The 72,089-nt window shown below is 45.6% G+C and overlaps 1 protein-coding gene across 2 annotated transcripts; it reads left to right on the top strand.

Annotated features, from left to right (window-relative positions):
• The first annotated feature begins 15,387 nt into the window (after positions 1–15,387).
• Positions 15,388–64,834, top strand: LOC146799970 (uncharacterized). 2 transcript variants are annotated; one of them, XM_085620905.1, is made up of 3 exons: positions 15,388–15,556; positions 30,370–30,448; positions 59,607–64,834. In XM_085620905.1, exon 3 carries the CDS (start codon positions 60,726–60,728, stop codon positions 61,920–61,922), a length of 1,197 nt encoding a protein of 398 aa, XP_085477031.1. In that variant the 5' UTR covers positions 15,388–15,556; positions 30,370–30,448; positions 59,607–60,725; the 3' UTR covers positions 61,923–64,834. The 2 variants fall into 2 exon arrangements, with proteins under 2 accessions (XP_085477031.1, XP_085477032.1); XM_085620906.1 differs by having other exon boundaries at positions 15,407–15,556; positions 30,370–30,442.
• Positions 64,835–72,089: the final 7,255 nt, after the last annotated feature.

The raw sequence follows: 72,089 nt of genomic DNA, 5'->3' as shown, positions 1-72,089 counted from the left end.
GCCCTGTGTGCCCCAACCAACGGTGCCTAACCAACCCAAGACATCCCAACTTACCTTTCGAAGTAGTGGTTGCACCCAGAAGACCCTCGTCCCCGAGCCTTCAGTGCTTTGGCAAACCGGAGGTTCTCCATAGAAAACAACAGGGCACCCAACCTCAAAACAGCACCCTGCACTCGGCCGCCCTATTGCCGCTGAGGGTGCACCTTTGGTGCTAAATTGGTTTCCTATTTGCCCTGACCTAAACCCTAGGAGCTTTGCTCCCACAACGCAGTGGTCTGCTTGCCAGCAGCCACCAACCGGAGACCTCCTACCCTCCATAGGATAACATTGGGCCTCAACACTCTGCACCCGGTCGCCCTAGTGCTGCTGAGGGTGAAACAACAGTGCATCACTGACCCAGGGGGACCCCTGAGTCTAACCCCAGAACCTTAACTCCCACAGTCGATTACTTACTTCTGAACAGATAACCTTTTTTCCTCCATAGGATAACATTGACTATTTTTCTCCAAAAAGTTTCTACGTGTGGAGTTTTGAAACCTAAAAATATACTTTAAAAATCGCACAAATAACCAAAACATATCTAATTACCTATTTGCAGGAAATGTCCCAGTGCTGAATCCAGGTATCCAGCACTGAGTAAGAAAAGTATCGTACAAAGTAACTTACCTGTAATTTACTGAAAAAGCTTATTAATTTCAATACACTGTTTTTCTTCCAAAAAACAACTGTGTGGAGTTTTGAAAGCTAAAGATATTCTTTAAAAATCGTACAAATAACCAAAACGCATTTAATCACCCGTTTGCAGGAAATGTCCCAATGCTGAGTTAGAAAAGTAATGAGAAAAGTAACTTACCTGCAATTTACTGTAAAAGCCTATTTATTCCAATGTACTGTATTTGCTAAGTGTTGCAACCTACTGCATTCCATGTAAATCAAACAAAGTACAATTTCTACTGCATTTACAAACTGTTTACAATCAGCAACTTATTATTACAAAGTATTTTATGCTTACCTGTGCCAGGCATGCTTGGTTCTAACAATAAAACAACAGTATATTTTTTATACAAAAATAATTGGCCTAGAGTTCAGTTCTTGAGTGTGTGAATTTGTTTGCTGACTGAGTGTGTACATCAAATGCTTATCACTGTCCTCTGATACTGTGGTTCCGTGGATTCTGAACCCGTTCAATGAAGGTCGTCATATCCTGATGATCTTGGTATCAGCGAACCGCGAATGACAAGTGCGGTATGCATGAGCATTTTCATCATGCTACACCAACTATTTGACTGTGTATTGGACGATCTAGTCGGTACCCTTGGGTTTCATTTTGTGCACATCCGCCATTTTGTGGTTGCCCTCACCTAGGCAAATGATTAAGAAATGACTGGCCAAGCAAGCCTCCAGGGACGCATACCCCCCCCTTAGCTTGGTTTGTGTTGACTTCTATTTGACCTGAGTCAACTGACCCTGTTGCCCGAGGCTAAAACTTGTTAAGCCAGGCCCTTGTTAAGCAGCTGGTCAGATAGTGATCAAAGAGCAGGACATTATTGACCCTATGGTACATGCACACACCCCTCTATCTTGCCTCTCATCTGTTTATGCTCTTTCCTTTTATGGCCTCATGGTCTAATTATTGATTTGGGTTAAGGTCTTTTATGACGGGTTCGTCCAGCCTGTTCGAGCAAGAATGCTGGATTTTTGCCCTGTCATTGATGATGGGCTGGTTAACTGAAAGTGGGTTTGTCGTTATCTGATGCCTCTGTAAATGTCATCCTCTGATTGGTCAAATCTGTAAGTAATTGATGCTAGCCAGGAACGTGGTTTTTGACATAAAAGACGATGCTCCACTCCTTTTGGTTGAGCAGTCTCCTGAGAACATACACCGTGTTGTACTTCTAGGATCTCTGTTACTGGCTGCAGCTAATAAATATGATCTTTGATGTCACCAGAAGAATCCCGTGTCTCTGTACTCTAAGACAGGTGAACCCAAAGACTTCGGGCGTGTCCCCTGCGCCGCTGGGATTTAATTCCCGGTTCTTCAATACTGTCTTACTGCTCACCCACACTACCACAAATAGAGAGTAAGGTTTTATCTAACTTTAACCTCTGCCTACCTCTGGGGTCACCTGAACTCTATACACACTATACCTCATTTTGGTGTAGTATATATAGAGCCAGTTTCCTACAGACCGTATTCTAAAAACTTTCAAGTGTTTTAAGCAAAAACTAAAACAAATACCCAGGTTTATGCCTCAGTGAGCTAGCAGTATTCACTTACGATTCTTCCTTTGTTTTAATTACTCGATTCAGATATACATTTTCACAAAAGGAGGCAAATATATCAGGGGAATTAAAGACAACATTTCCACACATACTTTAGTAGTTACAACATTTCGGATATTCAAAATATTTACAATAATCAATCAATGTCTATTCTTGATCCATAGTGAGAATGTTGATCTGCATTTGTGTGACAGAGAGCAATGGTTCAATTTATAATGGGCATGATGTGTATACGCTTCAGTTGTTCATAGAGAGATTTCGCTAATGTTCAAAGAACACAGACTAAACGCACAGTTTGCCAGGTTTGTCTAAGGCAGGGGTAGTCATAGTACGGCCCGCGGGCCGCCAGCGGCCCGGCAAGCCTTCCCTGGCGGCCCGCGGACCTTGCAGACATCGTACCTGTGCAAGCACCGCCGGTTGCAGCAGCGCGGAGCTATGGGGGCCGGGCGATTCTTTTAAAAGCCAAGTCACTTGTTAACAGGGCCGGACTGGCCGTAGCGGGCACCGGGCAATCCCCCGGTACGCCGCACGGGTGGGGGGCGGTTTTGGGCCCCTGGGGGCCGATTTTGTCACCGTGCCGTTTTTGCAGCTATGCTGCAAAATCGGCCCGGTAACAAAATCGGCCGAAAACCGGCCCTGGCAAAGAGCTCGGCGGCACCTCCAATCATCCCCCCCCCCCTCCCTGGAAGGGGGTGGGGGCTGCCGAGCTCTTTGCCAGGGCTGGTTTTGGTTCCCAGTCCGGCCCTGCTTGTTAATGAGGCTTTGTTGTATTTCACCTCTTCTTAGCACCCCTGCATCTCCCCTCTGAATGAGTGGAGATGCAGGGGCGCTAAGAAGAGATGAAATACAACAAAGCCTCATTAACAAGTGACTTGGCCTTTAAAAGACCTGTGAAGTACTTGGGTGCGGCGGCTGTTTGTGTTCCATGGAAGCTGACTCTGCGCCGGGTGAGGTGACGGACAGAGGGGGGGGGGGCGCAGCAGCTAGTGAGAGCAGCAGGTGAGTTTAAAGCGGGAGGAAGACAGAGTGCGACAGAGGGAGGGAGAGAGAGGGAGGGAGAGGGGGAAGACAGAGCAGGAGACAGGGAGGGAGAGACAGCAAGAGAGAGACAGACAAGTTGGGAGAGGGAGGGAGAGGGAGGGAGGGGGACAGAGGGAGAACAGATGGAGAGGGAGGGAGACAGAGAGGGACGGAGGGAGGGGGACAGGGAGAAAGAGAGGGAAGGAGAGAGAGGGAGAAGGAGGGAGGGAGAGAGAGGGAGGGAGACAGAGAGGGAGGGAGAGAGAGGGAAGGAGGGAGACAGGGGGAGGGAGGAAGACAGAGATGGAGGGAGACAAACACAGTGAGTGAGGCAGAGAGAGAGATAGAGGAAGAGAGGGAGGGAGATAGAGGGAGACAGGGAGAGGGAGGGAGACAGGGAGAGGGAGGGAGACAGAGGGAGGGAGACAGAGAGAGGGGGAGACAAACAAAGTGAGTGAGACAGGGAGGGAGGGAGGGAGACAAAGAGAGGGAGGCAGACAGAGAGAGGGAGGGAGAGAAAGAGGGAGGGAGGGAGACAGAGGGAGGGAGGGAGACAGAGGGAGGGAGGGAGACAGAGAGGGAGGCAGACAGAGAGGGAGGCAGACAGAGAGAGGGAGGGAGAGAGGGAGGGAGACAGAGAGAGGGAGGGAGACAGAGAGAGGGAGGGAGACAGAGAGGGAGGGAGACAGAGAGGGAGGGGGACAGAGAGAGGGAGGGAGACAGAGAGAGGGAGGGAGACAGAGAGAGGGAGGGAGACAGAGAGAGGGAGGGAGACAGAGAGAGGGAGACACAGAGGGAGGGAGACAGAGGGAGGGAGGGAGACAGAGAGAGGGAGACACAGAGGGAGGGAGATAGAGGGAGGGAGACAAGAGGGAGGGAGACAAGAGGGAGGGAGACAAGAGGGAGGGAGAGGGAGGGATGGATGGAGGGAGGGACTGAGAGAGAGGGAGGGAGACAGAGTGAGTGAGACAGAGGGAGACAGAGACTAAGGGAGGGAGAGAGAGAGAAAGGAAGACAGAGGGAGAGAGAGAGAAATAGATAGAGAGAGAGGGAGACAGAGAGAGGGAGAGTGATAGAGGGAGAGGGATGGAGGGAGGGAGGGAGACAGAGATAGATAGATAGATAGATAGATAGATAGATAGATAGATAGATAGATAGATAGATAGATAGATAGATAGATAGATAGATAGATAGATAGATAGATAGATAGATAGAGATGTGTGAATGCCGGGTCTGGTGACTCAGTGGACGAAGGCGTCTGCTGCAGGGGCCTGTGTTCAACCTCATGGTCACAGTTTTTTTTTTGCTCTAGCCCCGCCCCCTCGCCCACTGCCCCCGACCCCACCGGTGCGGCCCTCGGCCACAAACCACACTGTAAATTTGGCCCCCGAGAGAAAGTTTGTGAGTACCCATGCTCTAAGGGAAGTCTCTAAGCAGTTTTATGTTAGTTGACTGTGAGGTACAGTAGTTTAGATGCTTCTTTTGTTGCTTCTTTTCGTCTTGTAGTAGGGGGGCAGGAGAACAAGTGACGCTGATTTTGTGAAGTGTCATCAATACTTTTCGGCACAAAAGGATAGGCTAACTTCTTCATGACAATAAAGGGGAGAAAAAGCAAATAAAAAAAACAATCACTTGAATAAAAACAACAAAAAGCTCTCGACTACTCACAGGAGACATGGGGGCATTTGTTTGATGCTGTAGAGCTGCTACCTTAATCAGACTGTCCATTTATACTTGGAGCTGTAAGGCAGCAGTGAGGATCTGATGAAACTCTTTGCTTTTTAACCCCTTCGACGCGCATGACGGAACGGTTCCGTCATGCACGTCGGTTGCGCTGTGCGCATGACGGAACCGTTCCTTCATGGCCCCGCCCGCGCACGGAACCTTCAGCGTGGCGCGGAAATCCGCGCCGCGCTGAAGGGGTTAAATTCTTTTTATTAACAACAACTCAATCAATATAATCATTAGGAGATAGTTACATCGCATCACAGTATATCCCATTACAATGACCTGGACACAGATATTTTTGCATTAGCAACACAGTCTCTGCCTACACTGTCTCTCTCCCAACCCGTTTATAGGCCTCTGTAGGTCTGCCAGGCACTTCATATCTTTTCCAGACACCCCCTGCTTTCATATATTGTCTGTTCTGCCTGTCTACACCAGTCTAGGTCAGTTGTCCATTCTTTTATTGTTGGCAGGTCTACCGCTCTCGCTACGTTCCGCTTAGCTACACCTAATGATAGTTTCACCCATTGTCTCGTGTATCTAGGCCAGTCTTCCTCTCCGGCTATCCTAAGTAGAACCCATCTTGGCGATAAGTGTACCTCCATTCCTATAACCGCTATTAGGACCTCCCCTACCTTCTTCCAGAATACTTGCAATTTTGGGCAGTCCCAGATGAGGTGGTAGAAGGTACCCTCCATTTCACGCCCCCTCTGACATTTTGCATCTTCACATCTCTTCATACGGTATAGCGCTGTTCTGGGGTAGTACACTTGGCGCAGGACCTTTAACTGTATTAACCTAAATCTCACCCTAATCGCCACCTCCCTGGGGCCTTGTAACGCTTCTGTTCACTCTTTGTCTTCAAACTGACCCATCTCCCCTTCCCAGGCCGCCCTCAGCGAAGTCACCGTCTTGGGAGCATTATTAGTTATTCTTTTGTATATCAGGGAGATGGCCTTTTCAGGCAGTGGCTCGGTCAGTATTCTATCTTCTAAGGGCGCAGTCTCTGCCAGCGCTTCCCTTTCCTTGATGTGGGGGGCACATATGGCATGCCCTAACTGAAGGTATCTTAACCACTCCCCTTTATTCATTTCATACTCCATCTGCAAGGTAGCGAATGTTATATAAGCTGTGCCCCTCCATACATCCACAAGCGTTACGATGCACAGAAGCTCCCATTTTGCAAAGTCCTTCAATTTGTTCACCGATTTCAACCCAGCACCCATCCAGAGTGGGGTCCTCCCAGTTAGCTTATTCTCCCACCCTAGAAATGTCGTTGCTGCCCGCCAGACTAACAAAACTGTCTGCAACAAATAACGTGTTCGAATATGATATAGTATCTTCAAATAAGTGTATTTCTTTAACACACAGAAGAGTTTCATCTTAATATGTCAGATCGTATCTTTGCATCGAGAAGTATTTATTAAAAGGTAAGAGTTTTAAACATGAACTGAAAAACATGTCTGCGCCTGCCCTGAAGTTAATGGCATTAGTGGACTAAGTGATAAGTCAGTTGTCATGTGTACCCTATTTGTGGCCTAGATTTTTATTATAGCTGGAATAACATTATGGTCTTTTACATCAAAGACAAGCATAGGTTTTGTATTGCGCACATCTGAGGGTCACGTATTTGAAGGTGCTCTCATATATGATAATGAACAAAAAGGAGGCTCTGTGAAATAAACTATTTGTCCAGGATCACACAATTTGGTAAGGCAGGGAAGCTGCACTGGTCCCAGAATTTCCAGTTTCATACTGTGCAATTCAGCCACAAGAGGTTTATCTGTTTCTCATATCAAAGGCTAATGCTTTGTCCTTAATTCTCAAAGTATGAGATGAGAGCGTGGGTGACAGGCAGAATCTACATTTTATTTTTGGCAGTTTTACATAGTGGAAACGCAGCAAAGGGGCAGACGGCATAAGGAGATTTGAAAGTAATTTACAGGCTATAACTGCTTATTTATTTCAGCACCACGTGGTCTGCCTAGAGAGACTGAGGCAGGCAGGGCCTCATCAGGAGCTGAAGCCCGGCCTTTTCTCTCTAGTTAACCTTATAAAAAAAACAACAGCTGAAAGCTCATAAGACCTCCCTGCCCAGCACATAGTGTTAATAATAAACCACTTCATTTGCCTCTGGCTGGCTGTGGCAACAAACCAATTTAAAGCATGCTGGCTGCTTTTGTTAGTTGTATCTACAACAAAGTCCAAGAAGGTATGATTAAAGAGATGGTGTAGCCTCTTTTCCAGCAAAGCGGCTGTACCTGACCGCAGTCTAATCTGGACCCTCGTTGTGGGTGGATTCCCGCTTCCCACGGACCCGCGCTGTTGGTCTGTCTCCCGAGCATTGTTACGCCTGGGTGGACGGGACCACATCTCCCAGGTTCCCCTCCGCGGCAAGGACGCCGCCGACGTCACCAGCACGCGCCAGGAGGCGCTACTAAGGCACGCCTGGTGCAGAGACCCGGGTGTAGCCTCTTTTCCAGCAAAGCGGCTGTACCTGACCGCAGTCTAATCTGGACCCTCGTTGTGGGTGGATGCCCGCTTCCCACGGACCCGCGCTGTTGGTCTGTCTCCCGGGCATTGTTACGCCTGGGTGGACGGGACCACATCTCCCAGGTTCCCCTCCGCGGCAAGGACGCCGCCGTCACCAGCACGCGCCAGGAGGCGCTACTAAGGCAGGCCTGGTCCCTCGTCCCGCGAGGACGCGCGCGGGATGCGCCGGGAGAAGCCCGGGACAAGGGCGGGACCGTTTGTGTCCGTTGGTGTCCGGGTGAGTCCGGGCCGGGCACCCCCTTTTGCGTCTCGTGGTTTCGATATCAAACCTGTGCAGTATTTGTTTGCTCTGTCCTACTGATTTCCGTTTAATTATTAACTTTGTGGAAATACTGAGAACACCAGTCTCCTGTGGATATTTTACAAACTTATCTCTCGTCATCTAAAGCGGTGAAGAATGGGGAAGACGCGTGCCGCTTCATCTGCTCACGTTCCAAAGCATAAAGATACTTCAAACCAACCACTACCCAGTCTGACAGCCATAGACCGTATGCTGCAGAAAACTATTGGGGTAGTTGCTAACGCAATTGAACATACAGAACGCCGCCTTTCCCTTCCTGCAGGTTCCTTTCTCCCCTTGCCCCCGACCAATACATCGACCCTCACCACTAACTCTCAGGATTCGATCTTGGCTCCATCCTTTGTTGCCCTCCCGGGGGCTCACCATATTTCTAATTCCCAGGATACTGTTGCTAACTTGGCCAACGTTTCCCCAGAACTTCCTCCTATTTCATCAAGACAATCATTGACTCCCACCATCTTCCTTAGTGACTCCTTTCCTGTTCCTCTCGCCCAAGCAGAGTCTTTCACTGGAAACAGGTCTTTTGACATACCTATTACTTCCATCTTGCCCTCAGCCTTGCCGCAAAGAGTAGACAGTCCCACCCCGAGGGAAATAACTAGAGGTCAGAAGGCCAGATGTAAGACAAAACACACTAACAGGGAGGGGCAACCTGTAAAAAATCCTAAAGGAAGTATAGGTGGTACTAAACTCAAGAAAGTTGTTGTCAAATCTAATATAACAAAAGGGGAAATTGTTAGCAATAATATACCAGAAATGATATCCATTTTTCCTAATGATACAGGCTCACATATTCTAACATCTGAAATAGCAGTTTCTCCTTCTATTCCTCTATCACACAGTGAGGGACTCTTTGTTAAAATTGAGCACCTTATGAAATCTTTATTGTCTCCACTTCTTGAAAGGGTTAAATGTATTAGTGTAAAGATAGATAATCTGGAGAAAGTACTGAAAAATACCTCTATTGTTCCAGGGCAACCGTTGGTCAGTGCACATACGAAGATTTCTAGATTTACAATCAAGTACTAGACCCCATGCTTCTGGCTCTGGAAACAATAAACAGTTACCACCTGCTAATAACCCCCTTACGCCTCAAACATCGAGGAACACCGACTCTACGATCAGGTGTTCCCAGGTGGCCTTAAGGGTGTCTGATCCTAAGATCACGGAAAGTGGGGCAGGTGCTCCACGTAAAGATATGGAACCCATAGAATTGACGACCAATATCCCTGGTGTTTCCAGGGAACTTCCTATGAATACTAACTCTAAGAGGTCATTTCCACACATTGATCTCCCTCCGCAATCTCTACCTTATACCATAGTTTTGGCTGGAGTCCCGGAGCTATCCCAAGAAAATTCAGAAACCTATTCTGAGCTAAGAAACAAAGCTGTTCACTGGCTAAATAAGAACAGGCCACTTCCGCCTAATATATCTGGGGAAATACTATTTGCGAGAAGGTTAAGTTGGTTGGGTCACAGAAGAAAGGATCTTCCAGGGGACTGCATTGTCATCAATTTTAGGGACAGGCGAGCGGTCCAACATATCCGCACTTGGTCTGCTCATTGTGGTGATAGTAATATCTCCACCAGGGACTTGAGTTTCTTCTATCCCCAACTTTCCCACTTATTCATAATTACTCTTCACAGGGGTTTATTAAATGCGGACTTGATGGAGGGGCCCAGAATTAGGTACAATATCCCAACCTTTAATTATGTTGATCAGCTCCCTGAACTGGAAAGGGTGGACTGACTTCCGTTGGAGGGTCTTTCGCCTAACACCATGATTTATACATCTACCTCTGCTGTTTACCCAGATAACCTGAATTTAGATGGTGTTACGATCGAACCAACCCTTCTACCTAAGTCACAGACCGCCCATTGCGAGGAATCTATGGGAAGGTCCCCTAAATTCATAATAAAAAATGACCCGTGCTCGAAAATACTATTTTGGAATGTGGCGGGCTTGCGTGCAAAGGTTGCGAATTACATTTGGCTTGATTTCGTCCGCAACTTTGGCATTTTATGCTTGCAGGAAACATGGGCACCCTCCGAATTGCACGTGGAGGGTTATAAAACGTATTTTCCCCAGCTTCACCTTCTCCCTTTGGTAGAGCAAAAGGTGGCCTGACTTTATTTGTATCTAATATTCTACAATTTAAAACTATAGTCAGTTTAAAATCGGATTTAAATTTCCAAATACTTGTTCTCCATCAGAATAATACTAAGGCCCTTGTAATTGTGAACTTCTATAACAACCTCCCTGTGGATGGCTTATTGAAGGTGACTAAGGAGATAAACTCCTCCCTTCTAGAACTATCAAGGAAGGCTCACAAGGAGTTTGTTTTAATATGGGGTGGGAACTTCAACCAAAACCTATGTACTCGGAGCGGAAATAATGTCTGTGGTATTGTGGACGAATATGGCGACCCAGTAGCCCATTTCTCCCATACTCTGGCTGGGCACTCCCTGAACGAAATCTTGTTCGGTCTAGATTTTGCTCTTGTTAATGACTTGGTGAATCCTCCTATCCCTGTCGTGCCTACTTTTAATGGTAGAGGCAAGCAAAGTACAATTGATTTTATTTTTTTCTCCGCGGCAGCGGGTAAACAGTTACTTACCTGTAAAACCCATGATATCGCTATCAGCGACCATTTTCCAATTAGTATCACCCTAAATACTACCAAGACATCTGAGAGGTTTAATATCAAGTCAACCTTAACTCAAAATAACTTAATACTAGATAGGTTAGATGGTTATTCATTAAGGGGAAAAAGCGGATCAGACGGCTATCACAACGACCCAGGTCAAAAGTTTAAGACCAGTGATTGATAAATGCCTTGATCCAGCTACCTCGAACGAGGGAATCATGGAAAACTTTGCAGTACTTCTAGCAGCAATTAAGGAAATTTTATTTGTTAAAATCAAACATAGTAAAAGTAAAGCTAGAAGATGGTTCGACACCTTCTGTTCGAAAGCACATCAAAATCTTAAAGCTGCCCTCCATAAAAAGGTTAGAAACACAAAGGAAATTGCTACCGCCAGGAAAAATTATAGACAGGCTTTAAAACACAGGAAGAATAACCTAAAAAAAGATTTATGGGACCAACTGCATAAATCCTGCACTTTTAAGGATAGCGCTGCTTTTTGGAAGGTTGTGAAGTCCCCATTTTTAACAGATACATCGGCTAACCCTAGTATTGATGTTGTAATTGATGAACACTTATGGGTTGATCATTTTGAGCACATATTCAGCCTTTCCTCAAATGCAATAGATTTAACCTCACTGGGGTCAAGTACTTCAACTTTTCCTCTGCATATTAATATATCCTATGAGGAGGTGGGGACTGCCCTAATGGGCAGTAAAAATGGTAAAGCGTCGGGCCCCGATGGGGTCCCTATTGACTTTTTTAAATTTACCACGGATTTATGGTTGCCAATCTTAACTAGGTTTCTCCAAGCATCTTGTGCTCTGGGCCCTGTTGATTCTTGGTCCAAATCAATTCTTGTGCCCATATTTAAAAAAGGGGACCGTCAATTGCCATCTTGTTACCGGCCCATTTCCCTGCTGGATTCTTTGGGGAAACTATTTGGCCGTGTTATTCTGGGACGCCTTCAGCAATGGGCATCCAATAAAGTTTTGTCTGACCTTCAATTTGGGTTCCGAGAGGGCTTGGGTACTACAGAGCAAGCCCTCAATTTATCTTTATTAATAAGCAAATATGTGGATGCAAAAGGGAGGGCCTTATATATGGCATATGTTGACCTCTCAGCAGCATTTGATTGCGTTACCCACTCCAAGCTGTGGTCAATTCTAGCGGAGATGGGAATAGAGAAGCCCCTCATAACCCTACTACGTGAATTATATTCAGATGCCACAGCCAGAGTTAGATACAGCATGGGGGGAGAGGTAACAAGGTCGTTCAGAGTGGACCGGGGGTAAGACAGGGGTGTGTCCTGGCCCCGTTTTTATTTAATCTTTACACCAATGGCTTGGAAAAAGCCATGTTAACGGGATCCCTGGACCTCCCCACCATAAATAATCGCCCAATCCCGGTTCTACTCTATGCGGACGACGCGGTAATTCTAGCACATACCCCCATGGAATTACAGCGTGCTCTCGTGAAATATTATACCTTTATGGCCAACCTCGACCTGAAGATTAACATAAAAAAAACCTTTGTAATGTCTGCCGGGTCAAGGATCAAGAACATAAAAACCATTTTTATTGAAAATTTAAAATTAGAGAGCACTACCACATATCCGTATCTGGGCATTGTATTTGACCATAAAAGCTCTTGGAAACACACTATTGAATTGAGAAAACTCACTTTTATGAGAACTACAGCTGCTTTGGCTAATTTCGCAAATAAATTAGGTAAACGACCTACGGTAGAACTCTTAGAGATCTATAGGGCAAAATGTATTAGTATTGGAATTTATGGGGCTGGTGTGTGGGGATTTGCCAAGGTCACGGAGGTGCAAAAGGTAGAAAATACTTTTTTAAGATTCTTACTGGCTATCCCGCGGGCCACGTCGACCTATGCTTGTCATCTGGAAGCAGGTCTGCCCTATCTTACAGACCTGATTAGGATTCAACCCCTTCTCCTATGGCATTGCATTTGGTCATCAAATGATACCATCTTTTCTCAAGGCTTGATCGAGGACTGCCTTTCCCTAGATAACGCACATAAGATCGGATGGATTTCTTATATTAAGAAATTCCTCAGCGACCTTGGCATGCTACAATATTTTTACTCCCCCACTTTAATCGCTGTAATGTAATACCAAGAAAACAGCTTAAAAAGGTATGTTTGGCTCATTTAGAGTCTCTGAGATTGTCTGGTGAAGCTTCCAAACCCACTGTACAACACTCACTACTGATCCAAACAACCTTGACAATTCAGCCTTACTTAACTTTTAATTTCTCGGGTTACGAGAGATTTTTGCTAACCAGATTTAGATTTGATATTTTTCATCATCTGGTTACCTTTCCCAAAATTAACACCTGGGAAAAACCTTTGCAAGTTTGCCCCTGCGATGAGTCTTCCCCTCAAACCACAATCCATAGAACGCTGTTCTGCAAATTCTATCAGGATTTGAGGAAACAGTGGCTTATTCCGATTTTAAAAATTTGGGGTCACCGTAGGTGCCGCCCTGCATTTCTTGCTCTCCAACATCTAGATGCAGAACCTTTTGCTAAATCTATAGCCTTATTTCTGAAACTAACTGTTAGGCATAGGCAGAACCTCGACTAAGTACGGGTTGTTTTTTCCTTCTTACAAGTTTTTGGGAATTGTGCGAATGCCTTTAGCGCCTGTTTTTTGTTCTAAAATTGCTGCACCTATTTTCCTTTTTTAAATATTTGTTAATTGTAGTTTTTAAGCTTACTGTCACTTTGTTGTGATTGCATTCAGCATTTTTATATATTACATTTTGAACTTCTGCTGGCAGAGCTTATATTTTAAGAAACTTTTTTCCCTGGGGGTAGATTGAGTAAATTGCACTGTGCTTAAACGAACTTGCGACCTGTATGACATTTTTAGGATGGTTTTTATCTTCTCAAAATTTTTTAACTTTGTTAACTGTCAAAATATTGTGCTTTTATGGCTGTTTCTTTGCACAACCGAATAAAGCTCGTTTTGATTTGATTAAAGAGAAACTATTTTTTTTTCATAGAATACTTATGCCAAATGTATTGTCTATGTAAATAAATGACAGAAAGATATGGCCAATGATATTCCAAAATGATCATGCATTTTTAATCTTTTTATGATCCATTAGCAGCAGCAGCAATATAAATTAAAGAATAAGTGCTTGATGCGCTGGGTGAACACACAGTGCTCGTGAAACTCGCGTGGATATCACAAGGTGATATACATAAATTCAATTTAAAAAGTAGCGAAAAGAGATATTAAGCCAGTAATGTGCACGTATAAGGGTACAAATCAAGAGTTCATGTGTATTCCATTGTAGAACATATCTGTCTTTTTCAACCGGAATCTTGTCGACGGCGTTTAAGCCGTCTGTGATATATGAAATCATGATCAGGACAAAGAGAGTAAAAAAAAATCAGACTACTGCCTAGAAGAGACAAAGGAGGAGGGGGTAACAGGAGGGAGGGCGGAGGAAATTAATCCAGGGAAATGTATATGTGATTTTGGTAACTTAGTAAAAGGTCATATCACTTGTACCTGTGTGAGTTCCAGAGGGAACTGTAAGAAAAGAACGGTAAGAATACATTTTTGATCAGTACTGAAATTGAAAAATGCATGGGAAAGGTTCGGAACCAGTGTCATACCCGGGTGAGAAGTTCATAAAAACTTCTGTGTAAGTTTAGGGAATACCAGCTCCTGTAAAAATGATGTCGGGAAGTAAATACTTCGGCAAAAAAGGTTCATCATAAAATTAAGAAAAGCCTCACTGGTAATTACACATTAATGTTGGAGGCAGAAAGGTGACTGTAAGTGGACTAGCACTACACAGTTGCTGTGGTTAATAGGAGATCTGGTGATGGGTATACGGGGACAATTACTCAAGGCATCTGATTAATTATAGTGGCTTCTGAAGAATTGTCCAAAACAGAAGAAAATCATGTATAAACATGGTAGACATGCCAGTGCTCCCCTCAAAGCTGATCTGAAATGCCGGGGGTTTAGGACATACACAGGGGTGAGTGTTGGGGGGCTCAGGACAGACACACATCTCCTTTCTACTGACACATACAGGGGTGAGTGTTGGGGGGCCTTAGGAGAGACAAATATCTCCTTTCCCTGACATGCACAAGGGTGAGTGTTGGGGGCTTAGGACAGACACACATCTCCTTCCCCCTGACAGACACAGGGGTGAGTGTTGGGGGCTTAGGACAGACACACATCTCCTTCCCCCTGCCATACACAGGGGTGAGTGTTGGGGGCTTAGGACAGACACACATCTCCTTTCCCCTGACATACACAAGGGTGAGTGTTGGGGGCTTAGGACAGACACACATCTCCTTCCCCCTGACAGACACAGGGGTGAGTGTTGGGGGTCTTAGGACAGACACACATCTCCTTTCCCCTGCCATACACAGGGGTGAGTGTTGGGGGGCACAGGACAGACACACACACCTCCTTCCCCGACATAGACAGGGGTGAGTGTTGGGGGGCTCAGGACAGACACACATCTTCTTTCCCTTCACATACACAGGGGTGAGTGTTGGGAGGCTTAGGACAGACGCACATCTCCTTTCCCCTGACATACACAGGGGTGAGTGTTGGGGGGCGCAGGCCAGACACACGTCACCTTTCCCCCTCACATTCACAGGGGTGAGTGTTGGGGGCGGTGTAAAACTCGACCCCCCAACATCCTTTCTATTCGGGGTTCGGTTTCTTCTCCTCCTTCGGCCACAGCTGGTTTCAGCCTCGAGGCCTGGTCAGGGTCACTGCAGTCTGTGTTACTGTTTAGTCCGTTGTCTCTTTCAGTTACACTCAAGCCGGCAGGCTCGTGATTTCCGCTTCCGGGTCAGTGAGGGCAGACACAGCACCAGCAGTGAATGTAGTCACTTCCGGCTTCTTCCTCTGGAAGGATCCTCTGTCTGTGCGGTGACCTTCACCCTCTGACCCCAGACAGCACCCCCATCCTCGGATTGTCATCTTCACCGTCCCCGGCCGAGGGAGAGAGGGCTCTGAGCAGGTAGGAGTCTTCGTGTCCACCTCTCCCCGCTTCTGGACAACCTTAACTCTCCACTCCAAGCTATGGCCCCTCCCGGGCTGCAGCCCACTTCACCTTCCCACCTCTCCTGTGCAGCCTCTCCTCTCCCCCTCCCACCACTCCTGTGTAGCCGCTCCCCTTCCCACCACTCCTGTGTAGCCTCTCCCCTTCCCACCTCTGTGCAGCCTCTCCCCTTCCCACCTCTCCTGTGCAGCCTCTCCTCCTTTCCCATTCTCCCCTCTGCCTGTCCTCATCTATTCTCCTCCTCTCTTCTCCTCCTCTTTGTCCCACATCTCGGGCCAGAGCGACCCTTCCTCTCAGCTTGGATTCACTGAGGAGGTGCTTGGGAGCAGAGAGAGTGATGCCACCAGACCTCTCGGGGTGGAGGGAAGGGGCTGCTGAAGTCTGAAGAGCTGTGTGGGCCTCCGTCCTGCTTCAGCTGCTGCGGTATCTTCCATCCTGACCCTCCGACCCTGCCAAGTACCACGCATCAGGGGCTCATAGCTGCCAAGTTGTCAGTTTGCTTATGTCTGACATTTCGTCATCTTGGGTGTGGCAATTTACTGTGATGTGAGATGGTTACATTAGCTGTCATACTTAAAGACAGGTAAAATATGCCTGAGACGTCCTGGTGATTCGACCCCTAGGATAAGATTTTCTACATGAGTGTTTGTACTTATGTAGCGCCTACTAGAAGTGATGAGTCGCTAAGTGCAGATATTTTTTCCTATGCTATAGTGACCCGGGCGGCGCAGTCTTAGACTCCCTTCTTCGGTACATTGGGGCAGATTTACAAGTCCCTTGCACCACTTTTACGTCACTTTTCCCATGTTAAAAGTGACGCAAAAGTGGCGCAAGGGCCTTGTAAATCTGCCCCATTGTCCATAGGACCTATTCTGTCACATGTGGTGCTTGATCAGTTCAGCTGCGAGCGGCTCGTAGGAGGCTTTACATACACAAACAGCACGCGCTGGGCCAGCCTCCCGTGGATCTTGGCACCTTTTGTTGTTTTCCAGCTCCCTGAAACTAGTGAAGTGCCGCCTGAACACCGAGCTACCATTAGACATACAGACCCCCTAGCCCCCACTCACTCCTGTGCCCCTTTACCTGGATCCAGGGGGTGCATTACACTCTTGCAGCGCAGCTAAGGTGATCCGTGGTGCTGAATTTGTGCCGGTGTTTGCCAGTGGGCCCCACTGGCACTTATTCTTGGGGCTCGGAACTGTTTCCACACAAGCAGGAATTTTGCTCCTTTTATATATTTTATTTTTTAGAATGTTTTTTTTCTGACGCCCCCAGGCATCTTATCGTATGTGTTATGTCATTATGTGACCTCAGCGTCATTATGATGAGTCATTTCCTCCTCCTTTGCCTGTGAGCGCCCTGTCTAGACAGGGTCTCTGCAATTGCAACACAGCCCACCCGTGAAGCATGACTGCAAGATTGGAAGCGTGGGCAGAGGAGAATGGGATTCTTGCCAACTCCCAATACGGTTTTAGAAAGGGTCGTGGGACTTTGAATCAGTGCCTGAACTTAGAACTATTAATCGTCAAGTATACCAAGGCTATGCGTGGCAATCTGTATCTTTGCTTTGCCGATTTAAGTAGCGCTTTTGACCTAGTTAATCATCCGCTTCTCTGGTCAGTCTTGTTAGAATTAGGCGCCCCCAAGGAAATTATTTTCTTCCTTGCTAGATTATATAACAAGATGCAAGCAAGTGTTCGATATGGGGTCAATGGGGAGTGTACCCCGAATTTTAGTGTGAAACGAGGAATTAGACAGGGCTGTGTCCTCGCCCCTTTGCTGTTTATTTTATTTATTAACGGGGTGGAAACCATCCTGAAAACAGTTAAGGCTGATGCTCCTCAGGTTACCGGGATTAGTGTGCCAGTTCTGCTCTACGCGGATGATGCTGTGCTCCTATATCGGACACCTATTGGTTTGCAGCGCCTGATGGATCGGTTTTCCGAATTTATAGGGGAGAGGAAGCTATTGATAAATAAAAGTAAAACTCATATTATGATTTGCGGGGCTAAGTCTAGCAAGAATCACGCCTTTTTTATAGAAGGAGTGAAAGTGCAGCAAGTAAGAAATTTCTGCTATTTGGGTGTCACTTTCTCGGGCGACGGTAGTTGGGCCCAGGACTTAATAAGTGTAAGAACTAAAATGGCCAAAAGTTCCTATGGCATATTTAAATTTGCCGCAAAAATAGGGGATAGACGAATAAGAGATATGATGGAGATATACAAGGCCAAAAGTGTCTCCATTGCCCTATATGGGGCAGGGTTGTGGGGTTACTCTAATATTGGTTGTCTTCAGAGGGAAGAAAACACCTTCCTTAAGAAACTAATGTGTCTTCCTGCTTCTGCCTCAACAGAGTTAATTCACAAAGAGGTTGGGGCTGCCTATTTGAGTGACCTTGTTTCACTTAGGCCTTTGTCACTTTACAAAGCAATCTGGCATAAGGAAGAGTCTGAGTTCAACCAACTCGTTATCAAGGACTGTCTTAAATTAGATAACTGTATGAAAATCCCATGGCTTAAGTATGTTGTTGAGAGCTATCAGGCTATTTTTGGGTTGAACTTGTTATTGGATTTTTATTCCCCACGAGTTCTAGTCAAACACGACATGAAAAAATCCTTTTTGTTGTCTAGAACCCAAAAACGTTTAGTTGAGTCTGGTCCCTCTACTACTGTTCAACTATATAATAAATATACTGAAAATGAGGGTTTTCAGCAGTACTTGAATATGGTAACCCGCCCAGCGCATAGATTTGTCCTAACCAGATTAAGGTTAGGAATGGCACATGTCTTGGTGGCCTTCCCCCAACAAAATAGATATCCTGTTGGCCCTTGCCCGTGCGACGGACACTCCAAACAAAGCAGTATGCACTTTATGCTTATTTGCACTCTGTTCCTGAATGTAAGGATTACATTTTTAAAACCTATGTTTTTAAAATATGGTATTTTTAATACGGAAGATGCAATGAGGTTGCTTTTTCATATGAATTCCCCTGATATGTTTTTATACTGCAAGTTTTATATGTAAATCTATTTATTATAGGAAAAGTATGATCTTTTAAATGTGTTTCTTTATTAGTTTGTATCTCTGTACCTTTGTGTTTTGCTGTGCGCTTTTATGGTCATCATATGTTATGAACCGAATAAAACTTCATGAACTGAACTGACTGCAAGCAGTCATCAGGAAACATTGACCGGTAAAACAACCACACCACTGTCCTGTTTATTTCTACACGTGCAATGCACTGATAACTTATAGCAACGCTTTGCCATTTCATTTATCACTCCTCGGGTCCTGCTCCCGCCCCCCTACTTCATTGTCTACAGCCCACAATCATTTCTATCTCAAATGTGCAGTCCATCCGAGAGGTTTACGGCCCCATGCAACAGTGATGGGTCAGGAGGTCATTAGTGACATCGGATATCATTTCCATCCATCAGATGGCCCCATGGAACCAGGTACAAAAACAGACCCGTGCATTGGTCAGCAGCGGACCCCTGATGCTCTGCAGCTCCTATATAAAAGGAGGCAGTGTGAAGGGATTGAAGAACACTGGGCCAGCTTCAGCTTGTTAATGAGCTGCCTTAAGTTATATTTCATGACCTTAAAGCTACCCTTTTAAGCACTAAGTTACTTTTGGCACGGGCTGTCTCTAGTTCCTATCAGGAAAGTGTGTTTGTTGTGCTTGATCTCATTAAAATAGAAAAAGTTGAAAGAGCGGTGCTTTCTGGCTTTGAGAAGGGAAAGAGGGTTGTGATTGAATTTAGTTCTCTGTTCGTATTAGTCTTGTTTTGCTCAATATCGATTCTTCCTAAATGTAAACATTTGGGTGGAATAAAGCCTCACACCTTTTAATTGCTGCATAGCCCCAGGTATCACACATCTTCAAGCGTTAGTAGTTGAACTGTGGTTATTGAAGGTGGATGCGAAGATGTATTTTCCAAATAAAATCCTGCACCACCTTGCATTGCCAAGGGATTGGTCACCATTCTGTGGTCTTGAAGTGTTATGTAGGCATATTTTTTTTTACATTTCGGGCCATTCTGTTTTATATTGAAAGAGCAAACTAACAATGAAATGCAGTACACGCTTCGTAAAATAGAGTAGATAAAGGCAACACACAGTGAAATCAGATGTGAAAGCGCAAGTTCTACAGTACAAGGTGCAACACTAATACATATAATAGAATATGTTAATTAGTTCAGTGGTGTATTGGTAATGGACCATTGTGTCATTGGAAATGAATAGTTTGAGACTCGTCACACAAAAGAATTGAAGTGCACACATATACACACAGAAAAATTAGGAATGTCACGTGAAGAAAATGAAAACCTGACAGCTATGCTGACCCGGACTGTGCACAGAAACTCCACTCACAGAGGGACTCTGCTGCTGTGAAGAGCATAGGGTGCAGACAGGGCAGGGTCTGATATGTCCCAGGGTGGTAGTGTAGTAGCATATATATATTGCTTGATAACCCTGACTAGGTGCCAAAGCATGTTTTCAAAGGATGTAGCACACTTCCCCTGTGGGTGTGCTATGGATTTAACTTAATCAGGCATATATGGGTAGTGTTTTGATGGACTAGAGGACTGGAGTTATATTTTTTTCGTGTTTGTCCTAGCAACTATGCATGGATTTGATGCGAAAATGGGTGAGAAATAAGAAACTTTTGCCTTGGGTGCCAGTGTTGGATGGGTACAAACTGTGTGAGTGAAGTATAGTTTGTGAGGCAATTGTTTTGGCGTTTTACCTGAACGCAGAGTCTGCTCAAACCACCAGAGCAAGTGTGCAGCTTTATCTGTGCACCAGTGTAGGGGAAAAGTGAGAAAAAAGATGTGCTCATCCCTGCAAGTGGATACCTACCAGTTTTGGCTTGGTATCTCTTGGATATGAGCATAGGAAGTGCCCAGACATGAGATGATACCACTTCTGGGGCGGGTACAATCTTTCTTTCTCTACAGCATGGGTGCTCATAACATTTAGAGAAGACAAAAATAATTGTCTGCGGCAGTGGCAGATTCTGCATTAGGGTGTTGGGACTCCACCCTTATGATTTTGAGTTCTGGATTTTTTGTCAGAATCATGGTCTCACAATAGCAACTTTTGTGGCAGAATCCTCCCTACCCCAGGTAAACCTTCTTATAGGAGTCAGGGGTTGCATGTTTTGTTTGCTTGCTCCCTACATTTCACCTTGGTTATTTATGTCCCGCCGTTTTGAAATTGCACCCACTACCACTGGTCTGCAGTGTGATTCAGGGCTGCAGTGACATGTGGGAGTAAAGTCACCTTTTTTGTACTGCCTTTTCTCGGGTCTGTCACCTGTATGTATAGGAGGTCACTTGCTTTTCTGCTTCTCTGCAAAGAAACAGCAAATCTGCATAGTCCTTAGAGCTGACATGACCATTTTGCTTTTAACTACAACCAAAGATGATAGGCTTGCCTAGTTTGCTCATACTTAATAGTTTAAATAAAATGCTAGGTGCAACCAAAACGTAAAAAGCAATGACAACTGGAGACGGCAGGAGGGCAAACAAAAACAGAAGGAGGTGGCCGTGCAAGCAACAATGGGCAGGCAGCGACGACAACAAGGCAATGATGACGGGAGGGCTCAAGAATTTCAAAAAGTACCTGAATCCCATCCTGAGCAGTGGAAGGACACCTATAAAGTAATTAATCAGTTCTTTGTCCATGCTCCTTCGAAGGGACAAACAGATGAGGAAGAAAGTGAAACTTACAGGCGCTGACCAATGTGATCCAAGGAAAGAAACAAACAAAAGATCTCACAAGGGAATATTGGAAGAAACCAAAATATGACATATGGGAGCGGCATAAGACGTGATGAAGATGGGTTCCCATATTTGGATAGATTGCCTAATCGTTGGCTCAGATGTGAATTATTAAAATTAAGAATTGGTATTAATCCATGGATAATAAATGAGAGAATAAAAATGGAAATGATAAAATATGATGGGAAATGTACATGTATGTTGGGTATAAAATGTGATATCCTGCACATACTAGTGAATTGTTTGAAAGTTTTACCATTACGGAAATTGTTCCTACGTCCCATCTTTGTAAAATATGAAATCATGTCCGCATCCAAGCCATAGAACGTCTTGTTGATGTGTGTAATCTGAATATTGCAATAGCTATTGGAAGGTACATGGCAGCAGTAACAACGTTCTATACGGAGAAGTGAGATGAACAATGGCAAGCTATGATGCAAACGAGGAATAATGTGAAGGGGGTAGGATCTTAGCTTGATTCTGGCAGAATAATTTTAGATAGGATAACTTCTATAGAAATTTTAAAGCTATTTATCCTGTTATTTAGTAAGTAAAGAAGTGGCGTGATTATAACTCGTATATAATATGGGGTATGTGCAATGAAGTGTTATAAAACAAACATTTGCTCTTCTTTTCTAAGGATTTTTTGTTTTTATAACAATTGATGAAATTATTTATGACATTAGAGTAGTATAACAATTGATTGTTTTGTGTTGTCTAAAGACCAATGGTCTAAAACTTTATCTTGACTAGATGTAGGCCACAAACACCCATTCATCAAAAAAGTTAAACACTTTTCCTTGCCTCCAGTCGAAAGCCTAGAGTGCTCTTGCCTTAACAGCCCCAGGGATCTGAGATGGATGCAGAAACAGATAGACTAAGCCAGATTCAAAGACCGACAGGCACACACACACAGAAGCACAGACACTCTTAAACACATTCTCACACACACACACTGTAGAAACACACAGACAGTGCATAGAACAGAGGATTTTTCGGCAAAAAGAGGGTATGGGATGTGGGTTGTCACCCAAGAAGGAATCCAGGTGCTTGGGCACGTGTGTAGGTTTGTGTCCCCAAAGTTCTTCTTATACAAAGAGCCAGGTTTTTAGTTCAAGAAGGGAGGAGGAGGCTCTGATGTCTCGAGGGAGGTCGTTCCATGTCTTGGGTGCAATGTAGGAGAATGAGCGACCTCCAGTTTTGCTTTTGCGAATGCGGAGAAGTGTGAGAGTGAGGCAGAATGTAGGTGTCTGGGTGGTTGGTGAAAGTGTTGTGGGTGTTCTGGTATTCCGGTCCGATGTTGTGTAGGGCTTTGTGTGCATGAGAAGTCTAAATTGACTGCGCTTGGAAATAAGAAGCCAGTGAAGCTTCCTAAGGTTAGGTGTGGTATGATGTGGGTGTAGCGTGTGAGGTCAAATGAGTCATGCAGCTGTATTTTGGAGAGTCTGGAGTCTTTGTAGCAGTTGTTGGGAGATTCTGGTGTAGACAGTGTTGCAGTAATCCAGCCTACGGGGGATGAGTGCTTGCGTGACGATCCATCTGGGGCCATATTATGCATTGTGATTGTTTGCTCCTGGCGCACCTTTTAAAAGGTGCGCCAGGCGCAAACAATCACAATGCGCCCTATTATGTTGTATGTGCAGCCCTGGGGGCAGCTGCGACCTCGCGCTGCTAGGGGGCAGCGCATTCATGTGTAAACATGGAGCAGCTGCTCCGTGTTTTCACAGTGCAGGCGTGTATGAAGGTGGAATCTTACTAATGGTTGCCCCCAACTTTTTGCCTGGTATTTGAGTGGTTTTTAACTAGTCTGGCTGGGGTCCTGCTATCCAGGACCCCAGCCTATCTGCTTTCTCCTTAAAACTGATGTGAGTACCCTAGGTACAAGCCAATTGGATACTGAGGATACCCTGGCAGTCCCTTGTAGATGGTACCCTAGGTACCCAGGGCATGGGTCCCTCAGTAGGCCTACCAGGGCTGCAGCACTTATTGTGCCACCCTGGGACAGCCATGCAAACTTACCCAGACTACAGTAGTGGTCTGGTGGTGTAAGGTGGTGCTAGCACCCCTTACAGGGATATAGGTACCCTATATCCCACCCTATTACAACACATATACTCTCATAGGTCACCCCTATAGCAGGGCTTGGTAATCCTACAAGGCAGGGTGCTGAGGTATGTGTGAGGGGGGGCTCCCTACCTGAGTAGGGCCCCTCTGCAACCTTCGTAAAACCGTTGCTGGGTTGTTTGTAGTGTAGCCATACCATTTACTCTTAACCGCATTATAAGTCTATCGCGATAGCGTGATAACTTGAGAATGGCTACACAGAACCATATCGTGTTTGGTGTCAAACATGTAGGAATCATACCCCCAGTTCAGCCATGGGCATGAGGGCACGATTCCCCCCTGCTAGAGGGGCGATATGGGAAAAGCGGCAGAATTTAGACACCAATTTAAAAGTGCACATGTAGTACAAAATGGATGCTACCAGCCACCCACACAACTCTGGCTGCCTGTTGCTGGGGAAAACCCCAGCCTCGGCAGCTGGACAATAGGGTTCCTGTGGCAGGGAGGTGCCAGCACCTCCCCAGACCGGATATGTGGATTGGAACTGGGTGGGTGCACCATCTGGTGCCTTTCAGAGTTGCACGTAGGCTGCTACAGCGCCTACATTCTGTATACACCGCCTGGAACCGGTTCAGGGGCATCCTGCCCCTCGCCCAGGCGGGAAACACACAAATGGGAGACGGTGTAGCCACCCTTTCCCGCCTCACCTCTCATTGGTGGACACTGATCTGGACACTCCCCTAATCTTGGGGATAAAGGTGAATAACCTGGCCCCAGAGCCTCAGATTAATCTTGGACTTCACAGCCTTGACCTTCGACGAGCTGCTGCCCAGCTGACTGAAGAAATCTCCCTTCAGGTAAAGGAGTTACCTCCCTGCTTGGCAGGCACCTGAAACACTGCAAGTGACCCGGTTGGAACTTCGCTGCTCCTACGGACTTCGTCGACTCCCAGCAACCTTGAGGTGGGTTTCCTGAACATCCCAGAGGCCAGTGAGTGTGCACAGCAAGTCTGAGCACCGAGGACCGCGTGGGTGCCGAGATCCCCAATACCCCAGGACACTGGCCACCTCTTGCATAGCACACGACCCTGACCAGTGGGGAAGTTGTGCTTTGGCCCAATATTGAGCCAACCTCTCAGCAGCAATTGTGCCAAAGATCAGCGCCCTAGCCCCCTCCGGTGGCCCGTGGGCTCCCTTTTACGCACTCCAAATTGCTGCCTCCCGCGGTCCCTTGTCTCTCGACTGGTGGGCCCTAGCGGAGGTCAATCTCGACTTTCAAGAGTTCCCCTGGTTGCTCCAGGCCTGCTCTACAGTCTCTCCAAAGGAGACCGCTCACAGACCTCGTGGGTCTGCACCAGTAGCTGATTTGTTCATCTTGCGTGGGTTGCGGTTGCCAAGGCTTAGTGGATCCAATCCGGACACTAACACCGCAGCGACCCTCATCCGTCGTGGGACAGCCGCCTTCCAGAAGCTGGCCATCCTTGAAGCCTCCCGGAGCCCGTGGCTGCAGATCCAAGCTACACCTCTTTCTACTTGAAGCACCCAACATTGAAGGGCTCTTTCCTTTGAGCTCCCTGGTCACTGTGCCATGACCCAGACTCTGTCCCCTCTGCTTTCAGGTTCTTCTCTACAAACTCTACAACTTCATTCTTCACGGCATCATCAACGCTTTTGGCTAGCAGCAGTTTTGTACATTTTCCCATTGAAAATCAGCCCGCGACCCGACATCGAAAACGACCTATGCACCCGGCTTCCCTGGGGCAGTTAACAGTGGTACCTCGGTACTCTCGTAGTAGTGGGCTCCTCAAAAGCTTAACTCTAAGTCCTTAACTTTGAACTCCTGCTAGAAGTGTCTTTAATGTTTTAAAATCAAACCGCGACATTCTCCATAGGCTGTAATAGAGATCCCGATAGCAGCTATTTGCACTGCACGCGCCTCCCGTGGGTCCCCTTCCTCATAACCTGGGGTGGATTCTTAAGGGGCCAGCGATCCTAAATGCCCTAGGCATTGTCTGTAGAATTGTCGTGGTTCTTATACCACTTTTTTAATATATGGTTTGGTTCCCCCCTTGGGCCCTGTGATTCCAGTGCTATTTATTATATCTATCAATGCTTGTTTGAATTGTAACTTTGCCTCTAGTCTCATAAATGGAGTTGTGGGATTCTGTTTAGAATAAATACATATATTTTATATATATACCTGTGTGGACTACTCTTTCATTTGGTCATTCAAGAGGTTATCAATGGTAAAACATTAAGCTTAACACTCCTTCAAGACTTAGCCTGAAGGCTGCTCTCCACAGCTACCACTAGGATAGCTTTCTTTAAAGGTTGTCTTTTAACCTATCACCTTAAGAGTCGAATTGGACTGGTGCAAGGTAGCCACTATAACTAGTGACCAGCATATGCCAGGCCAACTTCTCACATTGGTGTGCAGCGGTTGGATTCAAGCTTGCCATTGTTTTACCAGATAACAAATTGAATTTCTAAAGTGAAAGCCACTTGGTACCAAAGGTACATATAAATTCAAGCTTAGAATATAATAAGTTCTACTGAACTTAGCAGTTGTGTGTAGAGGGTTTAGCACACCTTGACTACAACTCAAGAAAGGGTTCAGTAGGCCACATTTAGTGTAGGTAGATACACCAGTACCACTACACTAGAAAATGTCTTTAAATTCAGGTGCCCATAAGGCTCTGGAAGGACCCCATAGGGTCCCAGTCGACAAGTATGAAAATTTGTCCTTTGCTGAGCTTAGGGAAATGTGCACCACTATGCAACTTAAGACAAACAAAGGTGCCAACACCCAACGTCTCAGGGAAATCCTGCTCATAACAGACTTTAAGCAGACTTTAGTGTCTGATGGGGTAGACAGATCGGGTGGGCATCCCTCAGGAGAGGACACTCCCAGAGTGGACTCTGATGGGGAAAGGGATGAGGAAAATGATCCTGACCTGGAAGAACCAGACCACTCACAACATGGAGGTGATGGCTCAAGAGGCACTCCCTCCATCCCTAGTGGGAGAGTGGTGGATCCAAAAAGAAGGAACAGATCCTCCTCAGTGGGGTCCAACCATTCTAGGAGATCCAAAAGGACCTCTGCCTCTCCTCAGAGGAGAGAATCCTCCCAAGAGAGGAAATGCAGACTGATCCAGTTTGAGCAGGCAAAGCTTCAGCTCAGGAGAGAACAGTTAGCATTAGACAGGGAGTCCCTGGAGCTTCAGAAAGCTTCAAGAAAGTGGGGCCTAGAGATCCCTGGTGGCAGTAATGAAACCCCTAGAGTAAGAGAGAAAGCTCCTGACAATAGGAACCTCCATAAGATTGTGCCCCCCTATCATGCAGGGGATGATATCCACAAATGGATCACTGCTCTTGAGAGGGCCTGTAAGGTACACAGGGTCCCAGTAGAGCAGTGGGCAGCTATCCTGTGGCTCTCCTTTACAGACAAAGGAAGAGACAAGCTCCTCTCTGTTAGAGAAGAGGATGCAGATGATTATTATATCTTGGGAGATGCTTTAATTGATGGGTTTGGCTTAACCACTGATCAGTACAGACTTAAGTTCAGATACACCCAAAAAGCACAGGATCAAGATTGGGTAGACTTTGTGGATTGTGCTACCAAGGCATTGGGAGGTTGGTTAACTGGCAGTAAAGTAAATGATTACAAAGGATTGTACAATCTCATCATGAGGGAGCAGATCCTTAATAATTGTCAGAACCAACTCTTACACCAGCACCTGGTGGACTCTGATCTGACCTCTCCCCAAGAATTGGGAAAGAAGGCAGACAAATGGGTCAGAACCAGGATTAGGCCCAAGAACCAAGGTGGTGACCAGAAGAAAGATTCCACTAAGCCCAAAGAGAAAGGTGGTGATAATAAAACAGAAACGTCCTCTAAAGGGCCCCAAAAACCCAGTTCTGGGGGTGGGTCCCAAAATCCTTCCTCTTCTAACAAGAAACCCTATTGCCATGTGTGCAAGCAACCTGGCCACTAGAAAACTGACTCCAGCTGTCCAAAGAATGGCAATAAAGAAAATGTTCCTCCCATTGCAGCTCCAACACCTCCTGTTACTACTAGTAGTAATCCCCCAGGTGGTGGGAGTGCACCCAAAAATTTAGTTGGGCTTTCTTGGGGAACTCAGGTGGACTCTGGCCTAACCAGGTCCCCTACACAAGCAACTCTAGTCTGTGATGGTGGCATGGGGTTTGCCAACTTTACCATGAGTCCCCATATCTTGGGCAGGTACAGACAAGAGCCCATGATCAATGGTCAGAAGGCTGTGGCCTATAGGGACACAGGGGCTAGTGTCACCATGGTGACCAACAGACTAGTGCCCCTAGAACAGCTTTTACCTGAGTTTAGCTACCAGGTGACCAATATAGATGGAATTAGGACAGACCATCCCATGGCAGTGGTAAATCTCAGCTGGGGAGGGGTTACTGGCCCAAAGAGAGTGGCTGTGTCCCCAACCTTGCCTGCAGATTGTCTACTGGGGAATGATCTGGAAATCTCAGCCTGGGCTGAGGTAGACCACAAGGCCCATTTGAAAATGTTAGGCATCCCTGAGAGAGTGGGTGAGACCTTGAAGGCCTCACCTCCACCCCAGGATAAAGTAAAAGGAGTGAAGCCTGAAACTATGGATCACTCCACCCAAACAGAGAGCATAGGGGGTGAAGAACAGTCCTCCCCCACCAGACTAAAGGTATGGGTCAAGTTTCCAAGGGAACTGCCCCTGCCCCTTGTGAAGTAACTGCCCCAGAAGTGGACAGGCCTGTCCTGGCCACAGCTCTGATGGCAGGGGATCCTTCCAGACTGGTGGAGCAGGTATCCTGCCCCTCTCTACCCTGCCTCAGTCAGCCCAGGGCTGCAGGGGTCAGGGAGGTCAGTGGACCCTTGATGGGCCCCTGTCCAGAGGAACCCCCTCATCGGGAGATTAGGGTCACCCAGCAGAGTAGTTATAGCCAGGTGAATATTCCTCTACAAACTGAGGGATCCCCCTTACCCCTAGGTACAGGTACCCCCAGATGGACTTTGTTGGGCACAGGGAAACCTGGGGCATAGTTGCCACAAACATTTCAATGCCCTCCACTATTCCTACCAGAGGGACCCAACCCCCAGCTGTAGGCAGCCAGAGGTTGACCCTTAGGGCCAGATATGACACAGTCATGGACAGAAAGGCTTCCAAGGTGACCAGTGTTCTGAGGAGGTTGAGACCACCCCAAATAGGGCCTCACTTCCAGACTCAGACGCCTCATCAGCCTGATTCTGTACCAAAAACCAATACAGGTAATTTCCCTAGATTTTGGAGAAACTCTAAAACCCCTTGGGGTAGGATTTCCCAAGTGGACCATGAGACAGGGAGCAACCATGCTAGTGCAGGTTCTTCCTTATATGGCCACTCAGGAAATAAAGGCTTATCTGGACAAGGTTAGCCTTATCTCCTTTCGATTGGGGAGGGGTTATGTAGGAAGGTGGAATCTGACTAATGGTTGCCCCCAACTTTTTGCCTGGTATTTGAGTGGTTTTTAACTAGTCTGGCTGGGATCCTGCTATCCAGGACCCCAGCCTTGAACGTGGCTCAAGCCTCACATCTACCTCTATCCGTGCTATACTTGATAACACTTATTACGGGCAATTGTACACAGGCATGCTTATTACAAATGTCCTGATGATGATCCATTTATTGTCTATATGGATCGAAACGCCGTCGACACCCTAAAACACCTTATGCACTGCTCTAAATTGTTATTTAATGTGTAAAGGTGTTTCCTTGCGATTTGTTAATCACATTGAAAATTCTGTATGTAACAAACCTAGAGCTTTGCCTGAGCCTTTTTTTGTTTTCTATTGTTTTGTCCTTGTCGTCACAGTAGGATGCATGCTTGTGTCCCACTTTAAAAATTTGTGTTTGTACTTATCCTATTGGATTGAAAAATATTAAAAATCAGACCTCTGTCCGGCTGGACAAGTTTTACCAATATAGTACCGACTGGGTATATATTCATACCCTTGTCCTTATCTTTGTTTCTCTAGGGACCATTGTTGTTAATAATCTCTTGAATCCCAAGGTCCCTGGTTGACTTTAATTGGGTTCCCTTGTATCCTTACAATATATACGCTTCGGTAATATGGCACGGGCACAGAGTCAAAGGAATTCCCTAATTTGCATAGGGCAAGCTCCTGTGCAAATGAGGGAACACCCTCTGAAGGTAGCGCTGGTGCTTTTAGTGCGATAGCGCTATCGGTATTATAGAAGGGGACAAACATAAGTCTGCACCCCCTTCTATAATACCAAAGTGCCCCGGGGGCGCGCAAAGCAGGCGCAAATGCCCGTAGCGCCCCCGGGGCACTTGTAATACTGCTCCATGTGTTCTGAGGCATCCATTTGAAGATTTTTTTTGCAACATGAGTAGGAAGTGGAAGCATTAGGTGCACACTGCATTGACTTGAGCCGCCGTGCTGAGTTTGTTATCTAGGTTGATCCCTAGATTACTTGCGTGGTCTGGGTGCAGGGTTTGGTCCTATCTTCCATGGCCACCATGTGGAGTCCATTGGTGAGGTCGTGATGTCAAAGAACAGTACTTCTGTCTTGTCAGAGTTGAGCTGCAGTTTGGTTTGGTTTGTTGGTTTGCATCCTGTCTGCTATCATGGTCATGCGTTTGTGAAGTTGGTTCTGGCGGTCGTTGTGTTATCCGTCAGGGAGAAGATGACTTGTGTGTGATTGGAGTAGGAAATGACGGTGATGATGTTGGCGAGTAGTGTCATGTACATGTTGAAAAGGGTGAGGCTGAGGAACTCTGCATATTAATTTCTTGGTCTCTGTTTTTAAATGTTTTATTGTTCTCCATTTATCATACAGGCTCAGATTCTTTAAAAAGTCTGTAAAGATCTCATGGGATTTTTTTCTTCTACTTTCCCTAGTATTTGGCCCTGCAGACTCCTTCTTAGCTCCAGTGAGCGGCTTAGGTCCACCTTCAATGTCCTCAGATTAAAGGTAAAGGTAAGTGTCATTTTAACACAGGTCAAATAAAACAAAATCACAATTATTGAAGAGCCGATGGATCTATTTCTGTTCTTCCCAACTATATCTTTTCCAGTCTGTTCTGCTTTCTATGGTCTGCTTGAATTTCTTTCTGTTTGTTTCTCCTGTTTTATCCTGTCTTCTGCTATGTGTCTTAGCCCTTCACACTTTCTTACCCATCACAAGAATGAGGCACTTAGTTTGGCCATCAAGACGAGCTTCTAGAAGAAAAGAAACCCAGGAGATTTAAGGGTCATATGAACGATTGTCATGGTTTTGACCTCGGTTGTCCTTGGACTCCGCACTAGCCTCTAAGCCTGTACTCTTCCCTACCAGTTCCCTCCCCGAACTACCTCTGTCATGTACCTGGTCAGCCAGGTCCTCATCAGAACCATGGTGGGCCACAGTGTTTCCAGGTGGAGTGCAGGCTTCCATCTCTGTCATTTGTCTGTATTTTGAGGTCTGCCTCTTTGCCCTGTGGTGCTCCTCCCTCTAACAGAGCTCCTCAGTTTCGATTCCTCCTGGCTGACTTATGTGCTGGAGCTCTTCATCATGTTCCCTGTGCAGCAGGGTATGCTCCTCCGTGAGTCATCTCCTCGTTGGTGGTCCTCCACTTCCCAGGTCTGGGGGTCAAAGATTGCCAGCATGAGAGAACCTTTTATAGTCCTTTGTTGGTTTTTCCTCTCCATGTCATTCCTCTGTATTGCTTTTTCTGTCTTCTAATTTTTCCTTCTTTCCCTGTTTGTCAGTCTTTATGCTAGTTCTACATTTTCCTCTCTTCTTCCTATGCAAGTCTTCGTCTGCTTTCAGCATTGCTGAGACTCCTCCTCCTTAGGTAAGTACTCCCATCCACGTTGGGGTTGACGATAGCTTATTTTTTCGTAATGTCCAAAACGACTAAATCATACATTGGTCTGTTAGCTGTCTGTAACCAAAAGTACAACACTATAGTTCACTCTCAAACCTACTAGCAAGACGTAATTAAAACCACATGTTGAAAAACGTGCACATATTCAACGCACAAGCTGGAGGCGAGTTTTGGGTTTGTTTTACTCTTGACACGCAAAAAACATGAAACCAATATATAGACATTTTCATTAACACTGAGATTAATGACTACATATTTCAGACCCTGACCGCACTACAAATGGTTTACATTGCCTGGACACGTATATACTTTTCTTTCTGCAAATCTAGGCCAAGAGTTAATTGCCAACAAATGACTCCCCACAGCTCAGAAGCCCTCTGGGCAACACAAAAGCTATTTATTTTCTAAATTGCCATACTTTCCTCTATAAGCTCCCCATACAAATAAAATATGATGCTCTGCTTTACTATCCACGCTGTTAGCAAGGCATAATAAAGCCCAAAAATCATATTGAACCCACACTTAAATCAACAAGAGGCCTAATGTCATAAGCCTAACCTGAGGTGCACCTATGCATCTTTTTTATGCAACATTCATTTCATACCACCAGTTCTGGTCTCTTAAACAACACGTACACTCCATCAGCCAGACCACATAACGTTTGGTGCTGGACTTTGCTTTCACTCTGGCAATTCCAAGTCTGCAAGGAATCAGGCAGATACTTAGGCATTGGATTGTGAGCTGAGGGTCATTTGTCTCTATGTGGATGTTGTGCTCGGACTGTTCATCAGTAGATAGTCAGATGGGGGTAATTTGTCTCTATGTGGATGCTGTCCTTGGAATGTTCATCAGGCAGATACTTAGGTGGTGGATGGTCAGCTGGGGGTCATTTGACTCTATGTGGATGCTGTGCTCAGAATGTTCATCAGGCAGATACTTAGCAGTGGATTGTCAGCTGGGGGTCATTTGTCTCTATGTGGATGCTGTCCTTGGAATGTTCATTAGGCAGATACTTAGGTGGTGGATTGTCATCTGGGGGTCATTTGTCTCTATGTGGATGCTGTGCCGGAATGTTCAGCAGGCTGCTTACATCTGTAATCCAAAATAGTTTCCCAAAAAATTCAGAATATTACTTTGAACTACTTGCTGTCGGAGGTATCTCATACATTCCCAAACCCACTATAATCTCCCCAAAAGTGAGGAGCTTAAATGGCGAAAGTATTTGCACCCCATTAATCGGGCCTTTTATTGTGAAATATTATTCTGTCTGATATTTCTTCTTTAAAAAATTGACATATAGAATTCAGACATAAATATCGGTTTGGGGACAAACACCTAGGAGTAAAATCAAATAGAGTCCCTTTTGCTTGAAATATATCTAGCCAGTGCCAACCACTCTTATTTTGTTAATCTGAGTTGACACTTGGGGTGTAGCAGTCTTCAATGTTCATTTGGTGATAGTGTCTACTGCAGATGTGCTTATAATAGAACATTTAGTAATCTGGTCTTTGTAGAGGAAACATTCCAGTTAAACTGTAGTCATACTTTTATTGCACAATCACTCAATACCTCCCTCCTGTGGTTGATCTGTATGAAATAATATGTAGATCAGAAAGTTTATAGTTTCCGGCAAAAATACACTAAAGCAAAGTTCCAGTAGTATGATACCTGACTTTTGTATTGAGAAGTGTTCATGGCACATGTCTAAATATATAAGAGCATTGGTTCTGGTAGGGAGAAAAGCATACATTTCATATAATCACTTCTGTCAATACCACTAGAGGAAGTGTATCTCTCTCTCAGTTTCTTTACATAAACAAATTGTTAAGAACACACACTGTGTTGTGTTGCTTTGGTGTATTCAGTACAGTTATATCAAATAAATGACAAAGGCCACACATGGGCCTCGTTTTATGTTTCTTTGGTGTATTCAATACACGTAGATCAAAATTTCTTTCGTTGAACAGAAAAGGCTGCTTCTAATATTTTTTTTTTAACAAACTTTAGTAAGCACCAGATAAAGATTACAATGTTATTGATAGGTACATTATGGCATTTTCATATTTTTTTTTTTGGAGACATCTTAGCTTAATAAGTCCTAACTTGTATGGTAATACATTTGAGTGCGAGTCATAATACATCAAAATAAATTCTGTTCACATGTACGACCAATAACGCGTGCTTATAAAGTAAAGAGTTATCGCCTGGAGCAATTACAGCTTGAAATGCAATTTAAACTATCACATTAACTAAAACAATCCCTTACCCTCCCTCCTGGTCTGCGTTTTGTTGGCGTGTCCTTCAGCCTATTGTTATACATCTGTCTAGGTCCCTTTGCTACCAGCTGTTGGTGGCGCACTGTCTGGGTTCAAAGACAGCCTTGACAAGTCTGTGGCACGTGTGGTATGGCATTATGGATGTACTATGGAGTAGGGGTGATGGGCCCGGGTGTAAGATCCAACTTTCTAAACACTTCTAGCATGCAGTCCCATTCTAGAGAAATGGGGTGCTTTCGTAACCCTCTCGCCTCCTCTCGTCTAATTGCCGCAATCTCGGCCCCACACCATCGTATCGTATCCTCCTGCCTCAATGTTAATGGAGGGCATTGAGGAGACTTCCATCTCATGGTGATCCCTCGTATGGCTAAAATAGAGTTAAGTCGAGGAATCGCAACTGGACGCTGAGGACGCTAGTACGTTTGCGGAGACCCAACAGACATTCCACAGGATTGTCATGAATCGTTAAATGTGTGGTCTCCTCGAGTGCTCTTCGGTCCCTACCCCAGTAAGCGCCGAGGCGGTGGCAAACCCATAACATGTGAAGAAATCCCACTTCCTCAGCCCTGCATCAGGGCAGCAATTTTGAGCCTCAGGGAACATACGCTGGATTCTCTTTGGGGTTAAATATAACCTATGTAGTACCATAGTCTGTATAAATTTAAGTCAGACATTCTCTAGTGTAGTGGGCGACAGCAGCTTATAGCCAATAGTGGCGATCCGTTGCTCCCGTGGCCTGCACGAACATGTCATGATCTAGTAGAGTGCCATCCTCAAAGAGCGATCCGACCTCTTCCACTCCCGCCTCCATCCAGTCCTGTAGTCTCACCTGCGTTAGCCTCCCCAGGAAGTGGTATACCTAATAACGGGATATTCCTCGCGTACGGGACTGTCCCCGAGGTATATTGTAGAGCCTTCTTTCAACATTGGAGTGCGGTTGTTAGTAAGGGGGGGTCCATGCGGTGGCAGTTTGATTTTGGGGAGCAAGAGTCTGTGAAGTGTCCCGCTTTCCAAGTCACAGGGGCCGTACCCTATTTCCTGCAGGTTTCTGCCTGCTGTCCAAAAGGATAACCACTGCAGTTGGCATGCATAGTAGTAGGCCCTGAAGTCTGGGACCCCTAATCCTCCTTTGCGAGGTTCCAGCTGTAATTTCTTGAGGCTGACCCTACGCCGACCTTTCCCCCATATAAGCTCTAGAAGAAGTACATCTAGGGCCATATGTAGGTAGCATCACATTTACCGATTCATAAATACCGAATTTTACCGATTCGGTATTTATGAATCGGTAAATGTGATGTAGGTAATAATTCGGTAAATTTTACCGAATCGGAAAAATTCGGTAATTATGAATCGGTATTTACCGATTCGGTAATGAGGCATACCTTACCATTGATTCCTATGGGCCTGGAGGCCCATAGGTATCAATGGGAAGCCAGTCACCATTACTGATTAGGTAAATACCGATTCGGTAATGGGGGGGGAGCATATTCAAGGGTGGCAGGGTGTCACATTGACACCCTGTTGCACCCCTGAATCTTGCATGTGTGCACATGTGGCGCACATACATGCCCTAAGGGCATGTATGTCTGCCACATGGCTCTCTTAAATCTGCAAAATATTACTTTTTGCAAGGTATTCGTTATTTATCACCAACCTGTATTTGGTGGTAAATAACGAATTCTTAATAATAATTTTCACTCTTTAGAGTGCTCCCTACATATGATTTCAGGATTCGGTATTTACCAAATCGGTATTTTACAGATTCGGTAATTTACCGAATCCTGAAATTATGCCTCCTACATCTCAAATAGCTAAATACCGGTCGGTAACGGGATATTTACAGAATTTCGGCCGTTACCGACCGGTATTTGGCTTCCTACATGAGGCCCCTAGTGTTCTGAATACAGCTTGTGGGACTATTAGGGGTACATTTACGAAAAAATATAGAAGACGGGAGAGCATCACCATTTTGGAAATGGCAATCCGCCCCATTGCCGATAATGGTAGGGAGGTCCAGAAAGATATACTTGAGCGTATGGCTGTAATCGCCCTCATTAAATTATCATCGAGTTGATCAGAGTGGGCCCTGTATACCCGGATCCCCAGATATTTAAAAGTGTTGTGCGCAATCGGCAGGTTGTAGGTGCCAAAGGGGAGTATGTCTGGGTGTGGTCCGTCGCTAAAATAAAAGGTGTTTTGACTTTCCCTCATTAATGGCGAGGTCCGAGATACGCTCAAAGGTAGAGACTATACTGGGAAGTGGTTCCGCACTAGCTGTCATGTTGCGTAGATAAATGAGTATATTGAAATTAAGTCCGCAGTACCATCGAGCGGTATCCCTAATCGCTCAGCCGATTGCCGCAGTGCTATCGCTAGGGGTTCCAGCGCCAAAACGAACAATATGGGGGATAGAGGGCACCCCTGTCGTGTACCCCTATGTATGGTGTATTCGCTGGAGATCTGCTTCCCAGTAAGTGCTCTGGCGGAGGGATTAGTGTAGAGTGGAGGTACCCTGGGTGGAGTCCGAATCGACTCAAGGCTGCAAACATATATTCCCGAGTGATGGAGTCGAAGGCCTGGCGAAGATCTAATGCTAGACAGCCCGCATTGGTGTATTCTAGCGGAGCAGCCCCCATGACGCAGTGTAGCCGTCTGGTGTTTAGGGAAGTACTACGGGCCGGTAGAAATCCGCATTGGTCCCTGTGTATAAGGGTATTTAGGACGGGCAGGAGGCGATTGGCCAAGGCCTTACTAAGGATTTTATATTCAGTCTCTAGGAGAGATAAGGGCTGGTAACTGGATAAATCCGTGCCATCTCGTCCGTCTTATATAGTTCTTCTAGTTTTGGGACAAGAGTGTCTGAGTAGGTTTTGTAAAATTCTATGGGTAGGCCATCAAGCCCGGGGGATTTATTACGGTTAAGGCCCTTAATCGTTGCTCTTATTTCATGCTGGGTGATGGGACCAGAAAGCTCTTCCTTTGCGTCGTCTGTAATACTGGGGAACGTTAGTTCGTTGAAGTCCTCTAATAGCGTGTCGTTATTTTGTGTGGTGCAGCATAGAGCATGCCGAGGTAGCAGCAAAAGGCCTTGTTTATCTCAGTTTGTGTATGCACCAGCCCCCCCGGTGGGTGCCAGAATGCTGGTGATCATGGGCACTTCCGGGGTGTCCCGCAGAATCCGAGCCAGCAACGTGCCAGACTTGTCGGCTTTAGTATGTTTTTGCTGTGTAAAGGCCACATAATCTGTGACTCGGAGATCCTCTAATATCTCTGCATGTCGAATGCGGCCTCCTGCAAGGATTCCCTTTTTTCTGGGTCCGACACCGCCCCTTGCTCCAGGTCTGTCATTTGGGCTTCTATATCGAGGAGGCGTTGGTGTATTTCCTGTCTAGCCCCCATAATAGTCCCAATTACTGAACCCCGCACCACCACCTTAAGCGCGTCCTAATCAATGAGGTTAGGAGAGGCTGTATTCCAGTTTTCGGACAAATAATTTGTGATGGTCGTGGGTAGAGTGTTACGGATAGAGTGTTACGGAACGCAGTATCTTTTAGGAGCTGAGGCCACAATTTCCAAGTGGGGACTGGGGTGGGGACTCTACCCCATGTGAGCTTGATTTCCAAAGGGTTGTGGTCAGAGAAGGTCTTAGCTAAATAAGTAGTGGTGAATTTGTGTAGTGAGTATGTGAGACCCTAACCTGTCGATCCTGGTGTGAAGTTGGTGGACTGGTGAATAAAAGGAATATTCCCTGTGTGTAGGGTGCAAGAGTCGCCAAATATCAGTCAGTTCCCAACCATTCAACCAGGTTGTGAGGAGATCAGCTTGTTTGCGGGCGCAAGCGCCATGGAGTGGTGGGTGAGATCTATCTAAGTTCACATCGAGAACCTTGTTACAATGCCCACCCAGGATCCAGGGAATCGTGTCCCACCCAACCAGGGCAGTGCTCAACCGTTGAAAAAATGTATCTTGATCGAAGTTCGGGGCATAGATACTGCCCAATACCACTGGTAACCTGTCTAATGTACCCCTCAACAGTATATACCAACCCTGATCATCTACACGATGATCTAATTCTGTAAAAGGGACCCCATGGCGGATCCATATTGTTGCTCCATGTGCAAAGGCAGAGTAATTAGTGGAGAACATGTGACCCCTCCATTTTCTGTGAGTCTTCAAGATTTGAGAGTCAGTAAGGGTGATTCCTGAAGGAAGACCATATGGGCCTTCCGCCTTAGGAGATAAGCATGGACTCGATGCCGTTTATGAACTGCTCCCAGACCACACACATTCCAGGTCAACAGGTTATAAGAACCCAAACTGGTAATGTTATTGGACATAGGTTTGTAATATGAACAGGACTCCTCCCAACACGGAGCCAATTAATGCTTGCAGACCAGGAGTGCCCTTTTCCCTTCAAAGCAAAAATACTCGGCACAGCCGTTTAACAGTGGTGGGCCAAACGATTAACTACAACATTTATATACGATACTACGGTGTGTTCGCCATGTGGAGGGTCGTTGCCACCAGCCATGGTTAAATTGTTCAGCTATTGAGCTCCGGTAGCGAGACAGAGCTCAGGGGGAGTAACATGACTTATCAGTGAACACTCATTGTCGCCTAGTAGGGGAGCCTCTGGGAATGAACTTAATAGCGGTGGGCCCCACCGGCCATAGGGAACGACTATTATCGAGTCATATAGGCTCCGGTTACACAATGAGGAGGAGCAGTACAACATGTCAAGTCATAACCTTATATTAATCCCAGACTTTCAACATACAACATAAGTAAACTAAGACCAAAAGGATACAGGTGTGCTGTGTAGTCCTACTAAAGTTTTTAGGAATTCTTCGTCTTGTTCCGTCGAGGCGACATAGTGGACCCAGTCAAGTGTCTATCAGATCATCCACGGTTTGGGGTGTAACGGAGGGAAACAGGGTGATGCTATGATCCGAGTCTGAGTGTATGGTATTGCTGTCTTCAGAGTCTGACAAGATCTTGGCGTTGTCTTCCCGAAAGGAGCCAGCCAGGGCCAGCGCCTCCGCTCTACCGGTCAACCTCTGATCACGTGTTGGGCCGACTATCTTGGTGTTTGACTTGCTCTTCGCGCGACACTGAGTGTCTCTTTTCTGTGATTGTGTAAGGCCACTTTGCGGTGGGACGGATTGTCTGTCCTGACTGGATTCCAGGCCCATCACTTCCAGCCATTCCTCCGCATCGTTCGGGCTGTCAAAGAAATACGTTTTCCTGTTGTGGATGACTTTTAATCGTGCTGGGAATAGGAGTGCATATTTGAGTTGGGCAACACGTAATTTCTTCTTCACTGCTTGATAAGAGGACCGTTGGCGCTGCACCATTATGGTATAGTCGGGGTAGAGCGAAATCTTCTGGTTTTCGTATTGGATCTGTTGTTTTTCTCTTGCCATTTGCAGGAGTACATCACGGTCTCTGTAATTAAGTATTTTGACAATCAGCGGTCTGGGGGGCGTTCCCACCCTTGGCGCTCCAGTAGGAATTCTGTGTGCCCTTTCCACACAGAAGTACGGGGATAGGCCATCTTGAGCCACATGTTCACGGAACCATATTTCCATAAAGTCCGCCGGTTTAGTGCCTTCACTGCGTTCCGGAAGACCAATCACACGTATATTATTGCATCGATTCCGTCCCTCCGCATCTTCCACTCTGTCTTGCAAGCCGGCGACCTGTTGCTGCAGCTGTGTTATTTGTGTATCATGTTCCGCAAGTTTAGGTTCCAGGGATAATGTTTTCTCCTGTTCGTGGACTGTATCAGCGAGTTTCCCATGGTCCGCTCGAAGGAGGTTGTCGCCAGTCGTAAGTGACCCAATTTGCTACTCTATTGCTCTGCGCGAATCTCCTAACCTTCTTTAGAATCAGGTCGAGTTTCACAGGGGGTAGATTGCCCGGCTCTGAGGCGGAGGCTCCAGGCGAAGGGGGCCTGGCCACATCCCCGGGCGTCTCGGTGGGCCCCCCGCAGCCGTGGTAGTGTCCTGCTCCTTCCCCTTAGGTCGTCCCATGATGGCTGCCAGAGGTCAACGAGTGCCGGTTTCTGGCATTTCAGCCGTCTTCAGCCAGGCTTGCTTGAATCCAGTGACTGATTTGCATATGGCCATGTCTGAACTGGGGTGGCAGAGTGGGCTAAAGAATGGTGATGGATCAAACCCAGATCTGTTGACTGGGTGTGAGTGTTTGATTGGTTCTGATGCTCCGTCCATCACCTCCCCCTTTTGTACCGCTTTGTTCGCCATAAGTTGGCAGGGTATGCTCAGACGTGAGTCCCTTGCTCACTTTGCCACTGGATTCAAGCAAGCCTGGCTGAGGACGGCTGAAATGCCAGAAACCGGTCCTAGGAAGCTTGTTTCCGGTCCAGGTAAAGCATGGCTTGGCAGTTCGGGGTGGACTGTTCCCATGAGGCACAGGGTCAACTGATTTGCATATGGCCATGTCTGAACTGGGGTGGCAGAGTGGGCTAAAGAATGGTGATGGATCAAACCCAGATCTGTTGACTGGGTGTGAGTGTTTGATTGGTTCTGATGCTCTGTCCATCACCACCCCCTTTTGTACCACACTGACCGAGGCAGAGGCCTAGTCCTATGACCACATGAAGGGTACCCTGTTGGGGGCGTTGGACTCACCACTGAAGACTATAGGATTAAGTACCGGGGGACTCAGAAAACCTCAAGTCAGTCCTGTATTGATTTTGTGGACTTTTCAGTAAAGACACTAGTTGTTTGGTTGATAGGAAGCCAGGTGCAAGACTATGATGGGCTGTATAGTTTGATTATGAAAGAACATATGTTGATTAATTGTGTTTCTGAAAAGTTTCATCAATACTTGGTGGACCTAGGTCCTACGTCTATCCAAGTGTTGGGAAAGAAGGCAGACCACTGGGCCAAGACTATGGTGGCTAAAACTACCAGTGGTGGGAATGACCAAAAGAAAAGGCATTCTGCCTATCTCAGAAAGAGCACCCCCTACTGCCCCTCCAGCTGGCACTGGTTTGGCAAATCTCCAAGTGGGGAACTTGGTGTACCCTGAGCAAATCAGAGTGCACACAGAAGCTTCACTAGTCTGTAAGGGTGCAACGGATCTGGCAACCATAGCTGTTTGGCCCACTAACATGGAAAAATACAAACAGCGACCCTTAATTAATGTATCCGAGTAGAAGCCTGAGAGATACAGGTGAACGTGACAACATGGTGACTGATAAAATGGTATCTCCAGGACAGTATCTCACTGGACAGACCTAACCAGCCACCAATTACTAAGGTTCATCTCATGCCTATAGTGTACTTAGAAAGGGAAGGGGCTACTGTCCTGAAACATGTAGTGGTCTCTTCTGCAGTCCCGGTTGAATGTCTGCTAGGAAATGATATGGAGTCTTCAGCTTGGGCTGAGGTCGAGCTTCGGTTCCATGCAGCCATGCTGGGAATTCCTGAAAGGATGTGCGTAAAAACCCAAGCACAGTGCAAGGCCCAGGGTGAACAAGAGGTGTTGGAGCCTGAAAAGAAGGGTCAACTCTGCAAGAGAAAAGGTAAGAAGTCTGGGAAACCAACTTCTGATCAGCCACAAGCTCAGGTCCCCTCTCTCCAGGGGGAAGACCTGTCAGCCCCAGAGGGAACTGAGCCCCAGGAACTTGGGCCTTACACGTCCAAGCTCCTTGGCCCAGGAGGGCCCTCGAGAGAAGAGCCGTGCCAAGGGCAGAGGACCTGTTCTACTCTTGAAAGCCTGAGACAGCAGGGTGCTGCACAGAAACCCTACAGGACCTATTGGGAGGAATGGTTCCTGTACACTGAGGCCTCCGCAGTTCAGAAAGTTTCTGCTCACATTGGCCCATGACATCCCCCTAGCTGGGCATCTTGGCCAGAGCAAGACATGCAGTATGCTAGTCAACCACTCCTACTGGCCAAACATGTCCCAGAAGGTGAAAGAGGTTTGCAACTCTTGTGCCACCTGCCAAGCCAGTGGCAAAGCAGGTGGCAACCCAATGGCCCCCTTAATTCTGATTCCAGTGGTTGGGGTACCCTTTGAAAGGGTAGGGATTGACATTGTTGGTCCCCTGGACCCTCCAACTGCATCAGGGAACCGCTTTATGCTGTTAGTAGTGGATCATGCTACCAGGTACCCTCAAGCACATCCACTTATGACTACCACAGCTCCGGCAGTGGCTAGGGCCCTCATTGGTATGTTTACCAGAGAGGGTTTTCCTGAGTAAGCGGTGTCAGACAGAGGTACCATCTTCATGTATGGCTACCTGAAGCACATGTGGGCTGAATGTGGAGAGACTATACGTTCACTACTTCATACCACCCACAAACCAATGGCCTTGTTGAGAGATTCAACAAGACCATCAAAGGGATGTTCATGGGGCTCCCAGAAAAACTCAGAAGGAAATGGGATAACCTTTTTATATGCCTGCTTTTTGCTTACAGAGAGGTATCACAGAAGGGAGCAGGTTTTCCCCCTTTGAACTTCTGTTTCGCCATCCTGGGAGGAAAGAGTGTAAAAACAAATTCACATATTGTATTCTCACATACATAATATCTAAAGATCACTGGGGATGCAGTCATTCATCCACGAAGGCCAATATATCTTTCCCATTTAATCCCAGTTAAGCGGGACACCCGAAATCTCAACCATCATGCTACATCTTACAGACAAGATATCTAGAGATCATTGTAGGGGGCATTAATTCATCTATGAAAACCAGTATGTCTGTCCCACTATACTTGTGGAGCCCAACGCTGCATGTGCAACCTCACTTAGTACATAAAACTGTAAAGTTCGAGAGAGAGCAGTCTATCCCACTCTATAGAATCCAAAGCACTACTTGCAAAATTGCTTAGTGCATCACATTCTAGAGTTCAGAAGGGAGTGGGTCACATCCACTTACCCATTTTCAATTAAAACAAATCCCACTATACAGCCTACTCTCCGCCATCATCGCAGGCACCATCTTTAATCCACTTTAATACTCGCGATTTATGTGTTCACAACTGTAGAGAGAGGACTTGCACGCCCCTGCAAGCACCCTCTTCAATTCCTTTTTGCCACTCATGGCATCCTATTTAAGTCCAATGTGTCCATTTACACAAGGAAAAAAGAGAAACCCAAGCAACAAAGCTTCCGATATGATGGGGGGCACCATTGTTTACCATTATTTATACTGGTACTCCGTGTACCTGCAGCGCTATCTGCGAATGCCCCATTACTTCCCTTTTAATATTCCGGGTTAGATATGCGGCTTGTTCTTGGGTTTAGAAAGATAAGTTGCACTCCTGCATCCCCCATGGGTGCCATATTCGATCCTCTTTCTACTTCAAAACCTATTATTGAGCCTCAGTATATTGATAAACATAATTGAAGGACCCCTATGTTGTTATTTTATCGATAATCCCATTTCATAGTATCATACACCAACTCTGTCAGTGCTGGAAAAAAGCTATACCCATAAATCCAATATGATATTATTTCATATACTCACAACCACTCTACAGAAAATGATGCATTTCTTTGTTGGTATTATGTCCGTATTCCACACTTCTAAGTCTTGTTATCCATTTCGCTTCAGCTTTCCTCAACATTACTTCTCTGTTCCCCCCGCTCTCATTATCTATAACTTGTTCTAATGCAAAAAAACAAAACTGTGACATCCCCAGGATGCTTTTCATTGTAATGTAATGCGACTGGGTTGCCCATATTTTTACTCCTGATGGCTCTCACGTGTTCTTAGATGTGCAATTTGGGAGGACGTATGCTACTGCACACCTAAATCATTCCACAACTGCATCCAAGAATATGTACCGTGTGTGCTGTGTTAGAATTTATGAAACTGTTGGTCATATATCTCTTCTTATTGTTATAGCAAATATCCTGTGCCTTACAAACTGACTCGCATAATATTTGCCACAGGTATAGAAACCCTTTCTTTTAACTGAAATCCAACTCTCATTTTTAAGTATGGTATTACTACTTTTTATATAACTCCGGCATACTTAGTCCTTAATGGGCATCCCCCTGCAGTATATAATCCGTGGTCTGGATGAAACCACTCCCTGATATGCCATTGTTGCCGTAAATTCAGTATTAGGGAAGCCCCTAGCACCAGGAAATGAAAAACTGTCGATCTGAAAAAAGACCGACGTGAAGGGTCACAAGAAACAAGAACAAAAGATCTACCAACTGACTTGGCTCCAACCCTGCCAGCCTGTCTGCTGACTTTGACGATTGCACCAAAAGACGACTTGTCCAGCAGCTGCTGTGTCTCCAAAGCCTGGGAGAGGCCCCGGTACTTCGCCCAAGAACCAGAAACTCCAGTGGAACAGCGGAGCTGCACATCTGCACCTTGCAGGTACCAAGAAAGACCTGTGAGGTTCCAAGACTGTGAAAACCCGACTCCTGAAAGCACCACTGCACCCGAGCCATCTAGCCCGAGCTGAAGTGGGCCAATGGTGCTAACACGGTCCCTCGACCCTACGGACTCGAAGCTCACCTTGGGTTTCCATGCTGTGGACTCTACTCCGCCTGCAGCCTCTGTTTGCAGGCCCTCCTCTACCTCAACTGCTCCCGGTGACAAAACCCAATGCCTAAGGACACCTCAGCACTTGTCACTCGTGGAGAAGAGGACCAAAGGTGTCCCCATGTTCCTGAGCATTGTGAGGCCTGAGCCCCCTGTTGTTTCGGACCGACTGGCATCCCAGTCCAAACCTGCAGCCTCTTTTTATGCAGACTGATTCCCATAGACTAACATTGGATACCCGACACTGTATGCACCACTGCACCCGATCGCCCTAGTGCCGCTGGAGGTGCCCTGCTGGTGCTGCCTTGGACATTGCCCCATACTCACCTTAAGTCCAGTAGATTGGTCTTGTATGTCGCTGTACTCTAGCTGTATGCTGTATTTGCTTTCCATCCCATAGGATAACATTGCAACCTGGTTGCATTATGCAAACCTGGCACAAGGCATTTGGTGGTTTATACTTTCTAAAGCAAATCAGGATTTTCATTGAAAAGTGATGAAAAGTAGGACTATATGCTACTTAGCTTCAAGTGGTTGTTCCATGGGTAGTAATTGGGGGGGTTTCATGCAACCCCACATGGGGTTTGACACACAATCTACTCTTTTGGGGAGAGTAGTTGGCCTAACGGCTAGGGTGGTCGGCCTCGAATCTGGGGAACTGGGTTCGAGTCTCGGCAACGACGCTGAATATCCTGTGATTCTGGGCAAATCACGTAATCTCCCCGTGCCTAACAAAAATGAATGTGTAAAGCGCTCTGATACCCGATACCTTTGGGTCAAGTTTGCGCTATATAAAACTCAGGAAAATATATATATATATATATATTCACTGAAAAAACCATAGGTTTCACACATGTTATAGTTAGCTGGACATTTTACTGATAAAAAACCAATGAAATTCCCCCGTTATAGTTACTGTAGGCAACTATAACTCACGCAACCGCAATCCTCTGCTGATGCTAATACTGTATTTAGACACTTATTTGCCCATGTCTTCTTCCATTAAATTTTAGCTATACATATATTACAAATATTTTTTTTTCATAAAGACACATATGTCATCAGCAGAGGATTACGGTCGCGTGAGTTATAGTTGCCTACAGTAACTATAACGGGGGAATTTCATTGGTTTTTTATCAGTAAAATGTCCAGCTAACTATAACATGTGTGAAACCTATGGTTTTTTCAGTGAATTTGCAAGGTTTTTTAAATGCTAATTCCTAACTATAACGTGTGTGAAACCTTGTAGGTACCACTAAAAAAATGACTTCATAAACACAACAGCTCTTTTTAGAGCTCCCTAATATCTAAACTCTTAAATCTGCTTTTCATTTATTTTTTTTTATTTTTTTTACCGTACGCTTACCGTAAGCTTACCGTACGCGTACCCCGTGATTTTTTTTAAAATCAATAAATGTTTTTTTTGTACTTTTCTGTCCTTCTTTGACCCCCTTACAAATGTTAGGGGGTCTGTAACTCTCCTCATTGCCCCCTTTCCTTGTTTTCACTCTTTTTTTTCAGAGTGAAATACACAAAATGGCGGCCGCCGCTTCTTGGTTTCGACCGATTCGAATGTTTACTAAGATCTAAGAGCCAATCAGAATCGCGCTCGCGCACGCCACCGTACGCGTACGGTAAGCTTACGGTAAGCGCACGGAGCGCGCTTCCAGATATATATATTGATTTAAAGGCTATTTTCTCAGAATCTACTGAACAGATTTACACCAAACCTACAAAAGGCACTTCCTTGACCTAGGGACTACCTCTCTGCCAAATTTTGAGTAATTCTGTTCAGCCATTCGGGCTGTAGCTCGTTCTAAAGGTCCTATGGAAAAATGCATGGGAAAAACGCGTTTTGGGACCCCCCTTTTATCTCAGCCCCCGCTTGATGAATCCCCCCGAGACTTTCAGGGTAGGAGCGGAGCATAGCGCCCCACCTATTTTGAGAAATTCGCGAGGATTCGTCGACCGGCGCCAAAGTTATTCAAAATAGAATGTTGAGGTTTTCCTATGGAAACGTGGTCCTAACTATAACTACCTACTGGCGACCGCCAGTAGGTAATATATATATATATATATATATATATATATATTCACTGAAAAAACCACAGGTTTCAGGGGAGTTATAGTTAGCTGGAAATTTCCCTCGTACCAAACCCTAGAAATTCCCCTGTTATAGTTAGTTCAGCTAACTTCAACCCGCGCCCCCGCAATGCACTGCTGATGACATCACATATTACATCACTCATGACATGGTCAGTGACATCACTGATGACATCTCATATGACATCACTGATGACGTCATTCATGTGATCATTTGATGCATCTTCTCACAATCTAATATAACTTTTGATACACCCACTGTACATTACATACTGCCACTCTCAAAACCATAGACACTCCAATACCAATAAGTACATACCCCATCACAGAGTCATAGGTCTAAACACCCATCCACTCACTCACCCGTACAGTCACTCATACTTATGGTCACTTAGTACAGGACTATCATATGCACTCATACACTTATATAGACACTGACACACCGCTACTCATCTATAGAGGTACTCACACACGTGCTCAGTCATGCAAATAATTAATCACACTGCCATTTACTCACCTATACAGTTATACACACACAAGCTCAATTACTCATACAAATACTACCACATTCTTATGGTCTTATACAATCAATGATACAAGCACACACTCATCAATACAGCCACTCACACTATCACACTCTCAGTTATAGTCATTTCTGTACTCCAACATACATATATACTGCCGTTCACATATGTAGTAAATTACACATGTACTAATGAAATATATATTCACTCACTAACATAACCATACACATATTCACCCACCCATACAGTCCATTACAGACCTAGTGTTGAAACCATGCACCCAGTGAATCACCCACTGACACATCTATGCACAGAGTCACACACATCCCACCCACACAAACACTCAGGCACTCAGACAACCAATCAATAACTTATATGACACTCATGTACCTATTCACAAAACCATGCATCCGCTTACACATCAACAGACAGACGCATACAGACATTCACACAGTTTAGTCACTAACCCATGCATTCAGTAAGATACGTTTAATCACTCACTTATACAGTCAGTCACGCACCTGCTAAATCCTCCATACAGACACTTATACACTCACTCATTCCCCAATACAGCTTGGCATATTTATGAAACAAAATTAAACTTTACAGAAACAGACAGACACTGAATGATGTCATCAGTGATGTCATTTGAGATGTCATCAGTGATGTCATGAGTGATGTCACTGACCATGTCATGAGTGATGTAATATGTGACATCATCAGCAGTGCATTGCGGGCGCGCGAGTTATAGTTAGCTGAACTAACTATAACGGGGGAATTTCAATGGTTTTGTACGAGTGAAAAATCCAGCTAACTATAACGCCCCTGAAACCTATGGTTTTTCAGTGAATTTCTAAGGTTTTTTAAATGCTAATTCCTAACTATAACGTGCCTGAAACCTATGGTTTTTTCAGTGAATTTCAAAGGTTTTTAAAATGCTAATTTCTAACTATGCCTACAGAGATAGGACATGTGAAGACAGAAGAAAAATCGCACAGAAAGAAAAAAAAGAAATGCAGAAAGAAGCAACAGAAGTCCTCAGAGACGAAGAAAAGTGCAGGAAGAAGGATAACGTGCAGAAAGAACAAACAGCAGAGCAGAAAGAAGCCTTGTTGCAAAATCATCCTGTACCCTCCACTTTTTCAGACGGATACTGGTGGTAACTGAGTCTGACTAACCAGTTCTAGAGCCAGTGCTATGTTAAAAGACACTATAAATACAGTGAAAACACCTACATACACTAGGGAACACTATGCGTTGGGGTCCCCCTGTGATCAGCATGACTTCCTCTGTAAGCCCCTAGTACCTCTTAAAACGCGCCACAGGGCGTGTTTGCACACGTCACCTCAGGCCCCGTCCCCTCACTTCCCCACTGTGTAAACACGCCCTGTGGCCGTTTTAAGTTGGGAGATTAAGTCCCCTTGAATCCTGAGGATCCCTAGAGGCAAAATAGCCCACTAGGTACGTCCAGTAAGCGCCATTGCAGAGAGGTGTAAAAAGGGGCTCGGCCTGCACCACCTCTCTGCAACACAGAACAGTGGCACTTACTGGGAGCACCTGGTGGGCTAGTTGGCCCCCAGGGTCCCTCAGGATTGAAAGGGAATTATTTCCCCAACTTAAAACGCGCCACAGGGCGTGTTTGCACACGTCACCTCAGGCCCCGTCCCCTCCCTTCACCACTGTGTAAACGCGCGCTGTGGCCGTTCTAAGTTGAGAGATTAAGTCCCCTTGAATCCTAAGGGTCCCTAGGGTCAAACTAGCCCACTAGGTACCTCCAGTAAGCGCCACAGAGCTGCGTTGCATAGAGGTGTAAAAAGGGGCGTGGCCTCAGAACACCTGTCTGCAACGCAGCTCCCTGGCGCACACTGGAGATACCTGTTGGGCTAGTTGGCCCTCAGGGACCCTCAGTATTGAAGGGGAATTAATTCCCCAACTTACAACTGGCCAGGGGGCGCGTTTGCAGAGTGCTGCAAGGAGGGGGCGTGGCCTCCAGCGCGATGCCAGTCTTTTATTTATTTTATTTTTTTAAGAAGGAGGGCTGTGTGCCCCCCCTTCTTTTTCTAATTTACTGGCCCTGGGGACCCCATCCCCCAGGGCCTGCCCCCTAATTTTTTTTGTTGAAAAAAATAAATTTGGCCCTCCCAAGGCCTTAATCGGCCCCGGGGACCCCAACCCCCGGGTCATGGCCTTTTTTTAATTTAAATTCTTTAGGAGGGGCTGCGTTGCCCCCATCCTCAGGCCACTTATGGCTCCGGGGACCCCATCCCCCGGGGCCGGCCTTTGTTTTTTATTATTTTAAAAATATATATATTTATAGAAACACCTAGGACATGCTGGACAAACCGTATGTACCTATCACCATGACGATTTGCGTGATATTCATTAAAAGGCGACTATGCATAGAATGAATCCACATGGAATGTTTTTACACCGCTAGTGAAGCTCTGACGTGTCTGACGCCCTACCGTGCCTAATCCCGGCGCCCCCGCCGGTGGGTACTCTCCAAGTAGACACCCTTGTCGTTTATTTATACAAACATGGGTAGCTATTGACGGGCACATTTAATATACACGCACACCAAGCCGTTCAAATGGGATTCGACAAAAATTCGACCAAACTATGCAAGAAACCCCCCTCACGGTTAATAAAAAACACATCCACCGCCGGATGTGTAATACTTTTTATTTTACTCTCTGGAAAGGAGACAAACCTCACTTGAGAGTCACAGCGTGCTCCTGGCTGAGCCCAATGCTGTGTTACACCCACCAGTGCCCGCCGATTGCCTCACACCTCTGTGTTGTATTCCACCAGCTAGTGCGTATGCTATGACACTCTCTAGCCCATGTGCACTTTAACACCACCCCGTGAATATGTCATGCCACACTTGCCTTCGCACGGGTTATATTGCCCCATCTAACGTGCCTTCCTCGATGTGTATGTTATAACGCACAGCGCTATGCCATACATATTACAATCTGGGATCCATATCTTTGTCACAGTGCATATGCAACGTTACACTCCCCAGCACATATTTTATATTACAACTTTAGAGACTAGTTATGTTACACAACACTGCCCTGTGCATATTACACTCCAAGGCGCATATCGCATAGCACGCGCTAGTGCCTGTGCTATCTCGCACTCTCCAATGAATGTCATTGCGCACAATGTATTGCATATTATATTTCACGCCCCGGTTCATCTTATATCACACTTTTTGGTGCATAGTTTATACCATATACTATATCTAGTTTTCATTTTCAATCGTGCTCTCAGGACTATGTTCTATATAACACTGCGTCCACCTACCCTTTTCACGGGCATGGGGGTGGAGGGTCAGGGGGTGTTTCTGCCAAGTGAGCCCAGAGTCACAGTCACAAACGTCCTCTTCTTCCTGAATACAAGTGAGGTTCATATTTTAAGTAGTTCGCACAGACACACATTTGAAAAACAATAAAGTTCCTAATACCCACCTTCTCTGAACAGTTAGCTTGCTGCCCCATCCACCTCCTCCCTATCCTCTGTTGTCTGAAACCATGGACTAGCCTCCTCCCTCCTGCCATGCATGGTCTGATGTGCTGCCACTGCCCTCCATTTAGCATGATGTACCAGTCCACTCCTCCTGCCCTCCATTGCCCAATTCTATGGCCCATCATTGACCTCCTGCTTAGCCTCTGTGCTTAGCTTGCTGCCCCTATTCTCCTTCCCCCTGCCCTCCGATGTCTTTGTGCATGCCCCTGCTCCATCCTTTTTGCCCACTATGTTCCATGGACCTGCCACTCCTATCTACTCTGAGTGTTCTGTTGAGCTGCCACTCCCCTCCCACCTGCCTAGCATTGTCAGATGACTGTAACCTGTCCCTGCCACCTCCACCCTACCTGTCCACATGCCATGCCCCTATCCCCTTCCTCCTGTCCTCCATGGTCCATTTTACTGCCACACCCTTCTGCCCTCCCTGATCTGTTGTGCTGCAACTGCTCCTCCTGCCTGCCCCGCGCGGTCTGTTGTGAGGCCCCTTCCCCTGAACTCTCTTGTCTGTGCCCAGGTCCTGACCCTCCCTTCTATCCTCCATGGTCCTTTGTGCATGCCCCTGCACCCTCCTTCTTGCCCATCATAGCCATTGTGCTGCCACTAACCCTCCCGCTTGGTATGCATGGTCTTCTGTGCTGCCATGGCCCCTCCCACCTTCCCTGTGTGGTCAGCTAGCTGCCCCTGACCCCCTCCCACCTTCCCTCCATGGTCTGTGTGTATGCCACCATAGTCTCATTGTTGCTCTCCATGGTGTGTCTTGTTTCTAGTGCCCATCCTGCCTGACCTCCATGGTCATCTTGCTGCTCCTGCCCTGCCACCTTGCCCCCAGCCCTCTGTTTCCATGTGCAGACCCCCTATTCCCTCCCTCCTGGCTTGTCTGTTCCATTGTAATGCCCCTGATCCGTCCCTCCTGCCCTTTATGGTCTGTTATGCTGCAGCTTTCTCTCCTATCTGTCCATTATGATCAGCTAGCTACCATTGCCTCTTTCCCATCTGTTCTCTGTTGTCCATGTGCATGGTCCTGTCCCCTCCCTATTGCTTTCTATTGATTGTTGTGCTGCACTCCCGTCCTGCATGCGCTGTGTGGTGTATTGTGCTGCTGCAAACCCTGATGCCTGCCCTGTAGGGTCAGTTTGGTGTACCTCTCCATGTCCCTCCTGTCCTATGTTATCCGAGTCCATGTCCCTACCCCAATTCCTCCTGCCTACCATGATTCAATGTACCATACTTGCGAACATTTTGAACTTGGTAAGAGGGAGATTTTGAAAAAAAACAGGGTTATTGATTTTCCCCTTTGAGTTACATTGAAAAAGAAGAGATTGTAGACAGGAGACAGATCAAATAAAGCCCATTTGAGCTTAAAAACATTGGACGTTTCCTGGCTGAAACGGGTCTGTTGGCATGTATGGTTGTACTACCACTGCCTCTTCCTTCTGCCCACAATGGTCTATTATATTGCCTCATCCTCTCTTGCCAGTCCTGTGTTGTTGGTTTGTTGCCCCTGCCCCCCTTTCCACTGCCCTCCATAGTCTGTTGTGCTGCCACTGCCCTTCCTGCCTGCCCAGTGTGGTCAAATTGTTGCCTCTGCACTCTCCTACCTGCCTTCAATTTTCAGAGTCCGTGCCCCTGGCCTCTGCCTCTCAACAGTATCCCAATGAACAACTAGATTGCTAACATTCTATATTTATTACAAAAGTGTGGAACGCCTGACGTCATCTTGATGTCATCAAAACTGTAATACCTAGAGTATTTCCTTTAGAAATTACATATATGAGAGGGTCTTATTTGCATCAAAATTATGGTTAGTGCTCTAAAAAACTAAAATGAGGACATATTTTCTGAGTTTTCAAATAGCGACAAATAACTTTTAAATTATTTGTAATCTTTATGTTTTTTTATCCAGTTGACCACTTGATTAAATGTTGCACCTTGGTGAGAGGATGTTGTGTTACTTCCAGAGCTGCAGACTTTGCAACTGGGGAACCAGGTTGGAGTTTCTGCTTCAGCTCAACATTCTGGTCAAATCACTTAATCTCCCCATGTCTACAACCAAAATGAATTTTATTTTGTGTGATGTAACCAAAAATAAGTGTTTTGCACACTTCTGTCATTGGGCTACATGTGGGCTACATCTGGGTGATATTTGTGCTGCATTTAGGCTCTTTTGTGTCTTGTGGCCATCTTGGGAGATTTATTTGTTATGAAGTTTCCTAATTTCCTCATTTACTGCAGTCTCCTCAGTAGGAAATGCTTTCAGTTTTTTACTTTGATTCCATCAAGAAGGTATTCAGATATGTCACACATTTGCCATAAATTCTGAATGTTAGCACTCTAGTTGCTCATTAGATCACTGTAGTAAAGCTACTGCTCACCACGGAAGTCTGCTGCTGGTATTAAAAGTGCATGTTTCAGTCTGCCTATCAGAATTTTTTAATGACATAGAAGAGGATTTTTGAAGTCAAAATGTGCCCTAATTTTTCTTTCTGCAGCACTAATCATAATTTCTATGGCAAAATGAATCCCCTCATTGTGTTCCTTTGTAAATTAAATGTTTTAAGTGTTACCACTTTATTCCATTCAAGATGGCTTCAGGTGTGCCATACTTTTGTCATAAGTAAGACTGTTAGCGCTCTAGTTGTTCGTTAGAACACTCTGGGACATTCTGTCATTGGGCTATACTTGGGCTACATCTGGGTGATATTTGGGCTACATTTGGGCTCTTTTGTCTCTGGTGGCCATTTTGGGAGACTTATTTGTTATGATGTTTCCTAATTTCCTCATTTACTACAGTCTCCTCAGTAGGAAATACTTTCAGTTTTTTACTTTGATTCCATCAAGAAGGTATTCAGATGTGTCACAAATTTGCCATAAATTCAGAATGTTAGCACTCTAGTTGCTTATTAGATCACTGTAGTAAACCTACTGCTCACCAGTGAAGTCTGCTGCTGGTATTGAAAGTGCATGTTTCAGTTTGCATGTCAGAATTTTTTAATGAAATAGAAGAGGATTTGAGAAGTCACTCAAAATGTGCCCTAATTTTTCTTTCTGCAGCACTAATCATACTTTCTATGGCAAAATGAACCCCCTCATTTTGTTCCTTTTTAAATTAAATGTTTTAAGAATTACCACTTTATTCCAACCAAGATGGCTTCAGGTGTGCCATACGTTTGTCATAAGTAGGACTGTTAGCGCTTTAGTTGTTCTTTAGAACACTCTGGGAAGCTGCAGTAGGACACAAAGGAATCAACTGACAGTCTCTGCCCTTGTTGGATGTACATGTTTTACTGAGAATGTCAGACTTCATTCTCACATGAATGATAAAGATAATGTGAATTTACAGAAAATATGCTCTCAGTTAGCTTATAGATCACCTTCCAAACCTCTGTGGGGAAAAGCATGAGAAAATAGTTTTCTCTCAAACATGATTCATGATATCACAGCAGAAGGCTTTTTCACATGGTAAAATCACCTTAGAACTCACCACAATTCCTAAAATGAGTATGGTACCATCAACAAATGATTTATAATGTAACTAAAGTCTTAAAACCTTCTATTAACTGCAATGCTTTTTAATGAGGTGCTATCATGTATATTGGTCCCAAGATGGCTGCCAACAGTTCTTGGATGAAGTGCTGACAGCCAATCAGATCTCACGATGAGATGTGTGGTTAGGCTCCGCCCAAATATATAGGTGAATTTACTTTTGATTTTCTCAGGAACTACTGAACGGATTTACACCATTTAAGCAAAAGGCACATGCCTGGCCTGAGGACTACCTCTTTGCCGAATTTCAAGTAATTCTGTTCAGCCGTTCGGGCTGTACCTTCGACTAAAGGTCCTATGGGAAAATGCATGGGGAAAACGCGTTTTGGGACCCCCCTTTTTTCTCAGCCCCCGCTTGATGAATCACCCCGAGACTTTCAGGGTAGGAGGGTAATATATATATATATATATATATATATTAGCAGTTTTAGAGAAATATTTACACCAAAACATTATACTTCCTTGAGGCAGGCTTAACAGAGGAGAATAATTTTAATTTCTCGATTTTTTTAAACTTTACATTTGTGTAGCGTTATACAGCACACAAAGTGGTAAAAATATTAAAGCTTACTTTTTGAACTGGAAAGCTCTCTTATCAGTAAAAAAAACTCTCACCACTGCCATAATTGTAAAGGGATGGAGCTTGTAAAATAGGTTTCGTATGAACTTTTCATGATAATTAGCACCCATCCATAAGACAGTCATGATTGAGTTGACTGATGTTGCTAATTTCACACCCATCACAATGGTCACACCCTGCCTTTAGGCACATTTTTGTGGCTGTTGCTAGCACAGTCGGAAGAGTGCAAGACACCATTTTACGATTGCATCTGTTTAATTACAGCTGCAATTTTATGACATATGGAACATTTTTCTATCTTGAGTAGAAGAGGTTTGATAATCTTGGCAATGGGTGTAGAACTTTCATAGTCATGCGAGCGGCTTCATCCACCCATGGTACCCGTCTTTGCAGGTAAACACAGACATCAACCTTCTCATACCTACCCTCCTCATCACCATTGATTTAAATGCCCTCAAATGTACAAGATTGAAATATTCTTACTTTTTGTATTTCAGGTTCACATGGTCACAATCCAGTGATATCTATATGTCATGTACAAATTCTTCGCTAGACTCGAGTTTCATACTATTACTAGAGTCCTGCCTCCGACTCTTGCTGGTCGATACATTCATAGTCATTGTTCCACCTTGTTTGCTCATGGACGCCTCTAGCATCTGGCCATGTGTAAACTGGGGTGGCGGAGTGAGCTAAAGAATGATGATGGAATAAACCCAGATCAGTTGACTGGGGGTGAGTGCTTGCAATGTTCAACACTCCGTCCAGCGTCCCCTTTGGTTTTGCTTTGTTCGCCCTAAGTTGGCAGGGTATACCCAGACGTGGGTCCCTTGCTCACTTTGCCACTGGATTCAAACTAGCCTGGCTGATGACGGCGGATTAGCCAGAAACCGGTCCTAGGATGCTTGTTTCCGGTCCAGGGAAGACATGGCTTGGCAGTTCGGGCTGAACTGTTCCCATGAGGCAGAGTGTCGGACTGATTTGCATGTGATTTGCATATGGCCATGTCCCAACTGGGGTGGCGGAGTGAGCTAAAGAATGATGATTGATTAAACCCAGATCAGTTGACTGGGGGTGAGTGCTTGCAATGTTCAACACTCAGTCCATCATCCCCTTTGGTTTTGCTTCGCCTCTAGCATCAGCAGATTCTTTCTCCATTTTTGAGGCACTGCTTGGAGACTTATTATCTGCGTCTGTCTCTGGTGTGTCATTGTGCTGCGACTCTGACTGCTCTACATAGTGTATGTGCTTTATTGAGCATGCCTATATTGCTGGCATTGTAGCCTTCAGAGTTGGCTCCTGGTTTTCCTTTATATTGTGGAGTGGTGTGCCTACATTTGTGGCTTCCTTCATCATTATGGCCATAGACTCTCCTAGAGGTCTTGTGGTTGCGCTATTACAAGCCATTCTCAAAGAGGTCTAAAGTGTTTACTTTCTTATTTATAAAGTTAGAATATCTTACCCTGGTCTGGGGCCTTCACACTTGCATCCATGGTGACCATACTCCTCATGCAGAGATTTGTTTTTAAAGTGTTGTTCACAGGGTACAGTAGACGGTATAGATAAGTGGATTAATGCACCTAGGATAGTGTGGTTCGTGTTTACCTTTTGTTTCACAAGTTGCAATTCAAGTGAAATAGCTCCTCCCCATAGTGTAGGTGCAAATTGAGCTCCAAGTCACACAATGTTATATTTGTTTGCAAAAGGACACGGCCTTACTGCAGCTATCAGCTGATTCTAGAACAAAGAATACTCGTCTGTGCTGTTAATTCCCTCTTAAGGACTGTGGCAAGGACACTTCGACATTTAGAAAATAGGGCTGTAGTTACTACTTCTCTGCTTGTCAATTGATTTGACAAAACCCACAACCAGTATCTGCACACCTGCTGTAAAGGTATGTGCACAACAAATATACATGCAAGGACTACATCATTTATTTTGGACCTGGCCGCTTTTGCCGGGTTATGCCCAAACTTTTTGCCTTCGTCATCCTATTTTTTCTGACCTGTTTTCGTAGGTTTTAGGACTCTGGCACTTTACCACTGCTGATTAGTGCTAAAGTGAATATGGTCTCGGAATAAAATGTATTGTTGATTGGCATATTTGAGTTACTAGTAAGTCCCTTTTAAAGTGCACTAGAAAGTGGGCATTTTCTTGCTTTACCATTCTGTGACTCTGCCTGCCTGTGGAATCTGCGTCTGAGGGAGGGTGACAGTTGGGCTGCTAGTGCATTCTATTTGACATGTCAGTAGGGAACAATAATTCAAAACTGATAGGTGATCAAAAATTTTCAGTGTGAGCATCTTGAGGAGTCTTAATAGGGGATTTCAACTTGTTTCTGTCGGAGTGTAGTTTTTCAGCTATCTTGTTCAGACCCTCGCGATCCGACATAAAGTGAGAAAACCACCCCCCAGCATGCAGCTTAATTGTCTGGGACCCCAGTGCTGATCACATGCCTGCTGTGGTCTCGTACATTACCCAGTAAAGGGAGCGGGTGAAAATGAATTCATATCAACAGAGTGTAGGAAATATAGGTAGCGCTCCATTTTCGCCAGAGTCTTGTCATTGAGGGTGAAGAGTATCATAGCGGGCCTAAGAGGCTGAATTTCTAGTTTATGTAGGCAGGTCCCAAGAACTGTGGTCTCGTGGTTTTGCAATTAACAACCGTGGTCTGTTTTTTTCATGCTGGCACATGGGAGTGAATGCGATGAGCTCTCTCAAACTGCAAAGCTTTTAAGTCTAATAAGGCAACAGAGCTCTGAACTGAGTCAAAAGATAACTTGATTGTAAAGATTAATATATAGCGCGAACTAGACCTGAAGATATTGGGCATCAGAGCACTTTACATAGCACCATGCACATATTTATTATGCAAATAAAACTTGCAGCAATGTTTTCTCCAACAAACAATGTGTCTTGTGTGTTCTTTATTATGAGATTGCTGTGCTGTGCAGGAGGGGTATATTGCTGATATTGGCACTATGGTCCTGGCCAGATCCTACTCTCCCTGTGTCGCTGTTCAGTGGTTTGACAATGTGTGAGCACAGTCAAATGTGCTCAACGGAAGAACTAAAAACCAAGGGCATATTCCAAGACAGGACCCCATCATGGCATCCATTCACCCATTCAGGGCTGTTTAATTTAAGACTGCCGTATTGTTGCCTCCAAAGCTGAAGGAGCCCTGACCTTGCAAAGCGTAGAACCCTCTCCAGGGCCTCTGCCCCTCCCTCCTGGTCAGGGACAGACACCTCTTTTACAACGCATAGAGAGCTGAAAGAGTGAATATTGTGCTGTGAGAGGATTGAAAATGGCGAGGAACAAAAATGTCACCCCGCAAGTCTGTGAGGGCTGAGGGACGGGAACCGCGGCAGGACAAACCTGTAACATACGGACAGTTAATCTGCCTAGCCCTAGAAAAATCATGTCATACCTCCCGCAGCTTTCCAAACGCGGGCTGTGTTGCGAGAAAACTCTCCCTCCTCGCCCCTGTTCCTATGTACTCCTTCCACATTCCTTGCCGGCACACATTTCTCTCCCAGCCGTTACTGTTCAGGCTTCCCTCGGATGTCACAGGAGGTTACAAGAGTTCAAGGTATGGGGGAGGAAGGGGCAGCTGTTTTTTTTAGGGGGGAGGGGGCTGTGAATACACAATTGCATTTAGTGTTGAAAGACAATCACGCTTGTTCCTCAATCTCCAAGCTACTGCCCCAGCTTGTTCATGACAGAGGATGGAGTTTTGGTTTAAAAGTGCTTAAATTGCAGGCCCTACGAAACCTGAGTTAGGGTGTTAGTTTCCCCGTGTTAACAAATGGTGTGATATTGGACAAGTTATTAATTACTCTGCTCTCGTGGTTTGCAAAGATGGGGGTGGGGGGGGCTTTGAATTAGGCAAAATGCTCAGATAGTGTATGAGAAGAAACTGAGCTGAACCCCAATTACCCTGGGCCATAGAGTCGCGGAAAAATACCTTGTTCCCAGAGACACACTGCAAATTCCACCCACGGGTTCTTCGTTTCTATGGGGCACAGGGGATACAATTTAATGCGGAGTTTTAAAATTTATAAACTTACCGTTCTGAGCGCCTGGGCTGTAGAGCAAAGGTGGCTCCGTGGACTGACTGGGCGTTCAACACGCGTCGCAAAGGGAACGAGGCCGCGCACTCGCCTAACGGCGCTTCTTCCTTCACGTTCTGTGTCACTGAATGCAAACGCCCAAGAGAGCATTCACCCTAATCGGCCCCGCCCCCCGCAAACGTCATCGTCACGTGACACATTCACACATGGCAGGCGACACAGTACTGTGTCGCGACACAGAATTTGGAAAGCTCTGGATTAGCAGATCTGATTGCTTCCTGACTAATCTGAGCATCAGTGTATCAAATCGAAATCTAATGGCACCTCAGATGATTGACAGCAGTTTAAGAATGCGGACAGTGTTGAAAGAAATTTGTCATTTCAACGTAATTGCTTAGGGTAAGGTTGCGAACACTAAGAACTGCCCTGCCTCTAAACTGTTTGTGTTGAACCTAATAAACCCACCATTATGGAACACCTGGCCAATCTCTGTGCATCCAGCAGGAAGCATTAACACACTGAAATGTGGCAGCCCCTCTAGTCGCGCTTTGGGATTATATAGACATTGCATGGCTGCTGTCTTTGTCAGTGAACGTACGGACATTATACACTTTGACATGCCATCCAATTCTCATTTTCCCTCTAGGATTTGTTTTTTGTCCTGACAATGATTCTATTTTTCGAGCGACCATGTTGTGTTTTATTTTCATTATAACAATATTCTTTCCTAAGCTATGAGCATGATAAAGTGAAATGTATTCATTAATTGTCTTGCTGTGGGATAGTACTTAAGCCACAACGTGCTGACCAAGGTCAACACCATTATGTGTGGTTGCTTATGTTACTATTCAGATGAATGTGGACTCTGGTACATATAGGGCTGTTTTAATTTTCTTGCGGTATGATCAATGAATGCCGATTTCCATAAGAATGTTTATTGTCGATAGTGATACATGGGCTAAAAAGATTGACAGCATTGCAACCTAGAGTAATTACCGGTGACAAAAATGTATTCAAGTGTTTAATTTCTTTTTACATTTCTTCAGAGACACAGTGTACACTTTGCTGCTTCTAGATTACGACATTACAGGTATTTTTGTATCCACAGAGAGGAGATTCCTGAACTTGTAATAAGATGAAGTGTATTGAAAACATGACAATACTGGAAGGCTATCTGATACTCAAGAAGAAGCAGAAATGATGCCAAACAGTAATTCGAAATAGAACAACTCAGTAGGAGACCGAGAACTTTGTACGTGAACGGACGTATCCTGCAAGAACATCAAGTGCAATCCGGCAGCTTCAAGAAGCTGAGGGCATCCATGCTGCCAGTCCCAAAACATACAAATAAATTAAAGTCACAAGAATTACACTGGCAGAACACATCCAAAATTTAAACATGCTGGATACCACCCTTTATCTTAGATGATGATCAGGTAGTTATAAAAAGTGCTCCCCTCTCTAATATGACAATATCAATACTATGGTGTTAGTCCATCATAAATGCTGTTTTGGCTTGACTTACAATCCATAGAAAGAGGTATACAAGACATAGGTATACAAAACATGAATCGTGAAGCAGACATCTGAAAGTTAAAAGAAAGAAGTGTTTGGCTACTTGCAATGCAGAACATTATTCTAGGGCATAACGACTTGGTATTGAGTTTTGTTCTTTGTGTGTATTTCATAAATATTGTCCAAGAAACAGACTATTTAGATAAACTGTGAGGTTAATTCTTTGCACACATTCTAGAAAGTTCTTAATGCAAGTTGAAAACACAGCTCCTGATAGAAAGATCATACATATTTTATCAGTCCTGCGAGAACAGATATACTACAAATACCTAGTGAAGATTAAAATATAGTTAGTAAATCAGGAACCACAATGATCAGTCAGCAAACACATTAACATGATTTATGCCAAAATATAACCGATTCTTGGGCTCCAAACCCCAAAGAAAAAAACCATACACACAACGTAAGACGAGCTTTGGCTTCTCCTCATTACTGAAGTAGCATCACCAACCATGCACAGGGGAAAACGCATGAGGATATATTGAATGTGTTAATAGGGTTCATCAGCCGTCACAACTGAGAGTTCATTAACAAACAAAAGAAATGACATAAAGGTTCTGTGTTTGTGAGAAGAGTTTTAATAACTTCTAATCCCTACACTGCCACCACTAACAGCCAAACAGAAAGCTTATTTAGGTGTAATGAATGAACGATGACTTTTAATGAGTCATCGGCTCTGTGGGGCACATATCAAACACATACAGCAGAACACACAGACACAGGCAGCGACAATGGAAAGAGCTTTACTCTCTCAGCAAACCTAAAGATCCATCAACAAATGCACATAGAAAAACCTTACACATGCAGTGAAAATGGAAAGAGCTTTACTAAAGCATTAGATCTAACCATTCATCAGCGACGGCATATAGGAGAAAAGCTATTCACATGCCAAGAATGTGGAAAGAGCTTTAGTAGAGCCTCAAATCTAAAGAGCCACTACCTAACACACACAGGAGAAAAACCATGCACTTGCAGCGAATGTGGAAAGAGCTTTACTTGTTTATCATCTGTAAAGAAACACCAGCGAAAGCACACAGGGGAAAAACCTTACACTTGCGGTGAATGTGGAAAGAGCTTTAGGATATATACGTATCTAAAAAACCACCATCGAACACACACAGGGGAAAAACCATACACATGCAGTGAATGTGGAAAGTGCTTTAGTAGATCTACGTATCTAAAGAGCCACCATCTGACACACACAGGAGAAAAACCATACACATGCAATGAATGTGGAAAGAGCTTTACTAGATCTACGTATCTAAAGAACCACCATCTGACACACACAGGGGAAAAACCATACACATGCAATGAATGTGGAAGGAGCTTTCCTCAAGCCTCACACCTAGCAACCCATCTGCAATGGCATAGAGGAGAAAAAGCATACACCTGCAGTGAATGTGGAAAGGGCTTTACTCGGTCAGCAGCACTAACCATGCATCTGCGCAGGCATACTGGAGAAAAACCATACACATGTAGTGAATGTGGAAAGAGCTTTTCTCGTGTATCGGGCATAACCCTCCATCTGCGATGGCACACAGGAGAAAAACCATATACTTGCACTGAATGTGGAAAGAGCTTTACTCAACCTGCACATCTAAACACCCATGTGCGGAAGCATACAGGAGAAAAGCCATACACATGCAGTGAATGTGGAAAGAGCTTTCATAGTGCTTCACTTCTAAAGAGCCACCAGCGAACACACACAGGAGAAAAACCATACACATGCAGTGAATGTGGAATGAGCTTTGCCCATTTATCAACTTTAAAGAGCCATCAGCGAAAGCATATGGGAAAAACCATACATGTGGATGATGTGGAAATTTCTTCACTTAAGGATCAATCCTAAGCATCCATCTGCAAATGTATGTAGCAGAAAATCCATACACTTGCAGTGAATGTGGAAAAAGCTCTAGTAAATCCACGCATCCAAAGAGCCACCATCTAACACAAAGGGGGAAAAACTTTAAAACTTTAATCAGAGTATGTGAAAGAGCTTTACTCCAGCGTCAGGTCTAACCCTCCTTCTGCAATGGCATACAGAAGAAAAAACATGCAAATGCAATGAATGTTGAAAGACGTTTAGTAAATCCATTCAACTAAAGGGTCAGCAGCTGACACACAATTGAATAAAAGCACACACATACAGTATATGTGGAAAGAGATTTGCTCAAGCATCAGTCGTAACCATCCATCTGTGAAGGCATACAGAAGACAAATCATACAAATGCAGTGAATGTGGAATGGGCTTTGCTAGCTCAACATTCCTAAAAATGCCACCAGCAATCACACATAGGAAAAGCAACATAAAATATCTAGGCTGTTTCAGTCATTCATAACCTGTAAGACACCTCCTGCAGATGTAAATAAGGGAATGGCGTTTATGATTTATTATGCATAGTGGTTAATTAGTGAACACAGATAGAGCAAATAACATCTGGAGGGATGTGAGAAGGGCTTCCATGCTTTTTTGCAACTACGTGTGCTTGGGCAAATATACACACAGGAAAACTCATACATAAGCATACATAAGCATCAAATACGATGTGTTTTTTTCCCCCTGAGTTTTATCTAGTGTGAACTTGACCCGAAGTTATAGGGTATCAGAGCTCTTTACATTAGCACCAGTTGAGTTACAATAGGACACATTCATTTTTGTTAGGCACGAGGAGATTAAGTGATTTGCCCAGAATCACAGGATGTTGAGCGTCATTGCCGAGACTCAAACCCAGTTCGCCAGATTTGAGGTTGACCGCCCTAGCCGTTAGACCACATCCTCTCCCTAAAGAGGGAGGCTGTTATGAAATTATAAGTCGTTTCAGCAACACATCCAAGAAAATAATTTTGGCTACAGTAAACGTGGGAGGGCTTCTTTCACCTTTCAGCATGCAGAGTTACAAGGTTTATGAAGAAACCGGGTCTAGACATTGCAAATGTCAGGGTAGATTCAATTATTGTGCTTTCTAACTTTGGAAAAATACAATAATATGTTGAAACTACCCTCCCACTGTGGAAGTTGCCTTGTGCATGCTGTAAGGAGAGATGGCTCTTTGATCCGATTACTCTGTATGTTGGGAACCTTAAACTTTGTTGACCATGGGGCACATTTTTCTTTTACATTCATGTACATGGGGATGGTGGAGGCCTTAATGAATTATGTAAACATTAAGGTCCAGGTATATTTCAATGTACATTTTCATCATGGGGTTCTAATGATGTTATAAACAACAAGACCAAAGGCCATGTGGTTTGTATATATGAGCAGATCCCTTAGACTGGAATGTAGGGTCATGTCATAAATGTTATTCAGTTTGTATTTTTTATATTACATGATTATTTTATGGCAGTTGGGTTGAATAGTTTATCTTTTCTCAAATGCGATTGTTTATTAAAAACTGTAAGTAAAGTCTGTATAAAGGGGAATTTTTATCATTGGAATATTGAATCAACAGAACCCAATAGTAAAAGTGCTGCAGACTGGTTTGAGGCTATTCTCTTGCTGATGAAATCCATGTTTCATAGAGACACATGAAATGACTCCAGAACCCCAATCATATTACTGGATTAACCGCTATGTGATTTTCCTCTTTTAAAGTATGATCTTAAGTCATTGCTCAGATCTGGCAAATTTGCGTGCTTGTAAATGGAAGAGCATATTTTTATGTTTTTTGAATTTTTTTATTATAGTCATTATGATGTGCAGGGTGGCCAGATGACACCATTTTACAGAAACCTTTCAAGTCTTGAATTTTCTTTTAACAGTCATGTTAATGAGGTCTGTCAGTTTCTATTGAAAAAGAACCATGATTACAATACCTGCAATGTACTAATGTATATTCAATTAAATCCTGTCACGCAGCATCCATGTGACATTGATTCATCTGGCCATCCTTATGGTGTCCTACTTTTTATACTTAATAGAAGAAAAAAAATTCAGAATGCATTTTTTATCTTTTTTAAAATGTTTGATTTCACTTACTGTTGGGAATCTTGTCATATCTATAAATAACAATCCAGTTTCGAACATGTTTCTCTACTTTGTGTACTGATTACACTTTAGCATAGATATTGTCATTCTGCTTTGTTGGGAATATTGCTTTAAGGATCACATGTTAATACATTTTTCCCTTATTAAACAGCAATGTTTACTTTCATGGCACTCGGTCTGTAGTGCACACTTGGGCACAGGAATGATTTCGAGGACATACATGCATGTCTTCTATTTCTGATAAAAACCAAGAGAAGCAGTGCGTACTTCCCAGGTTCAAAAGATTGGACTGTAACATATCCATGGGGAAAGTAAATGAAGCTTATTTTTTAGGAAAGCAGAACATGCGATGGAAAGCTGCAGATAATTTATACCACTTCCTAAGCATTCTCCTTGCTTTGAAAAACGCTAAACTAAATATGAAACATGCATCATTCACACCATGAACTTCCATGCTAACTTGATACAGTCTACTCTCAGTTGACATTGATTTGTATGCCATAAATGACGGTCCAGTATGGAGATCTTGTTAACTGTCTGCCACAATGGAGAGCTTTACTATCTGTGCAAGGTGGCTCTGTGGAAGGCCGAAAATAATGTACAAATACTTTCTTTTTGTTTCATTGAATTTTTTTGACTATAAAGCTACATTATATGGCTAATATTTCATGGTGAGGAGGTTTTTTATTTATTTTTTACTGAATTATGGCTTTTGACTAATGTTAAACGTTAAATAGTCCTAGTCTTGTAAATAATAAAAAAGAATGTATGTTGATGCACAGACTGTAACTTGTATATGTTGGAAGGGGGTGTGAAATTCGAGTCATCCATTAGCAAAGCTCATAAGCAGCAAATTACACTCAGCAGCTTTGCATTGTATGATTTGTCATGCTGTATTCTTGTGGATTAGTTATTGGCAAAACTATTTAGCCATAACCAAAGCACAAGGGGTTGCAGTGGGGGTTGCAGGGAGCCGCTGCCCCCTCTGCACTAAGCTTCTAAGACCAGAGTCTAAAATCCACCTCGATCCTACAGCTGATACGCTGAAAAACACCAAACAATGGCATACCTAAATAGTGTGAGGCCAGGGAGGGTACTTGGCGTGACTGTGGAGCTGAGCAGAATATGGGATGCCAGAAGCCAGTCCTGCTGCGGTCGTTTATTCCAGCTGCGAGGTCTAAAGGTGTGAAGAGGACCTTTCGATAACTCCATTCGGCAGCAATACATCTCCATGTGGGTTTCAGCAGAGGGGGGGGCCCTTATCGAGTAGCCCGGCAGCAGAGAACCGCCCGGCGGTTGGTATGTGCACTGGTTTATTGCAGCGAGATGGGATGCCCAATAGTACCTCTTAATATCCGGCAGAGCAATACCCCTCTCATACCACCCCAGCGCAAGCTTATGTGTGGCTATCCGAGGGGGCTTACCTTCCCAGAGAAGGTCCCGTAAAAGAATGTCTATTTCTGTAAAGTACGCAGAATTGACATAATGGGGAGTGTTCTGCAAGACGTAAAGGAACCGAGGAAGGGACATCATCTTAAAAAGGGCCGCTCTCCCCAAGAGAGAGAGAGAGAGGGAGTGATTTCCAGTGTTGGACATCAGATCGGAGACGCTGCAAGGGCGGCAAGAGACTGCGTTCGTGGAACCTGGAAGGGTCCCTAGAGACCCAGATACCCAGGTACTTAAAACTATCAGTGGCCTCCTCAAGCTGGCACCCTCAGGTGAGTCGCAGCGCCGCACCACTAGGGACATACAGCACCGACTTGGTCCAATTGATTTTAGAACCAGCAAAGCTGCCGAACATCCTGAAGATGTTCAGAACCCTGTGGAGGGACGTTGTCGGTGACGCAAGATAGAGTAAAATGTCATCCGCATACAACGATATGCGGTCCTCCCAACCAGAGGTCCACCTGAGCCTCCTGACGATAGGGTCCCTTTGAACCCACATCGCCAGTGGCTCAAGAGTGAGGGCAAAAAGCAGCAGGGACAAGGGGCAACCCTTCCTGGTGCCCCTGCGGAGTACAAAAGTGGAGGATTTTCTGTTAACCACTATTTGGGCTAGTGGAGCGATCTTACCCGCCGTAAGTTTGAACAACTCAATAGGCAAGCCGTTAGGACCCAAGGCTTTCCCTCCTCGTAAGTCATGTATAGCTTTTTCCACCTTCGCCTCCGTAAGGTCAAGATCCAAATTGAGACGCTCTTCCTCAGTAAGCATCGGTAGCGAGATGTTGTGCAGGAAGGAGAATGCCTCCTCCTCCATGTGCAAGAATTGAGATGTATAGAGTGTATGGTAGTACTGGCCAAAGGTGTCAGCTATATCCTGCGGGGCAGTGAGGCGGAGGCCACTATCCGCTTCTATTTCGACCACTATCCGGTGGGCCTGTTCCCTACAGTCCAACCAGGCCAGTAATTTACCAGCCTTGTCTCCCTCGTCATAAATCCTCCTGAGTGTCGCTCTATGGTGTGCCCTGGCAGCCTCAGTAGCTAAATCCGTATATGCCTTGGTTTTAATTTGCAATTCGTGCTGCAACTCCTCTGAGTGCTGCCCGCTAAGTGCCCCCTCCAACCTAAGAATATCACCCCCAACCTAAAAATATCACCGGGTCATATCCGCATTTCTTTCCTTCCGCATTCTCACAATTTGAGACAGAGCCAAACCCCGAATAACTGTCTTGTAAGCCTCCCACAATGTCACTGATGAATCAACTGACCCCGCATTCTCCCGAAAATAAAGATCAGAGTCACCAAGGATCTTATCACTAACCTGGGCATTCTTAAGGTACCAGGGGTCAATTAGTGACGTGCGGCCAATAGTTGGTTCCCCCACCTCAAGGCGACACAAAATTGGAGCGTGGTCTGAAATGTCCCTAGCCAAGTGTTGGATTTCCTGGACACTGTCTATTTGGTGGGGTAAGGACAGGACATAATCTATCCGGGACATACTGCGATGCGCACCAGAATAAAATGAATACGGTTGTTCAACAGGGTGTAGTTTCCTCCAAACGTCTACAAGGCCCAGTGCTTCCAAAAAAACGTTAATCTGGGGTCGGGAGGGGGGCAAAGGCCTCTGGGGCCAGCGAACAAGGGAGCTGGAGACAATGGAGTTAAAATCTCCACCAATTAATACATGACCCTCCGGCAGCCCCAGGAGAAGACTTCCCAGGTCCACAAAAGCCTGGGCGTGTAGGCCCAGAGGTACGTAGACTGAAAGAAGATTTAGGATAGCCCCCTCCCAGGTCCCAGAAATGGCCATGAACCTACCCAAGCTATCTGTGCGGATAAGGTCAATCGTCATGTGGAATGATTTCCGTAGCAGTATGCCCACGCCCCGGGAGCTAGACCCAAAAGCAGAATGCGCCTCCAATTTGAATCCCAATCTGGATATAGCCTTGTAGGCATTTCCTAACAGGTGAGTTTCCTGCAACAAGACAACATCAGGGGAGTGACGCTTCAGGAATTGGAGCACAATCCCTGCTTGATTTTATCCCCCAACCCGTTCACATTACAGGACAGCAAGTTGAGCCTGGTGCTAGATGTTACCCTCGCCATGGCTCCTGGGGAAAAGAGACAGCGATAGGGAGGCCCCCCGCAAGTGTATGTCGTGGAGCAAACCAGTGAGCCCACTGCCCACTAACACAACAATACCAAGAACATAGAATAGTAGCTGCCAGTTCTCAAAGTCACGTTTGTTATACCTGCAAGAAAAAAAACTAAATTAATTACAACATCCTCCCCCCCCCCCCCCAACCCTGCACTATCAAAAGCCCAAAAGGGGCACTTAGGAAAAAATGTGTAACGGACAAACAGAGTGCACAGGCATCCAACCCGCCCAACATTTCTAAGTCAACCCCCCTCCCTGCCTCCCTGCATGGCAGAACTGAAACCTCCCGCCTCCTCAAACTTGCAGAGTGCCTTTCACACACCCCTTAAACTAGGAGACACGTGTAACCAACCGGGCATCCGCCCCACGTATTAAAGGCAACGATAAAACAATAGTATGTAAAGAAGCTGTGGACCCAGTTGCATGATGTAAAGCATTGATTGATGGACGTCCTGTATACCAAACAGTCACATACTCATTTTCTTGCAGCTTAACCCACTTCAATTGGAAGGATCTGGCCAGCCCCCAGACAAACAGGCCACTGAGGTGGACACAGCACACAAAAAGGGGTTTGAGTACAGACCAAATTATCCAGCACCACCCGCCGCGGCCATATGACCACTCGATGGGGCACCCCCATCATTGCCACTCTGGGCACCCTCTGTATTGGCTTTTGAACACGATTAGTGTTCCCCAGCCCGACTGAGCGCCAGCCATACAGCCAGTCCTCTCAGGGGTAGTAAAAAACAGGCCCTCCCCTCCGATTCCACCCTTAACTCGGCTGGGAATAACATGGCATTTTTTACGTTTTTGTCTCAGAGAGCACGTTTAACAGCCAAGAAACTGCTGTTGTCGCTGTACTTCGAGGGTGAAGTCCGGAAAAAAAGTTATCATGCAATTCTGGAATGCCAGTGGGGGTGAGACTCGGGCAGCCTGGAGGATAACGTCCCTGCCCCTGTAGTTGAAAATCCTAGCAATGATAGGCCGAGGGGGGGGGCCCAGTCTCGGTCTGCCGCCTGGCACATGGTGCGCCCGCTTCATGGAAAAAAGGTTGGACAGCCTTGTTGGTTTCAGGTGATTGGTCACCAGGTCCTCGACGAATAAGTCTGCTGCCGGCTCGTCCACTCTTTCCGGGACCCCCAGTATGCAAACATTATTGTGCCAGGAGCGCCCTTCATATTCGTCCAGCTGCACCTCCAGTTTTGTAGTGAGTGTCTGAAGATCTACCACCCTCTGCTGTAAGTCAGAAGTGTCAGTGTCCAGGGAGCTCGACTTGACTTCCACGTGCTGTAGTCTAGTGTTCATGGAGCGCATGTCTGCGCGTATAAAGAGACCTCCGAAGATACAGAGTCGATCCATGACTCCAAGGAAGTGCGAACCGTTGTAATAGCAGTTAGGATATCCTGTAGCGTCGGTTCCTTTGCCCCCTCCTCAAGTTGTTGCCTTTCAGATGGAGCGTCGGCCCCCCCTTCTGGGCCGCGCCAGAGCCCTTGTCCCAGGCATATTTCTCCAACTTTGCCTGCGCGGCCTTGGAATTACGTCCAGCCATGGCGGGCCCACCAGACAAGAAACGCACTGAGAAACAGGGAGCTCACAGGTGAGCGAAGATATCACTTAGGATAGCGAGTGTGGAACTCACACTCACCAATGTCCCCAACGAACAGCACCTCCTGGCTGGGACAATGCAGGCAGCACCATGGGGGAAGAACTACTCCAGGCTAGAGGGGACAATGCCAGAGGTGACCCCCAGCACCCAGGACATGGTCCAGATCTCACAGAAACTGAGCATACGCCACACAAGGTCAAAACAGCCCAACAAACCCAGTTCAGTCAGTGAATGGCCAAGGGGCATGAACCCAGACCCAGATAGGAAGGACCGGTCACTTCCACTTTGCCTATCAGTTAAAGCAGTACTGGTCCGGCCGGCTCCTGTGCAGCTGGTAGTCTATGCAAAAGTATGACACTGAGCTTACATTAATTTGTGGCAGGAGTAAGTGGTGAGGAGTCAAAAGGAGGGGGGGGGGGGCAGATGATGATGCCGAGCCCCCCACCACCCAATTCCAGGGGGAGAACAAGCGATGACAGCCACATGGCCGGGCTGAAAAATGTCTAGGATCTCACGGGCCATTCCTCAGGTCTTGGGGGCCCCGCACTCCCGGCCTCAATTATCAGTCCACCGCTCGAGCCAAACACTCACCGGGAAGTACAGCGGGTCCCCGCTGCGGCCAATAACATCTCCAGCATCACTGGGAGGCGCAGCTCCAGCAGTCCGGTCCCAGGAGATCGCAGGTAGGTGACCGCACATGCGACACAAGAGAGGCCCAGCTCGGTCAGCTGCCGGGCCCCGCAGTGGTGTGACTCCTGAGCCCAGGTGCATTATATTAAAAGTGAGGACATATAAGTGCAAGCTTACATGTCTCTACAGTGGTGTTCTTCTTTGTAAACTACTATAAGTGTTCAGCAATTCATAGGATAACATGGGCTACCAGCGAGGCGTTCCGGATGTTGGCAGCACCATTATGGTACCACTGAAATATGTCATGTTTGGTATTAAACAATGTGCCTCATCACTCCTGACATAATTCTCGTACTAATGGCAATGTGGCATGCACCCAGGCAGCTACCTTAGAGGTGGCCCACCTGGTTCCCTCAGCCTTTCCTGTGCTCTGACGGTAAAACTGCTCTGGCTGCTGCCAGAACAGGAATCTGATCCCCTGCCAGGCGTGTGAACCCTCCCATGAGTCAGAAACCATGGCCTGGAAGGGATGGGGGTCACACCTCCCTCCGCAACAGGCTGGCTGATGAAGTGGCACATAAAGGCGGTGAGCTTCAAAGCATGCATTCCCTCTGATATACAAACAGGCTACTTCACTGAGGAGGAAACGGCCCTCGCTCTGCCCCCAGGCACATTTGCACCTGGCCTGGTGCCAAATTAAATAATCGGGAGGTGTTCCCACCCAGAAGGTTAGCCACACCTCTAGGGTGAGCTTCCTGGTCTGAACAGCCAAAGAAGGCTTCTGGAATTTTTAGAAGTGGTAGAATAGAGGGTTCTGGGAAGAAAAGGTGATCCACACCCTGGATGTGGTCCCCTCGGGAGAGCACTAGCTGTAGGGACTAGCAGCCCGTAGGTTATTTGATTCCACACCCCTTACTTCCCCAAATTTAGGGTTTAAAGTACACCCCTGACACCAGGACCTCAGTTCTGAACCAACTTGCACCAAAGAGGACAAAGAGACCTGTGTCTGAGACAACAGGACTTGCACAAAGCAAAAGAGAGAAACTCTGCACCTGTGACAACTCTCCTGGAACTGCATGACTTCGACTCATTCTAACCCAAAGCTCGGTTTCCCCAGACAGAACAACCCCAGTTAGAACTAGAAGCAACTTTCAGAATTCCCTGGACTAGTGGTACTAGTCCCCTGCAACTGCAGGTAAATACTAGGCATCAGAACAAAAGAATTGCTTGCCATTGGGCCCTCCAAGGGATCGCCCAAAAGTATATTGTCCAGTGGATTGTGGAAAACATAGTCCTGAACTCCAGGAAGCCGCCGGACATCGAAATCGCTTTCAGCTGACCATACCACTACCAAGGCTTGCTGGGGGCGACTACAGCTACCACTACCTTAACTCGATGCTGCTTTAAGAGGGAATTGCACTGCATCATCGACTTTCATCAAGAACAGCTCCATTGTCAACTTTTTGCATCTGTTTCCCCCTCCCCCAGCAATGTCTCAGCGGTAAAATCAGCACCCCTGCGGCTCCTGTTTCAGCACTAACGACGACCAGGACATCTCTGAAACCGGATAAAATCAAACTAACTGTTGTCACTGTCTCCTGGGACCCGCATCACCTAAACCTCCAGTGGGTTCCATGTAACTTGGTCTGCAGGTGACCAATTGTTACGAGTGTGATTTCCCATTGACCACAATGGTAACGTTTTACTGTATTTAAATTCACTAATTTTCTTTCCCTTCCATGATTCATAACTCCAGTTATACTGCTTCTGTTTTGGTTGTTTTGGTGTCTAAAATTATATGAAAATCTGCTTTATTTCTATAAATTGGTGTATGGTTTGTTTTTAGCCATGTCAATTACTTATCATCACTGTTGGTACTCTGAAACGCCCAACAAGTGAATCTACTTAAGCCTGGCTGCACTTTGCCACAATACCAGGACTGAGCTAAGGATTTATTATTGTGAATCCAAGGACCATCTTTGGTGTATTGTGATAGTATTACATGGTGATACCTAACTAACCACACCATATAGTACTCCACGTTTCTACACATATAGACATCGATATGTCATCCTAGCCACTACAGCAATTCCGCCAGCCCTTTCTCGCGGCCGGGCACATGGGTCTGGCAGAAAACGTGCAGCCTAGAATGGGCACCAGTCCTGCCTGTTCCCCTCACCCATGGCAAAAGCCA

Source organism: Triturus cristatus, chromosome 8 (assembly GCF_964204655.1).
Source record: "Triturus cristatus chromosome 8, aTriCri1.1, whole genome shotgun sequence".
Classification (NCBI taxonomy): domain Eukaryota; kingdom Metazoa; phylum Chordata; class Amphibia; order Caudata; family Salamandridae; genus Triturus; species Triturus cristatus.
This window is presented reverse-complemented; position numbering and strand designations above follow the sequence as displayed.

What these genes read in the sequence shown, in the direction of transcription:
- LOC146799970 (XM_085620905.1), top strand. Translation starts at nt 60,726, where the DNA reads ATGACTTTTAATGAGTCATCGGCTCTGTGGGGCACATATCAAACACAT.